Source organism: Podarcis raffonei, chromosome 14 (assembly GCF_027172205.1).
Source record: "Podarcis raffonei isolate rPodRaf1 chromosome 14, rPodRaf1.pri, whole genome shotgun sequence".
NCBI classification, from domain to species: domain Eukaryota; kingdom Metazoa; phylum Chordata; class Lepidosauria; order Squamata; family Lacertidae; genus Podarcis; species Podarcis raffonei.
In genome coordinates, this window is record NC_070615.1 from 44,404,868 (window position 1) to 44,475,862 (window position 70,995).

The 70,995-nt window shown below is 47.9% G+C and overlaps 2 protein-coding genes and 1 long non-coding RNA gene across 3 annotated transcripts; 1 reads left to right on the top strand and 2 right to left on the bottom strand.

Moving 5' to 3' along the window:
* The first annotated feature begins 929 nt into the window (after window positions 1-929).
* TXNDC11 (thioredoxin domain containing 11) lies at window positions 930-40,205 on the top strand. The gene is given in 13 exon segments (XM_053364436.1): window positions 930-1,489; window positions 1,492-1,763; window positions 5,234-5,450; window positions 7,214-7,311; window positions 9,836-9,965; window positions 13,965-14,058; window positions 21,973-22,085; window positions 25,405-25,605; window positions 29,585-30,344; window positions 32,289-32,437; window positions 32,903-33,012; window positions 36,446-36,526; window positions 39,263-40,205. Coding segments are annotated over 13 exon segments (3,084 nt in total). The 5' UTR covers window positions 930-1,279; the 3' UTR covers window positions 39,912-40,205.
* On the bottom strand, window positions 39,959-43,487 carry LOC128401419 (uncharacterized). The gene is made up of 2 exons (XR_008327469.1): window positions 42,772-43,487; window positions 39,959-42,564 (listed from the first exon to the last, which is right to left on the bottom strand). It is a non-coding gene; the product is annotated as an uncharacterized LOC128401419 (long non-coding RNA).
* Window positions 43,488-45,255: 1,768 nt separating this feature from the next.
* On the bottom strand, window positions 45,256-55,075 carry SNN (stannin). Its single transcript, XM_053364810.1, has 2 exons — window positions 54,939-55,075; window positions 45,256-47,220 (listed from the first exon to the last, which is right to left on the bottom strand). The coding sequence occupies exon 2, from the start codon at window positions 47,128-47,130 to the stop codon at window positions 46,867-46,869; it is 264 nt and encodes an 87-aa protein (XP_053220785.1). The 5' UTR covers window positions 47,131-47,220; window positions 54,939-55,075; the 3' UTR covers window positions 45,256-46,866.
* Window positions 55,076-70,995: the final 15,920 nt, after the last annotated feature.

Below are 70,995 nucleotides of genomic sequence, written 5' to 3' on the forward strand. Positions count from 1 at the left end.
AAAACATTTGGGAGTTTTTGATAGGGGTGGGTTGTAATCTTTATTATAACTTGCCTTGAGAGTGCTATAGGATACAAGCCCCCATCAAATAGGCTAGGAAAACCCTTTAGTGCAGTAGCTAGAATGGTGTGGAGGGTCATAGCTTAGTGGTAGAGCATCTACTTGACCTACAGGTTCCAGATTTCAGCATGGGAGAAAGCTGCTGTCGGTGTAGACATACTGAGCTAAATGGACCCAACGGTCTGATTTGGTAAAAGGAAAGATAGGTTAGCTCCTTTTGCTGCCATCCTAGAATTTGTACAAGGCACTCTGGATGTGGGGCAGAAAACAGAAGCAATGAGAATAGCCTTGCAAAATAACAAAGCTCAATGTGTGTCTGTGCTTAATGTAGCCACTTCCAGATCAAGCGTAGTGAGCAAGGGGGAAAGCTTGGGATTTTTTGGTGTGTGTTGAACCCCCATGTAGGGGAACTTCCAATGCAGATTTGCCAGAGACCATGAACTGACAAAATTCATTCATGGTTAAACCAAGCATAGCCAGCCAGCATAACATACTCTTGCTGTGGGAATAAATGTATTTCCGGCAGAGCAGAATTAAAACTCGCTCCCCACATGACAGCCGGCCACCAACTTGGGATGGCTTTAAAGGAGGATAATGCAGATTAATGGAGGAGAGGGCTACTAATGGCTACCACTAGCTGTGATGGCTAGCTATGCTGTGCCTTCAACAGCTGGAGGCCATAAATGTTTCCAAAACCACAGGAGAGGGAAGGAGCTCTTGTGCTGGAATCCTGGCTTCCCACAGACATCTTGGTGGGTTGGATGGACCTGATCCAGCAAGGCTGCTCTTACACCCTTAGATACCAGGGTTGGGCGTGCCCAAATGTACCTAGCCTGCGCCCCCTAACATAGCCCGGGGTCAGCACTGAAGGGAGGTTTAAGGGCCAGCCATGTTCGTCTGCCCTCTGCGTCGAGCAAGAGCGGCGCCATCTTGTCCCTCCACCCTCAGGCAGCGAGGCCTTTGTGGGCCAGAGCCGGCGTGCCAAAAACGGAACATAACGATCAATATATTTATTTTTATTTGAAGTGGAAGCGAATTCCCACACGGGGGTAGCCCTGCGCCGTGTGAGGGAACAGCCGCCGGCAGTCCTTCCTGGAAGAGCCCGAGGCCTAGGAAAGGAGCCAGGCCTCCTCGCCATGGCCCGCCTCGGGAGACCCCCGCCGCGCCGCCGCCCTCGCTTCGAACCCGGCCGACGGAGCCCGCGCTCTCCCCGCGGCTCATGGCGGGCCTGCGCGAGGAGCTCCGCCGCCTGAGGGGGAGGCCGGAGCGTAGGCCTCGCGCGCCTCCTCCCCGTCCCCACCTCCGCGGCCGGCTGGCTGGTTGGCGGGGCGGGGAGACGTGGCGGCGGCGGAGGCGCCTCTCGCTCCGGCCGCCGAGCGACGTGTGCGAGCGTGAGGGGCTCCGCTGGGCCCCGCCTAGGCCGGGCGGGCGGGCAGGCCAGGCCCCGGCCGGGAGGGACGGCGCGGAAGGGAGGAGGGCATGTCGGCATGCGGAGGACCCGGACCTGACTCCGGCCTTCCCTCAGCGCCTCCCGAGGCTCCGCAACATCAGCAGGAGGAGGAGAAGGAGGAGGAAGAGAAGGAGAAGAAGCCGCAGCCCCGGTGGCTCGGCGCTTCCCGCATGGCCCGGCGGCCCGAGGTCCTGTGCGGCGCCGTGGTGGTGCTGAGCTGCGCTTTGCTGGTCGCCCTCAAAGTCACCTGCAGGTAAGCTAAGGCGCACCTGAGGAGGGGGGGCTCAGGTTGGGCCTTTCTGCCCATGCCCAGGTGTGCGGGGGGGCACCTGGAAATGCGTGGGGGTGCAAAATGCAAAGCCTCCCCTTGCACAAAGGAGCCCCATCAACCCGTGCAGGAGTCCAAGCAGGTTTAATCTGAATCTCTTGCCCCAGCAAGAAGCTAATGAATTGTTGGGGTGGAAGGGAGTGGCAGCTTCTCCCGAGCGGCTTCACCTGGGAAAGAGAGAGGTGGTATTATTATTATTATTATTATTATTATTATTATTATTATTATTATTGAAGTACAGTAGGGTCGTGTGGGGAAGAGGAAGAAGAGGCTGTCCGTGGACATGGTCTCTCTTCTCTCTCCCGCCCATCCAGGCAGCAACTGCCAGAGCATCCCTGGGCATAAGCAGAGCGCTGGGTGTTGGGGCCATTCAGAGGACCATCCATGCTGCAGCTTGGTGGGTAGGGCATCTGTTTCGCAGGCAGAAGGTCCTGGGTCCTGGCCCAAGCAGGTCAAGGCCCCTTGTCTGAAATGCTGGAGAGCTGCTGCCAGTCCGTGTGGACATTACTGAGCTAAATGGGGCCAATAGTCTCACTCTGTATAAGGAACTTCCTACATAATCTTCTAGGTAGAGCTTAAGGCAATAGCCCTTTCCTGTTGTTTGTCATCGTGGTCGTCGCCCCCCCCCCAAAACAACCCCTTGAGTCGTCCACCCCCAGGATAGATTGCCTTCTTTAGGGGTCATGGTTAACAGCTGCTGATTGACCTGGCCACCAGGATTGTATCTAATCCTTTTTTTTTAAAGAGCCCTAATGAAATCTAATTGCATCTAATTCAGTACCCCGTTTGCAGCAACAAGTCAGTCAGATGCCTTTGGCAGGCCCCTGACCCCAGAAAGCATGGCAGTAAAGTGATGGTCTTCCCTCACTGATTGGTCCCAGGATCTGACATTGAGAGGTATACTGCCTGAGTACATAGGGGCTCCATTTAGCTGTCATGGCTAGCAGCTGTTGATAAGTTTGTCCTGCATTCATTTGTCACCTGTTTGGAAAAAACCGCTGTCCTGTTGGTTTCATCAAGCCAGTTCCTTTGACATGGATTAGCTACCATGTAATTTGTCTACAAAAAAGGGATGCGGGTAGCGCTGTGGGTTAAACCACAGAGCCTAGGACTTGCCAATCGGAAGGTCGGTGGTTCGAATCCCCGCAATGGGGTGATCTCCAGTTGCTCGGTCCCAGCTCCTGCCAACCTAGCAGTTCGAAAGCACGTCAAAGTGCAAGTAGATAAATAGGCACTGCTCCAGTGGGAAGGTATACGGTGTTTCCGTGCGTTGCTCTGGTTTGCCAGAAGCGGCGTAGTCATGCTGGCCACATGACCTGGAAGCTGTACACCGGCTCCCTCGGCCAATAAAGCGAGATGAGGGCTGCAACCCCAGAGTCGACCACGACTGGACCTAATGGTCAGGGGTCCCTTTACCTTTAATTTGTCTACAGTGAATTAGTTACTACTGTTATCTGCCTTTTTTTACTCTTCGTTGGGTCTTTCCTTCCCTCCTCCAACCATTCTGCGACTCATAGATGCATTTACATTGCACATTGTGCCATCACTTGACATTCGGCCACATGCTACATGAAATTTCTCCTATTGCATTTGAAGTGCTATGGAACTTGCAGTGTGTGATCTGTGGTATCTGGTTCACATATTAAAAGCTATTGCTTGGGGTTTGGAAGTTTGGTAATGTTATTCAAGGCTGTTTCAGTCCTTACGTTTTTAAGATGTGCTTGAGAATTGATCTTCATGTGCATGTAAAAATCTAACATCTGAATGTGGCAAAAGAATATTTACAAGCAAGCGCGTGGTGCAGAAACCTTGAACAGGAAGCCACAAGGAGTGTACATATAAGCGGCAAGTCCGGTTTTGTGTCCACGAAACACTTGACGTGTCCCTAGTTTTGATTTTGACTAGTGTACAAGGCATCAGGCGAGAGGGTTTCAGGTAGCCAGGACTGCACGAAAATGTTGGCAGCTCTTGTTTCAGGCACTGCATCTTTTTCCGTAATCATGTTTGCAGCCATGAGAACTGTTCACATGTACTTTGCTCAGAAAAGGGTTTCAGTAGGATTAAAAAACAAAACACAATGCATTTTGAAAGGTCTTATTTGATGCCAGTGAACAGCAAGAAATGGGACTGGATAAAAACGTGATCCATAGAAACATAATACAGTTCTCTAAAACAGAGGACTTAAAAGAGCAACAACAACAATTAGGTGCTATGATTGTGCGTTTCTAATTGTTGTGATGCAGCAGGAGCCTCAGGGTTGAGAAACACAGCTGGACTTTTCTCTTAAAGCTAATGGGAGCTGCTGTGAGGCCATGCTGTGGGGTTGTGTATGCATCTCCCACTCAGCTCTTCACCCTCAGAAGAGCCTGTGAGTAATTTGGAAGGGCAGCCTTTTCCCATCAAACTGCAGTGTGCAGAAGAACTGGAAGGAAACCCTTTTCCCGCAGCTTATAACATCAAAACTCAGTTAAATTCAAATTCCCACTGAGTCAAGTAGAACTACAGTAAACATAAAGAGAATGCTGGCGAATCAGACTAAAGGCCTATTTGGCCCAGTATTCTGCTTTCCAAAGTGGCCAACTTTATCCTTTTGGGATTCCCATATGCTGGGCCTGAGGGCAATCCAGTATGAAGAAGTACTCTTCTTTTGTGTGTGTGTGTGTGTGTGTGTGTGTGTGTGTGTGACCCTCCTAAATTTGTTTGTTTGCTTACAAACATTTTATGCTGCTTAATATAGTAAAAATCTCTACGCAGTTTACGTTAAAGCAAAAAAAAATCGGTAACAGTAGCCAATAAGATTTCCTAGAAACAAGATAAAAGCCAAACTCAGCTATATCTCACAAATAAAACTGAGCAGTGTACAAAATGAATAATAATTTACAAAGAGTCCAGGATGTAAGTTTTTAAAAGGCATTTAAAGGTCCTTACAATCTCCACCTCACGAATCACCTGAGAGAGGGCATTCCAAAGTCTGGGTGCTATCACTGAGAGGCCTGCTTGAATGGGAGGGACAGGGGAAAGAAAGTACTTTTTCATATAGCCCATAATGGAATTCACTGGCACAAGATGAGGTGATGGTGGTTTTAAGAGTGCTGTAAAGTCACAGAGGATAGGGCTACCAATGGCTTCTGTTCACAGAGGCTCTATACTTCCTTCAGAATCAGAGGTGTCATGGCTCAGAATACTAGTTCTGCTGGGTGCAACAGCAGAAGAAGGCAACCGCTGATCCATAGTAACTGGTTTATGCTCTGCAGTTCTGGAAGCATGTCCCTAAGCTGCTTTTTAGCTTTTGCCAACTGACCAAGTGAGAGAATGTGAAGTTCTGTTGATCTTAACATCTGCACGCCCATGATACCTGACATATGCTCACGCATCTCTCTTCCTCCCCCAAATAGCCGCGCAAAAGATGTGACGATGCCAGCAAAGCTTCCAGTCAGCTTCTTCTCTTCAACGTCTCCAGTCTGCGATCTTTTCCTTGGGCAGCTGGATCGTGCAGAGGACATCCGCCAAGATTCGGAAATCACCCTCTTTTTCTTCTACGCTCCGTGGTGCGGGCAGTCTGTTGCAGTGAGGGAAGAGATCGAGAAAGTGGCAAGCAGTTTGGCAGACCAGGTAAGGCGGATTGGGCAGGGAGGGATGCAGCTGTTGCTTTAAGTTACTTCTCTTGTTCATCAGAGTTGTTTGGAGAGAGGCACCCTGATGTCCTGCTAATTTCAAACTGAGCATGCGGTCCCTGAAAACAGCAGGATTGTGCATGCTAGCAATGGCTCCTCTACTCTGCAAAAACCTTGTCAATTTGGAATTGCGCTTGACAGAAATTTATAGCAAAGTGGTTGGGGGAGAAAAGAGACTGACACAACTAGGGATCTATTTGTGGTTTTATTTATTAAGAAGAAATGGGCTGTATTCCCATAGGACTGTTTGCCAGCATGATTTAGATGTGCTTATTTAATATCATTTATATACTGCTTAAGGGACACGGGTGACAACTGTGGGTTAAACCACAGAGCCTAGGACTTGCTGATCAGAAGGTCGGCGGTTCGAATCCCTGCGACGGGGTGAGCTCCCATTGCTTGGTCCCTGCTTCTGCCAACCTAGTAGTTCAAAAGCACGTCAAAGTGCAAGTAGATAAATAGGTACCGCTCCGGCGGGAAGGTAAACGGCATTTCCGTGTGCTGCTCTGGTTTGCCAGAAGCGGCTTAGTCATGCTGGCCACATGACCCGGAAGCTGTCTGCGGACAAACGCCGGCTCCCTCTGCCTATAGAGCAAGATGAGCGCGCAACCCCAGAGTCAGTCACGACTGGACCTAACGGTCAGGGGTCCCTTTACCTTTACCTTTATATACTGCTTAATTACTCCATCTCTTAAGTGGTGCACATGGAGCACAATATAACGACAATAAAAAATCAGTTAAAGCTGTAAAATCAGGATTCAGTTAAAATCTGTTGGGCTAGCAGGTAAATGAAGAATGTGAGTATGTGGATCAGACCAAAAACAGGAGACTGTTGACCTCGTTAAAGTGCTGAGTTGAATTGTGAACGAGTATGATCCTTTTTTTGTAGTGAGTGTCCTAGTTAATAGTGTTATGGTTTTTCATTTTATCATAAAAGACATTAGATACACCAGTGGATTCGATACCACAGCAGATTATGCTATCAGTTTCTTTTAATTAAATTTTGAGAGGAGTACCATTTTTATTGTATGATTTGGAGAAAGCGCTTGGCTAAGCAATCGATATTTGATTTGACCTACATAATGATCTGCAGGATGTGCACTTTTTGTGCCAAGCACCTGCACTTTTCCCTGTACTAATTTAAGAACCTATGAAGAGCTCTGCTTGATCAGACCAAAATTCATTCTAGTGTAGCATTCTGTTCTCACCGTGGCCAACTAGATGCCCACAAGCAGAACCTAAGTGCAGCGGCACTCTCGTCACTTGTGAGTAACTGGGATTCACAGACAAGTTGCCCCTGTCAGGGATTTGGTTGAATATGCCAAAGGGAGTGGAGAAATGACGGTCTCTTTTATGACAATAAAAATGGAAGTAAATATCCCAAATCCATCCTTGGGTAGATTTTGGGAATTGTAGTTTGCTTTAAATTCACATGGCTATCCACCCTTAAATTGCATCTGCAGCTCCCCAGTACAGCTATAACCCCTCCTAGCAAAGGTATAGCCAGCAGCTAGGGAAAAACTTCGGCCACCTGTGATCAGGCTGCATTCTCCATGGTTGCACTTGTCCTCCTTGCAGTGTATCAGCCAAGCCTCTGGCCTTGAAGTTTGCTGACTTCTGTGCTTGCCTCAAGAAGTGATTTACGGGTTGTGACAAACATTTGTATTTACTCTCTCCATCCCCACCCCGGCCCTTTTGCAGGTGCTGTTTGTGGCAATCAACTGCTGGTGGAACCAAGGGAAATGCAGGAAACAGAAACATTTCTTTTACTTTCCGGTTATATATTTGTACCATCGGAGGTAAGGCTTTTAAGTGCTCTTTGAAAGTCAGAACTTGTTAACTGTGGCAAGCCTTTATCGGCTGAGCAAGGCTATCCACCCACCCAAACAGTGTGCCTTGTCGGTTAAGTTCCCCTGAGAACCAATTTTCAAACTTACATTGCTCATAGAAATCACTGGGGTGGGGCGGCAGGTTCTGCTCAGAGCAGATGTCTGTCTCCTGCTAAGCGTAGTTAGCACCCCTGACCAAATCCTGTCTGCTCCTTCCTCTTGCCTCATGAAAATCAGCTACTGAGATTCAAGGAATCTTGTTTTGCTCCATGAGTTAAAGGACGTAACCTCCTGCACCTTGGTGTGAATGTTCTTGTTTGTCAGGTTTGCTGGAGGTATGGAACTGGGGTGTGTCATTTTGCCATCAAGTCAGGAAAGTTCCCGTCTGTATGTGTGTTCTAAGTTAAGGTTGTACAGTCCTTTCCTTTGGTAATTCAGTTTCTTGCTAAATAGAATGTGATGTTCTGCTCTGAGGCATATACCATATTTTTCGCCCTATAGGCCGCACCGGCCCATAGGGCGCACCTAGTTTGGTGGGGGGAACAGGCTGCTATCCGCAAGCCTTGGGAGCCTGGCGGGAACTCCCGTTGGGTTCCCCAGGCTTGCGGGTATCTGCCCGCAGCCTGGAGCGCGCTGCTCAACGTGTCCCAGGCTTCGGGATTTACGCTGCTATCTGCAAGCCTAGGGAGTCCTGCGGGAACTCCCGCCGGGCTCCCAAGGCTTGCAGATAGCTTCCTGAAGCCTGGATTCGCCCCATAGGACGCACCCACATTTCCCCTTCATTTTTGGAGGGGAAAAAGTACGTCCTATAGGGCGAAAAATACGGTAATCAGGCATCCATGGTGATGGAATTGTGGTTTCTAATTCATAATCTGAAGCCTTTCCAATATCTAAGCACTAATTTAAAAAGACAGTGTGCCATTAGGCCTTATGAGTACAGTGGGAAACTTGGGAAATGATATGGAGATTGTTTCTGTTGATCAGAACACAGACTATTGGAAGGGGAGAGCAGCAGGAAATAGGATCTCTGCACAGATCCGAGTTCCTTATCACCATCAGCTCCCTATCCCTCTGCTCTTTGGCATTTATTGCCTCCAAGCATCCAGTTTGGTTAGCTAAGCTTAGAGGAGCAGTCAGCTAGAACTGCAGCTGAACGGTTCTGTTTGCAAAATGGAAGCTTTGAGAGGTTATCGAGAGAGCAATTGCATGCTCAGAGATCCACGGTCTTTCAAAACATTTTGCAATTGCCATTGCCTGCGTTGTCATGGAGGCTAAGGCTATCGATGTCTACCAGGCAGAATGGCTGTGTTCTACCTCCACGGCTGGAGGAAGGCTGCCTCTGAATACCAGTTGCTATGGAACACATGTGCGGAGTTCCTGCTTTGAGGCTTCCCAAGGGCAACTGGCTGGCCACTGTGAGAACAGGGTGTGGGACTAGATGGGCCATTGGCCAGGTTTCCAGACCTGGTGAACTTGCTGCTCGGTGAGGCAACTTGTAGGTTCAAATGGTTGCCTGATTAGCTATAGTGGAAGCTGGCACAAGGACAGTGGAGGCTTCTGGATCTGATGAGACAATCAGAAGGCTGGTGATGGCTGTTTTGTCCATGCTGCTTACAATTTGCTGTTTCTCCCCTGCTCTGTCTCTAAAGTTCCACAATAGACAGTAGAGCTGGGGGTGCCTCACTCTAACTATTTGCTCCATATGCATTGTCAGTCAAAAACTGTAGCAGAATGCCCCAGAGCAGCGGGTTAGAATTCCTTGCATTTATCTTTATGTCTGCATGTGCTGAGTCACTTTGCACAAACGTTGAATAAAACCGCCATTTGAGATTAGGATGACAAAGCCACAGGGTGAGCGGAATGTGTTTTGTTCCAGTTTAAAGAGTCTTTTGAGTTGCCTTATCTGGTTTTGCCCAGCGTGTACATATTCTTGGCTGGTAACGGCCGTCTCTTTTGCCATAATCAAAGACCTAATATGATACTATTGTGCATTATGGTTCATATTCAGCTCCTTCCGCCTTCCCTCTCCACCTTCTAGAATCAGGGTGTGGGGAGTAGCGGTGCCACTTTTGAGAGGTGGGCAGGAATGTAGGCCTAACTCTGGATTCAGCCAGATCTAGAGGGCCCCGTACTCCTGTTCAGGCAAGGCAGAGAGAACTTCTGTCCATGCCACAGTGTTGACCACCCACATTTCAGGCAGTAATTGCCGCATTTCACATTTATTGTTAAAACTTCTACCTCAGACCTTTCAGCTCTTAAATCAACCTTTGCCAGCCAGGTGCCCTTGGACTACAACTCCCATCAGCTCCAGCTGTGCTGGCTGGGGCAAACAGTAGGCCAAAACCTCTGGAAGGCACCTGGTTGGCAAAGGCTTGTCTTAAATGCTCACTCTTAGGCTTGACCAGCCCTAGGTCTTTCTCTATTAGCTTAGGAATTGCAATTTTAACTTTTCAAACTTTTAACAGTATTTGGTTTCTTTTCTTTTTGATGCCAGCTTTGGGCCCATCGAATACAAAGGCCCGATGAATGCTGTTTACATTGAAAAATTTGTCCGCCGAGTGATGACTCCCCTGCTCTACATCTCATCCCGATCAAAACTTCAGCAGTTTCTCTCCAATTATGAGGTAACTTGCCTCTGCTCTTTGATCTAGCCATTGATGACTCCTGGAAGGCTTGTGTTTCTTTCAAGGATGATCTTGCTTCTGGTTACAAAGAATGGACTCTGTTTTCTTTCTGAGGTTACTGGAAACCAGAATTCTCTGCCACCGTATTTTTGACGTGCTGGTTCACGTGCTTCTTGTTTGGCTTGATCCCTGGGTAAAATTCTGAAGATGATTGGCAGTGACTGCAGCAGTGTTGAGAAGTCTCATCTGCAGTATGTGTGTGTCTGCGTGTGCTAGCATGTTGTCAGAGAGGACCCATAACTTTAGAACCATTAATTTCAAAGATATCAAATGAATTTCATCAGCTGATTAAATTTGGAGGGGGGGACAACAATCATTTTGAAGGGGGGAAGCATTATTTTCCTGGGTGTTAGGTGGCTATATGTATGCCTGTTTTGAAGCATATCCTCATCTTAAAATAAGCCTTCCCTTCTCCAAAGTGAGAGCAAAGGAGAATGATATGGTGCCTCATACCTGCAGCTTTCATAGACAATTTCAAAATAGGTTTAAAAAATAGTTACCCAGTTAACCAGGATGCATTTTTGGGGAGGTCAAATCTGCCTTCAAGTCAATTAATCTAAGCATAGTGGGGGACCTTTGGTCCTCCAGATGTTGTTGGACTACAGCTGCTGTCATTGCTGACCGGGGCTATGTTGCAGTTTGACAACACCTGGAAGCCCAAGGCCACCCCTGATCTTACTCCCTGGTCAATTCATAGCTACAGCTCTGATGTTGATGCTTCTCCATCTTGTCAGGTGTGGGGAGGGGTGTCGAACCTGCAGTGAGTGTGTCAAAAGGTTCAAAGTGTTGGTGCTGACCTTTAAAGCCCTAAATGGCCTCGGTCCTGTATACCTGAAGGAGCGTCTCCACCCCCATCATTCAGACCGGACACTGAGATCCAGCGCCGAGGGCCTTCTGGCGGTTCCCTCATTGCGAGAAGTGAGGCTACAGGGAACCAGACAGAGGGCCTTCTCGGTAGTGGCACCCACCCTGTGGAACACCCTCCCTTCAGACGTGAAGGAAATAAGCAGCTATCGTCTCTTTAAAAGACATCTGAAGGCAGCCCTGTTTAGGGCAGTTTTTAATATTGAATGCTGTATTGTTTTTAACACTTGATTGGAAGCCACCCAATATTATTATTATTATTATTATTATTATTATTATTATTATTATTATTCTGCATTCCTTTCTGATAGCCCCAGGGAAGCCTTTCTCTATGGGAGCACAGCCTTGTCTAAAAGCATTTTTGGCCCATTAGAACTGTTGGCTCTTGGCTTCCTGCACGCTGCCTTTTCAGGGATCAGGGTGTGAACAGCCGTGCAGGCTCAGGCCTTTCTATAAGCATAGGGAGGGATAGCTCCACAGTGTCCCAGAGGACAGAATGGGAAGCAGGACTAGAGATGGGGCTGCTGCATCAGAGGAAGAACAGGGAGCTACAGGAAGCTCAAGGAGTCCCTTGTTAGAGCAAACCTTTGCTCTGCTTCACAGGGCCTCAGTAGGTGCAGTAAGTCTTTTCTTATCTCTGTCCCTTTCTGTGATTCCAGCTTTGCCTCTTCCCCCCAAAGCCTTTCCAGCGTCTGAAAAGCACAGAACTCTGTGCTGCTTCATTTGGGTATACCAGCTGAAGTTGCACACAAGCTACTAGTCCATAGACCTTTTTTAACAGTTTTCAAAAATGAGCTGATTTAAGATTGATGCACCACCTACACAGATGGCCCAATATATCTGCACAGAGTTCCACGTCCCTTTGAAATCCAAGTCACTGTTTTCAAGTTTGCCCGTGATGATGTCGATGGACATAAAGTTTAGAGCCACAAGGGGGAACCAGCAGGAAATATTTGAAGGCCTCTGTGTTGATCTTGGATCACAGCGAGTATTAAAGCCTTTCCCAGCAGCAAATAATTGTGAACTAGTAAAGCTCATTCCTGTTGTCTTTTCATTCCCATTTTATCCCTCTGATCCTAGTCTCTAACTCGGGTTAAAAATATGTAAACATCCTATACATGTTTAAACTTGTCTGTTTAAACTCTCATGCACAAAATCTGGTGCCACCTTTTTGGAAAGTGGCTTCAGCATGGAATTTCCTGTCGGTTGTGGTTGTGTCACCTGGTGGTTTCTTATCACCTGAGCAGGATTTGTGTTGCTTTGAGTACCTGTACTTTGTCCTGGAGCATGTGATATTATTATTTGTTTGCCTTTGGAGCAAATTCTTCTCAACACTGTGCATATGCAACCAGCCTGCTTGGCTTGCAGTAGGAAGGGGGACTACAGGCTTTCAGTGCTGAGCGTGTGTTTTCATGAGCTGCAGAACTGCTCTGTTCTTAGAAACTTTTGTGGCTTCACTTTCTGGTTTGAAGTTTCTTTCCTTGCCTGTTCTGAGTCCTTTGAATCTCAACATACATGGCGGCACTGTTCTTTATCCTTTTGCAGATAGAAAGTCTGCATTCTTTTTGAAATACCATTCTTAGGCTGCGTTCAAATACAATGCTAAGCCATAAGCCACATGTAGTGAGCAAGTCTTCTTCCAATAACCTCCTGCTTTCCTCCTCCTCTCTTCCAGTAGGGAGTCAAGCCACAGAGTGGCTGGCTGAGCATTGTGTCCAAACCAGCAAACACACCACAGCTGGGAAGCCAAGAAAAAAAACCTTGGCTTCAGATTGTGGCTGTCTGGAGAGAAACAGGCAACAAGTGCCAGTTCAGTCACTCTAAGCCAGCTGATCCATAGTTGTTTCTCTGCTGGAGGAAGAGAGGAACAAAACAGGAGCAGTCAAGTTGTGTGTTGTGGCATGCATCTCACCCACAGATTAAACTCTGGTTTAAGGCAGCTGGACACAGCTTCAGTTTGTAAGCCACCCTGCAAAGTGTTTTGCTTGGAAGGTGGAGTTACAAATCTATTCAGGAAATGTGATTTATGAACATGGGAAAGTATCATATACCAAGTCACACTACTGATCAGTCTAGCTCAGTGTAGTCTACAGTGACTGGCAGTCACTGTCCATCATCTCAGTTAGGTCCATTGACCAGTTCTACCTGGAAATTCCAGGACTTGAAACTGGAAGCTGTGGTATCCAGTGTTCATGCTTTCCTTCTGACCTATGGCCTTTCTCCTTGGAAGTGGTGCAATAATAATAATAATTTATTATTCGTACCCCGCCCATCTGGTTGAGTTTCCCCAGCCACTCTGGGCAGCTCCAAACAGAATATTAAAAACACAATAAAACATCAAACATTAAAAATTTCCATAAACAGGGCTGCCTTCAGATGTCTTCTAAAAGTCAGCTAGTTGCTTATTTCCTTGGCATCTGATAGGAGGGCGTTCCACAGGGTGGGTGCCACTACCAAGAAGGCCCTCTTCTTGGTTCCCTGTAACCTCACTTCTCGCAGTGATTGAATCTCCAGAAGGCCCTTGGAGCTGGACCTCAGTGTCTGGGGTGAACGATGGGGGTGGAGACGCTCCTTCAGGTATCCTGGGCCGAGGCCGTTTAGGGCTTTAAAGGTTAGCACCAACACTTTGAATTGTGCTCGGAAACGTACTGGGAGTCAAACCCAGTGAAGGCTCAAAGGTGTGATACCATTGAGTGAAATCAGGTGGAATTTAGGTATTATCTTAGAGGTGGGGGTGGGATCCAGCTGAGATGAAGTTCTGTCTGTGTGTGCCATTGTTTGTGTTGGTCAGAAACGGGTCAGGATCTCCCCACCACAACGTTTTGAATGGACTTGGAGTTTGCAGCTACTCTGGTCAGAACAACCCTCCGTGTCTCCATCTAGGAATATGTACTCAATGGGAAATATTAACAATCCTTCCAAACTACAGGACTGCATTGACAATGGAGGAGCAATGCCCAAGGATTAAATATTTACATAATTAAACCAAAGCCCATTGTGTTGTTTTTCCCTGTAATGGTAAATAAGTGCAGCACCTCTCATGTGTTCTCTTGTGTTTTTGTTTCGTTTTTGCAGCCAGGAGTTTTGGGATATTTTGAGTTCAACGCTTCGCCCCAACCACCTGGTTATCTGACATTCTTCACTTCAGCTCTGCATTCATTAAATAAAGGTAAATTCATTACCCTTATAAACCACTGTTTAATGTTACATTTGATTGAATTTCACCATGCCTAATTTGTGGGTGGGAATGATGGGATGCCGTTGGTTTTCTTCCCATTGTCTGCAGAATGCATTTGACTTTATATTTAGCGCTGTTTTCAAAACAATCACCGTCATCACATTTATTAATCCCATACCCAATGTTATCAGGCCGACTTTGACAGGCTGCACAGTCCTGGCCATGATAAAACTTCCTGAGCAGGAGCATGTTGAAAATATATTTTGGCTTCTTGCACACAATGGACTAAATATATCACAAGACATCTCAGTGGGGGCTCTCAGCCAGAAACGCTGACAAAATTTCCTGTCACATTTTGTTCTCTGTCGAAAGCCAGCAAGCTTCAGTTGCAAAACATGGAAGTTAAAAAGAACGGTTGCCCATGTCATTTAGGCACCTGAGGTGGGAAATCTAAATGGCGCCCCCTCCCGCTAATTAACATGGGGCAGGGTCCCCTGAGGGAAGTTCTCTTGCCAAAGCCCCTTTGAAATGGTGCAGTTGTTGCATGGCTCCTGTTCATTTCAGTCTGGCTAGTGGGGAGGTTTTAAGGCCAGGGGATACTGCCGCTTGGATGATGCATGACCTGTAATGACACCAGCAACTTTACTGCATGAAGCAGTAACCTTCCTGGTGGAGCTGCCTCTTCTAAATTGCGCTGTAAAAGCAAAACATGGCACTGGAGTGAGAGGAGAGAGGGAAGATTTGGCCTGGGTTTGTTCATTGTTGTCTGTGCTACATGTTGGATTACTACACTCTCCGTGCGCATCAGCAGTTTCTCAAAAACGAGCCACGCAACGCATCCCGCTGTGAATATAAGAACATCAGTAGATTCCTGCGGGATCAGATCACGGACTTATCTAGTCAAGCATCCTGTTTCCCACGGTTGTTAATCCGATGCCTCTGGGAAGCCCACAAGCTGGCCTGAGTGCTACAGTCCTCTCCTGTTCTTGATTTATTTATTTTTATTTTATTTATTGAATTTATATACCGCCCTTCCTCAAAAGATCTCGGGGCGGTTCGCAAGGCAAAAATACAGGATAGAGTGCTTGAGGTTTATAGCACTGGACACACGGGCACAAGATGCAAATCTTCATCTCAAGGCTTCTCTTTCTGCAACGGGGAGAGTTTAGCAACTGATGTGGAGGAGTTGAACTGCTGTTCCAAAGGAGACGTCTTTTTGTTGTTTCCATGACAACAGAAACAGCCACCTTGCATCCTCCTGAGAAGAGGGCAGGACTGCAAAAAAATAACAACAAATCGGCTGGTGGCTTATTTTGGGGGCATAGCATTCTTTATATACTCCCAATTAGCTCAGTTAGACCTTGGCAGGAATTGTTTGGTGCCGGGTAAAAGTGTACATTGTGGTGAAACTACAAGGGTGGGGGAGAACTAAAATCGGTATTGACTGTCGTTTGCCAAGCCTTCTGCATTAGATGAAACACTCTAGTAATGGAAGAACTATCTCACTAATAAAGTACGTATTGATCGCCCTGCCTGGAGTAGATTTGCCAGCTGACCATATTACTACTAATTCCACCCAGCTCTTGGCCTTTTATTCTCATCTCTCCACTTACAAACACTGTATTTTTCAGTGTATAAGACAATGTTTTTTGCTAAAAAAATTAGGCAAAAATTGGGGGTTCTCTTATACATGGATAGTGAATGCAGAGTGGGGACAGGCGATTGGTGGCAGCAGCGAACAGGAGTTTGGCTGCAGCGATTGGGCGGGTGATTGGTGGCTGAGGCAAGGCCTTCTGGTGATTGGCTGCGGCAATTGGGTGGGTGGTTGGCGGCTGTGGCGAGGCATGCAGGCAATCAGCTGTGGTGTGCATGGGTGGGCTGTTGGCAGCGAGTGGGCAGACAATTGGCAACTGCAGCCAGGTGTGATCGGCAGTGGCTGCGGCGAGTGATGGGCGGGTGAGCGATTGGTGTGGTGACCCCCCCCCAAGCTAAACAACTTAATTTCTTAATTTCGGGTTAAAAAAAGGGGGGGTGTCTTATACATGGAAAAATGCTGTAACTGCCTTATAAGTCAAAGAATTGTGGGGCAGGAAAATTTCTGAAAACCATGGGGTCTGGTGGCTTTCAGCTATTTTACTCATGCATGTTACCTGTTTGCTGCTGTGTGCATCAAAATGATCCATCGAGGAACTGGGATTGGGCTAAAGTTATCTGCTGAGTTGTGCGTTGTGGAAAACCCAGGTCCACTGCCCTGTAATGTGTGAAATGGCCTTTCAGTTTACACCATTTCTGAAAATTCTGCTCCTTGCAGCCATGTCTTTTGGCTTTGAACGATGTAGCTGCAGGATTTCTAAGCATACGTACTAGAAAGCCGGTCCTGTGGAATTCAGTGCCTGCCCAGATGGAGACCCAGCCCGCCCCAGTCTTTACCACTTTGGGGACGTTTTCAGGAGACAGCCACACATCAATATGACTGCATTACTGGTAGTCTGGTCCTAAACGCTCTTCACTTGGAAGCAAGCCCTTCTGAATTCAATGCTTGCTCTGTGCATTCGCATCGACTGCGAAAGTCCACTCATCTTGCATATGCAAAGAAAGCAGTTTGCATGATGCTTTTATGCCTCGCCCTCTCTCCTGATGAAGACCAGTTGTGGTGCTCTCCATGTCCAGGCACCACAAAGCATTAAAGATCCCACCGTCTTGGTGCTCTTAAAACCTAAAGTTCTGCAGTGATAGTGCAGGAGTCTTACGAAAGGAAGCACTTTCCCAACCTCATCCAGATTCTGAAAGGGCCATTTGCTTTTTAAATGACAATCTGGGGCATCCAAACCTTTTGTCCTGGCACTCTGCCCTCCTACTCAGTGCTGAAATGTATGTTCTAAGTGCAGAGCAGAGGTCGCGCTTGCAACATGCCGTTTCCGTCGTTTTGTATCCTGTCAACAAGTTGCTTTATCTGCATTTGCTGTTTATCTTGGACCAAGTTCGGCTTGGTTTCTTTTGCCATTTCTTTGGCCAACAAAGACCCAATGAACTCCTTTATGCAGTCTTATTACTCCTATTATTTCTGTCCCAAGGAGGGTGAAATCAGCCTGGATACTATACATTCCCCCCCTCCCCCCTTACGTATTCTCCTTATTTATTTTTGTGGCAGAGAGTTGGGAGAGGAGGGCCCACTGTCTTAAGTCAGTGCTGCACAGAGACTATGTGCCAATTTTTAAAAAATGTACCCTTGATTAATTAAACCCTTGATGACTTGCTGGCTTCAATGTATTTGAGAGGATGCCAAGGCACTGCCCATCTTGGAGTTTTAAGTGGGGGTCCATCCATATTTTCAAAAAACATTTTATTAAAGTTTTCTTGGTTTACAAAGGTATGCGCAATGTCTCTTTTTTCAAGTTACATTTTCCATGGGTCAGTTTCATTTGTTGAGACATTAGGGTTACATTAGGAAGAAAAATGGGGAGAAGAGGTGGAAGGGGCCATGGTGGCTGGGGGTGGGGTCGGGAGGCGATATTTCTATTTTGCTTAATGTATGTGTGGGTTTTTGTGTCAGCGCCGTTTTTGTGCAGGTTCTCTTTGCTATTTGCTTGTGTTCCTTTGGTGGTGAGAGAAATTGTGGTTGGCCTAGGGTGCGGTTGCTTGTTTGTGATTGGCTGTGTTGAACTTTGTTTTCGTGTGTGAGTGGGGTGCGTGTTTTTGAATCAGGTTGGGTCCATCCATTTTTACTTTTATCTCTGCAAACACAGGGTCAAGAAATTTGCTCTTGAAAAGGAGAGTATGAAAGAAGGATGCATCAGATACTGTGCCAAAAGCTATACCCCACCAACTTGTCCCTGGCGGCTGTAGCCTTGGGTTTGACTCCTGCCTTGACCTGTGTGCTAAGAGATGGAGCCCATGCCTGCAGCTCTTTAAAGCAGCTGTGCCAAATTGCCTTGAAAGAGAGAAGAGTCATTAATATAGGGTTGCAGTGCACTTAAAATAAACTCTAAATTACATATTTTGGACAAGTGAGGAACCGAATTCCTTTAATCTAAGGAACTGGCCTCGAATAACTCTGCATTTCCTAGGGCTGCATCCTGACTCAACATGCAACAGAGTTAGTGGAACACTTGCTTCCTGGGTAATCAGATTCTCCAGATAATAGCCATGACGACTGTGTTCCACTATCTGAGGCAGTAATGCCTCTGAATATCAGTTGCTGGGAATCACAGGTGGGGAGAGGGCTCCTGTGCTCAGGTCCTGCTTTCAGGCTTACCACAGACATCCGGTTGACCACTGTAAGAACAGGATACTAGACTAGATGGGCTCTTCTTAGATTCTTACATTGTTTAGGGGGGTTTTCAACTCTGCAGGGTGGAGTAGTGAATATTCAGAACCCAATAAATGGATAACGTTCTCCATGCCTTTCCTGAGGCTGGAAATAGCACGTCTCCAAGGGTGGTAGTGGCTAGTATCTGTAGCATCAAGACAGACCCTTGCTCTGATCCAGCAAGGCTCTTCTGACTTTGAAAGCATCAAAAGGAGCCTTTGCTCAGGCGCAAAGACCCAGGCTGGATTTTGAAACATTTACAGCCAGCCAAGCCAGAGGCAGCCTAGAAGACTGCCAGGCTGGCTTGGTGGCAGGCTGGAACCTGGGCAGATAAGACAACCTGTGGGGCCTTCTCTCAGTGGCTGGCCACAAGGAGGAGCAGAATGCCATTTGAGAGACACCTGGTTGCCCTTGAGAGATGGATTGCTGCCTCGCTGCCAATATCCTCTTCTTTGGGGGAAGTGCCCCAGGTCAGTTGGCCACGCTTGTTCCTTGGTAGCAAAGCAGATCCATGGGCAGCTGCCTCTGCTCAGATTCCTCAGGTGTAGACTTTCCCCCAAAGTGATGTCACCAGCACGCTTGAGTGTGTGTGAGAGTGTGCATCCTTCCTTCCGCACCCCTCCCCCCCCCCGTAATCTTCTGGAAAGCAAATAACTGCTTCTTCGATTCCTCCTTTGTTGCCAAAACTCTCTCTGATTGCTTCATTAATTATAGAGTCCCACACTGGTTAGGGAGAGTGAAATGTGAGCCTGCCAGCTTTGTAATGTGTGCTTGTAGCAGGTTAAAGCCTCTTGCTCTTGGCAGGTTAAGCAACCGTCGTAAGCCTATACAGAAGCAGGGCTGGCTGCAGCAAGGCTTCTGAATTTCAAACAAGACAGGATTCCTGGGGGTTTCCCAGTTGTCTGCATGCACATAGTTTGCTTCCTATAGTCCTCATCTCACTCTCCCCCCACTGTAGGAATGGTTTTCAAAGGAGAGTAAGGAGGACATGAGACAGTTCCAAACCATTTCCCATAATTATGATTTCAAAACCACCCTGCTGCTTTCTTTTCTTTTCTTTTTTTAAACGCAAGTTGAGATTCTCAGAATGTAGGGTCCATTTCCATGCTGGGAAGTGAGTCCCTCTGTGCATAGGCTAGTGTGGACCAAATACAGCTCTGAATTTGTTTCCCATACTCTGTGCATTAGTATAGAGACAACTGAAACCACAAGTCATTCCCTCCAGCTGCTTCCTTCTTGTAGTTTCCTGCCCTGCAGCAGGCTTCTGGAACACCACCTCAATTTCAGGTGCATCAGTGAAGCTATTATCCCCAGTACCAGGTGTTCCCCTGTCATCTGTACTATTGTCTCCCTCCCCCTCGGGATTTAGTTTAAAGCTCTCCTTATCAGCTTCACAAGACTCTTAGCAAATCCACGCTTGCCAACTTCTTATTAAGTGCAACCCATCTCTTGCCAGAAGTCCTTCCTCTAGGAAGTGGAGACCAAGGTTGGTTTTGCCTACTGACCCACCGTGCAGTTTGTGGTTCCTTACTCACCGTAGCCCAGCCCTGACAACCCAACCAAGAGGGAGGATCCATGACACTTGTGGGGCACAGCCCCATTTCTGCTTAAATGTTTGGTCGCAGGCCTGTAAAGAAAGTGAATGGATAGAGTCTTGCCCTCTCTGGGACTGAGTGCAACAGATAATTAAACACATTTCATGCTGAGTTTGCAGCTCTATGTGCATTTTTATGAACGTAGAAAAATCCTCAAGATCACCTGGAGCAGCACTCCTTGAAAGATGCTCACTGGTGGCAGAAAATGTGATTGTAATGCATGATCTGACTTGTAGCCATTTGGAATTTCTAAAGGCTGCTGGCATTTTTTGGTTTTTTTTTTTAAAGCAGAGGTGTATTTGTGCTCTCCTCCGTACCCTGAGCTCTAAAGTGACCTGAATTCTTTTGCACGTTGAGGAATATGATAGGATTTCTTTTGGGGGTGGGTGGGACTGCTTCAAAGGAGAGGCGGTTGCTGTGGGGCAGGCCTCCCGTTTATTGTCTGGCTCAATGTGGAATTGCTGCGATGTTTCATCAGCCACATGGTGAAAAACATTAAAAGGCTTGCGTTCCCCCCCCCCTCCCCTGAGCCAAGACGCATCTAATTGCTTAGAAAGCTTCTATCATTTAAAGTCCAGCAGCCTCCTTTTAAAAGGAACTGCCCACCAAGAAAACCCTGGAGATTACAGACCAGGGATCCTTTTTCAACCTGGGCAATCTTCCGAGGGCCACATGCCAGGGAAAGGCGGGGCCAGAGGCAAAATTGGGTGGAGCAATTGATGTAAATCTTCCCTTTGTACAGCAGGCTTGTTTCTATACACCCTTATCTTCCATTCGGACCAGAAGGGGTTCAAGGGCGCTTTCCAGGCAGGCAAAGATATTTGGTGAGAGAGGAGAGGAAGAGCATTGAGGAATGAACGCGATGCTCTTAAGCAGGGGTCAGCAAACTTTTTCAGCAGGGGGCTGGTCCACTGTCCCTCAGACCTTGTGGGGGTCAGGACTATATCTTGGGGGGGGGAATGAACGAAGTCCTGTGCCCCACAAATAACCCAGAGATGCATTTTAAATAAAAGGACACATTCTACTCATGTAAAAACACGCTGATTCCCGGACCGTCCGCGGGTCGGATTTAGAAGGGGATTGGGCTGGATCCGGCCCCCGGGCCTTAGTTTGCCTACCCATGCTCTTAAGCATCATTTTGTTTGAGGGCAATTGCTCACGCATCAATTTCTAAATGATGGGCCAGGGCAGAGCTGTGGGTGGCAGGGACCAATTTGGTGGCACGTGGAAAGGGACTGGGTTCCGCTTGCTTTTCTTTACTGCCTCTGGAACAGCAGAGCTGGTGGGCTGCTTGCCATATTGGCACCTTTTAATTTCGCCCACAATATTTCCACCCGTTGAAACTCATTGAGCGCATGACTCATTTGAAACAAGATCACCACCACAAAGGACACAGCCGTGCACATGGTGGAGAGAGCCTTTGTCTTATACCGCCTGCGTCAGTCCCTCCTGTTAACACCTTATTTTTATTAATTCTGAGGAGAGCTTTACTCTTCAATGTTGTCACAGACCCCTTTCCCCTCCTTCAGGTCCTGGATGTGAAGAATGAAGGAGGAAAACTCCAGCTCTGGGAGGAGTTTTTCCCCCTCCTTAAGGCCTAAAGAATCCAAAAGTGCTGCTCCAACTCCTCTCTTGTTTTCTCACATGGAGGATCTTTTATTTCATTATCTGTATTGCAGTGTGTTTTTCAGCCGAAATCCTGTTGTATAATCGCTCTTTTTCTTAAAACGCAAGTTGAGGTAGGATTTTAACCCTGAAGCATTCTGCCCACAGGTGGAAAGTGCGGATTAATAAGAGGATATTGCTTGTATTTCCTGTGTAAAACACCAGGAAAGCTGAGCTGAGCTCTGTGTGTGTGTGTGTGTGTGTGTGTGTGTGTGTGTATGCTTGCTTGTTTTTCAGAGTCTTCTCTTCCAGCTGTGGAAGAGAAGGAGGCTGTGTAGTTATGGCGGCCGGGCCTCTTTCCTTTCTTTCCTCAAGGCTTGTAACATGTGCTTTCAGATTACCTTGGAACGATCCACTTCGGAGTGATCACAGACAAGCTGATCGCAAAGGAAGTCCCACTGACCAGCTCAGGCAGCGTCTACTTGCACAGACACGTGAACGCCTCTCTTGTGAGTAGTGCATTTTCACGTTTGCACACCTGCGTCGCCTGCACCAGGGCTGGGGAGCCCATTTTGGTCCACATTTACTAGTGTGCAACCTTCTGGGGGCCACATTCCGATGGTGGGTGGGGCCAGTTGCAAAAGTGGGTGGAGCAGTGGATGTAACTCTTCCCTTTGTACACCAGGCTCCATTCCAGCCAAGCAAAAGTTAGAAGAATCTGTATCTAAAATGCAGCAGCTGGATTAGTGGCCGGGGCTCCCTTCAGCTCTCATATAACCCCTGCTTTAAAACAGCTGCGCCGGTTGCCAGTTCGTTTCTGGGCCCAATTTAAGGTGCTCACATTAGTGTTTAAAGCCCTAAATAACTCAGCCTCCAAATTCCTGAATGACATTCAATTCCCTCCCTACATATCCTCCCAGGTGCAAAGATGGCAGAGGGGTCCCTCTTGGTTGTTCCACAGCCTTCAGTCGCTTGGGGGGGTTGGAGGCTTGGGAGAGGGCCTTCTCTGTGTTGGCCCCTAAGTTGTGGAACTCCCTTCCCACAGAAGTGCGCCTGGCTCCTTCCTTAGACAGCTCTTGGCCAACGCTGAGGACCCAGTCCTTGACTCTGGCTTTTGACATCTGAAATGTATATTTTTTCAGACCTACCTTATTTCTGTAAAAAAAATTTGTCCAATCCTTTTTATTAAGTTTTACAGTGCAAATTTAAATTCAAACATTAAACATCACCATCATCATTTAGATAGAATTCCCTGAATCCTTTGACTCCCCTCTGCCTTTCCATGGTTACCATTATCAATCTTTTTTCAACTGCTTCACCTTTTTCTCTCTATTTTTAATAATAATCCATTTTTACCATAGTTTTTAGTACGTTACAAGCATTATTCAAATTCTGCTTGTAGTTTTTAGTTGTTTACAGTGTTTACAGTGTTCTCTTAAATACATTGTAAATTTCCCCCCCATTACTTCTTAAAGTTCTTCTCTTCCTGGTTTCTGATTTCCCCGGTCAATTTTGCCAGGTTTCAGCATAGTTTATTTCTGTAATTTTAACATGTTTATTTTGCTTGTAACCTGCTTAAGACCTTAGGGTGAAAGGCAGGTTGTTGTTGTTGTTGTTACTGTTAACGATGGTGATGATGCGCATGCACACACATCTCTCCATCCTACATCCAGGCAAGTAAGAGACATTATCACCATTCAAGAATCCATTCCAGCCAAGCCAAGCCACTCAAGGAGGTTGCAGAGCAGGGCCATCTTATAAAGCAGAGGTGCGACAGTCAGGCACATAGGCAGTTATCTGAGGTTGCATTGGCAGGCAGATACTCCAGGGCTCAGAACAATGGGTAATCCAAAAACCTAGTGCATGGAGGGGGAGGAGAGTCTAATAAAGGAAATTAGCTTACTTATGTAACAGTGGCCAAGGTCAGCATTTGTTTCGTGTTTGGAGCTACTGAGACAGTTTTCTCCTTTTATGCCAAATAATTTAGTGAACCATCTGGAAGATGGTACAGCACTGTATGTGTGTGTGTAGTTTTCTCCCGCCCCCTCCCCCGCCTTTAATTTCAGGTAAGCAAAATCCCATGTTGCTGAAATGTTTATGTGTCATGAGCAAACTCCTTGAGTGCATTTCGCTCCCCAGCCTTTCGTCCTCTCTCCTTTATCTCCAGGCTTGCTCAAGCTGGGCTGGGTGGGAAGGAAGATCCACGCTAACATAAACTTTATAAAACAGAGGGATGCCTGCTGATTCCAAGGATGTGGGCTCTTAAATCCAACCTCTCAGAAGGCAGCCCATCCAAGTGCATTCAAGGCACCTTTTTTAGTGAAGCAACACTGAAGCATCACGTGCAGTTTTAGGAAACGAAATTTACCGTGTCTTCGGGATCACATTAATAACATGCAGAGACATTTCAGTGGCTTCATAGCCTGTGTGGTTGAAAGAGTATCCTAAATCATGTCATGAGAAAATGGTCCCTCCATATAGATATATAGATTCATACACAGATGGCGGAATATCCAAATGCACAGCCCTGTCATTTCCCCCCCCCAAAAAAAAACATTAAAACATTTCTATACATTTATTGAATCAATAGAATAAAACACAAGCAATGGTAAAAGGAGCAGATAAAAGAATCGTGTAGCAGATTGACATTTGCTGAAACTAAAATCTGCTAAAATCCCTGGATGGGTAAACATGCTTTTGCCGAGCAGCTAAAAGATTGCAGTGTTGGCACAAGATTTACCCTCCCTTCCAATCCTAGGGGACGCGGGTGGCGCTGTGGGTTAAACCACAGAGCCTAGGACTTGCCGATCAGAAGGTCAGCGGTTCGAATCCCCATGACGGGGTGAGTTCCCGTTTCTCAGTCCCTGCTCCTGCCAACCTAGCAGTTCAAAAGCACATCAAAGTGCAAGTAGATAAATAGGTACCGCTCCGGCGGGAAGGTAAACGGCATTTCCGTATGCTGCTCTGGTTCGCCAGAAGCGGCTTAGTCATGCTGGCCACATGACCCGGAAGCTGTACGCCAGCTCCCTCGGCCACTAAAGCAAGATGAGCGCCGCAACCCCAGAGTCGGCCATGACTAGCCTAATGGTCAGGGGTCCCTTTACCTTTACCTTACCAATCTTAGGAATGAATTGTTGCTCAGACTTGAGCAAAACCAAAAATGTATCTCTGAGTGGGGGGAACAGTTCTGTCTGCTCTTTCCACTCTGCAGCTGTGCATCAGACATCAGCCGCTTTACTTCAACAGCTTTACTTCCTACCAATTCCTTGAGTTATAAGAGGGATGAGGAACCTCAGGCCCAGGGGCTGAATGCAGCCCTCTCTGTATGGCCCTTGGTCACACCTCTCACCGAACCTACTTTGCACTCTCCCTGAGGATTTCTGCCCAGCTAGAGTGTGCTTTTGAACCCTGATAATGCTCCTTGCTTGCCAAGATAGAGAGCTGTGTGTGAGTGAGCCAATATTTATTGTCCTAACTGCTTTTGTTTCTGGCCCCACACACCACTGACATGTGGCCCTCAGAGGATTGCCTAGCAGGGTGTGTGGCCAGTAGGGGAAGAACTTCCTCCCAAGGGCTGCTTCCTATGTAGTGACTTGGCTCAGCTTGTTCTGCGTCTGTTCTTGGAGTTTTCCCAGTGTCTCTTCAGCCAAAGACCAAACAGTTAAAGCAGCAAAGAATGTGGGAACGGGTGCCGTCCATAACTGCCTCGTTTTCCCACCATATTGTGCGATGGGTCCCTGTCAGTCTGCCATTCCTTAAGGGATGACCAAGTTTTAACTTGCCCTAATTGATAACAAATGCTGAGAGTTCTCTTCTCCCTCTTTCCAGCTCTATCCACACGAAGCGATGAACTACACAGCGGAAAATGTTTGGAAGTGGGCCCTGGAGAATCGCGAGACCTTCATCCGCTGGCTGAGACCCCATGGGGGGAAAAGTCTTTTGCTGAACAACGAGCTGAAGAAGGGACCGGCACTCTTCCTGTTTCTTCCTTTTGACCCCTTAGCGGAAAGTCATCCCCTTGTAGATGAGGTGAGCGTAAGGAGGACCCTGCTGGATCAGTGTCCAGCCAGATAGCTATGGAAGACTTAAAAGCAGGACCTGGGAGCCACAGCACCCAGCATTCGGAGAACGTAGCCATTGTGGCTAGTAGCCATTCGGAGCCTTTTCTGTGAATTTGCTAATTCTCTTTTAAATTGATGACCCTCACTACCTATTTTGGGAGCAAATTCCATAATTTACCGTATTTTTCTCTCTATAAGATGCACCAGACCATAAGAAGCACCTAGTTTTTGGAGGAGGAAAAAAATATTCTGAATCTCAGAAGCCAGAACAGCAAGAGGGATTGCTGCGCAGCGAAAGCAGCAATCCCTCTTCCTGTTCTGGCTTCTGGGATAGCTGCACAGCCTGCGTTCGCTCCATAAGACTCACATACATTTCCCCTTACTTTTTAGGAGGGGGAAAGTGAGTCTTATAGAGCAAAAAATACGGTAATTGTGTGAAGCAGTGCTTTCTTTTTTGTCAGTCCACAAAGCTTTGAAGATCTGGCATGCCAGCTTGGAACTGCCCCCCCCTCCCAATAAGGTTATGACAGATAGAATGGAGTGAGGAGGAGCCTGCGTTTAAGATGCACCTCCTGTTTAAAAGGGTCAAGTGATGGGAGTGATGCTTACCTGTTTATAGTGCCAAAGTGCTACTGTGCATCAGAAGAGGCAAGACTGGGCTCGAGAGATGCCTCACCTGACTCGGCACAAGGCAGCTCTGAATGCTCATGTGCAATGAAAGAGTCACTGGGGTATCGTTTGCTCATATGTAGGCAGGCTTGCTCAGGTAGAAAATGGGACTCTGCGCGAGCTTCAGGCCCCTAGTTCAAAGAGTTCAGATAGTGCCCTGAACCAGTCCTTGCTCTGATAGCTTATCTCTCTTTCTAAATGTAGCTGGAAGAAAAGTTGTGTCTTTCTCAGTGGGGCCAACCTGCAAAAGAAGGCATTGGTGTGTGTTTGGGGGTAGGGTATCCCTATGAAACTGGTGTAGGAGATTCTGGGCAAAGCTTTATCTGGAGGCAAGAGACTGTTCTCATTCAGCAGGAGGAAACCAAAGCAAATACACTTAGGGTATTGGTGAACTTCAACACACACAAGTTTTTCTTTGCTTTGCTGTGGTCAAAGGTAAGCCACTGCTTATCACCTTCAGAGGAGTCAAGCGATTTTGGCCACAGACATTTAATAACGGCTGACCCCAAAGCAAATTCCTTCGCGTTGCCCTCTTGCAGGGCAAAGGAAGAGCAATAAGCATGTTGTTTTGGGAGGCAGGGATGGAAAGGTTAACGGATTTGCAAATAACTCACAGCAGGTCAGCCTCGGAATCGGAACAAGGTCTCCTGCATTCCTTGCTTCCATTTCCACCCTCTGCTCGCTCCTGCGCTGCCTTAAGCATTGCTGACGCTGAAGCTGGTTTAATTGGCTTTCTGAACTGAGGGAGAGAGGAATGAAGCTGTCAGGGCAGGTTAGAGATAACGGCCTGCCTATCTTCTGGAGGTCCTTACTCAGCCTCTGCATAAGCAGGGCAAAGTGAGGGCAGTTGTGTGTTCTTCTCTCTGTGTGTGCTTTTTAACTGAGGCACCTTGAGCTCCTTGGAGGAAAGGTGAGGTGTAAGCAGAATAGTTATTAGCCAGCCTGCCCTCAGACACCTCCAGAAATCAATTCTGGCACATCAATAGCCTGGAACGAACAAGCAGAGGAACAGCCTGCCTTCCTGGGTTGCTTGGAGGCAGACGTAGCTCCCTCCAGGTGAGAAGCTATTGACAAGCCAAGCAGAAAATGTGCATCTTTGCCTGTCTGCCTCAGATGCACAGCAAGTTTACATAATTTCACAGGATGTTTCGCCCTGTTTCCCCAGGATGGTGACCCTCCAGACAGTTGTTTGCCTACATTTCCCATCATCCCTCAGCTTCTGGAGGGCCACAAGTTCCTCTTCCCTGCCACGTGCAAATGTGGGGAGTAACGTAAGCATCTGCAAACAAACAAAAAAACCACTTTAAAAAACAAAACCTGCCCCAGCCTCATCCTGTTCTTGAAAATCCCAAGTGCTTCTCCTGGCCAGAGATGACTCCAGCTGCCTTGCAAAGCTTCCTTTCGCTTTCAGGGGGCCTCTTATGTAATTTGTTTACAGTAAGGGTTGCTTTGTGATTTTCCTTCCCGCTTGGGGAGAGCTTTGCTTCCCGGGCGGCCGCATGGCAAGAAACTCTCCGTTCCAGCATCTCTGCCAGCACAGCTCAGAAGGTCCTGCACATCCCTCTGCACAGGCCGTCTTGGAATTGTTGCTCTGCCATCCCTCCTTGTTTCACAGCACCAGCTTCATCTGGGCCAAACTAAATGCCATAAGAGACGCCACCCAATATCTTCCTTTTGCTTTCTCGTTCTCAAACCCAGCAGCATGTGGCAACATGCTGCTTGCGCATCACCCAGCCCTTGCCTCGTGGCACAGCAGCAGCACCTCTTGCTTGGGATTGAGAGTGAGCAAAGAGACGGGCATCACATCGTCATTCGTTGGGGCTTGCATTTTGCCAGCAGCCCTCCTCCCAGGTAGCGCCCGCTCAGGATGGAAAGGGTGGTCTGATGTTCAGGTATACAGGGCAGACACCCCACTGGGTGTGCCTAAAGGAGCTCTTCGGGTCTTTGCCTGTATTTTTTATTTTTAACAACAAACCTTTAAATACGAGCAGGATCAAACAGCTTTGGAACTGACAAGCTCAGAGAAGTAGACAGAAATCACTTTGCATTGTGACCTAAAGGGTATAGAGATTTTTCTGGTCTCTGTGTGACCGTTCTTCAGCTCAGCCCTGGAATTCAGTATTCTTTCTTTAAAAAAACACATACAAACACTTAAATGGGGCAGGTGGCTAATTATTTAAGTAGCCCTAAAACTACTTTTGGAGCGGGCAAGACTGGAGCTTTGCCTGTAATATACACGTTAGCTCACTTGCCTGGGTCAGCTGATGCTATTTACTCTTACCAAAGTGTGTCCTGCCTTCTGGGCTGCATCAATAGGAGTATAGCATCTAGATCAAGGGAAGTAATAGTGCCGCTGTATTCTGCTCTGGTCAGACCTCAGCTGGAGTACTGTGTCCAGTTCTGGGCGCCACAGTTCAAGAAGGACACTGACAAACTGGAACGTGTCCAGAGGAGGGCAACCAAAATGGTCAAAGGCCTGGAAACGATGCATTATGAGGAACGGCTAAGGGAGCTGGGCATGTTTAGCCTGGAGAAGAGGAGGTTAAGGGGTGATATGATAGCCATGTTCAAATATATAAAAGGATGTCACATAGAGGAGGGAGAAAGGTTGTTTTCTGCTGCTCCAGAGAAGCGGACATGGAGCAATGGATCCAAACTACAAGAAAGAAGATTCCACCTAAACATTAGGAAGAACTTCCTGACAGTAAGAGCTGTTCGGCAGTGGAATTTGCTGCCAAGGAGTGTGGTGGAGTCTCCTCCTTTGGAGGTCTTTAAGCAGAGGCTTGACAACCATATGTCAGGAGTGCTCTGATGGTGTTTCCTGCTTGGCAGGGGGTTGGACTCGATGGCCCTTGTGGTCTCTTCCAACTCTATGATTCTATGATTCTGCTTCTGGGCTGAGGTGTTGCTTGAAATTTGAAGCAGAACAGCCTTTGAGCGAATAACTGTGCATTGTTGCAGAGATTGCTCAAAGTCGGTGGTTTTCAAATACTGAGATTCCTTGGAAGCTTCCCAAGGACTTGTAAATATTGATATTGAAGGCACAGCCATGGGGAGAATAATGGGGTGTTTTCTAGGTTGCTTGTAGCATAGAACCGTGGGGACGTTTGAGTGTATCCTAGAATATAGCAACACAGGGTTTTTCCCAGGGACAAACTGAGAGGGAAAGAGCGATAACTTTGCCAATTGTCTTTGGTTTCCTCCCTCCTCCTGATATTATAACGGTGGCCTGTTAAGACGAGGAGAAATGTCCATACGGCTTTCTTTACTCCTCCTAGATCTCGGAATTGGCTTTGGAATACAAGCGCTGCAACAGAAGCCATGCAGGGGAAGTGGGTGCCGGGCATTTGCAAGGAGGAGCATCCTCAGCGTCTGGCATCCGGCTCCCTCTGGCCGAAGCCATCTCCATCGCCAAGTCCCCTTGCTGCAACACAGTGGTGCTGCCTCCCCAGTGGCACTCGATCACCCGGACCCACAACGTCTGCGAGCTGTGCATCAACCAGACCGTGGGGGTCCGGCCCAGCCGCCTGGGAGGCCTGCACTGCAACTTCTTGGAGATAGAAGCAGCCTTGGACTCATTCTACCTCAAGGAGAGGACCTTTTTCCAAGTGATGTCCAAGACGGATTCCTTGTGCAGCAACTTTCTCAGCTTTTACAGCCCTTTCAGTTACTACACCGCGTGCTGCAGGACAGTGAGCGGGACCCCGCTGGGCTTCTCCGGCTCCGAGGAATTGGCTCTTGCTTCCCATGGGAAGAGATGGAAAGACGATTCCCAAAGCTCTATTCCTCACATTGAGGACAGGAGCGGTCTTATCCCAGAAAACGCCCTCTGCGACACTTACGTGACCGGCCTGAGTTGCAGGACTAACAAGACCTTGAACCTATACCTGCTGGATTCCAATCTCTTCTGGTTGTACGCGGAGAGGCTGGGAGCATCAAGGTCTACTCCGGTGAAGGAGTTTGCTGCCATTGTGGACCTCAAGGAAGAGACACACTATATCCTGGATCAGGACCAGGCCCTGCTGAAATCTAACCTAGGTACAGTACAACCGCCTCATTATTTCAAAGTTTGGGTGCAGATGTCACTGTTACCAAAAGCACGACCCAAGTTTGCAGGGAGATTGGACTACTGATTTAAAATGGTTTCTTTTTGGCCTCTCCTGCTTCGTTTCTAACACCACTGCTCATCAAGATTTGATTCCAGGACACTTTTAACGGTTTTTAAAAGGCATCAGATATATAAAACCATGAGTAAAAGATGAAATCAGTGATTCTTAGATGTTAAAAGTACTATAAGAGACCTCTTTTTTTGTTTTTTGGTCTAGCACAGAAAAGCAAGTACCGTATATTTCCGTGTATAAGTCAAGGTTTTTTCTTTAAAAATTATGTTAAAAATTGGGGGTCGTCTTATACACGGATAGTGCAGAGGGTGGACGGGCGATTGGTTGCAGCCGCGAGCAGGAGATTGTCAGCAGCTCTTGGGTGTTTGATTGGTGGCCGGGGCAATGGCTGTTGTTGATTGGCTGCCCTTGCGGTAATTGGGCAGGCGGTTGGCGGCTTTTCCCCAACTGTCGGCAACCCCCCCCAAAAAAAGCTCAGCAAGTCTGGGCAATCCTTCCCAAAAAATATTAACAACTCTACAACTCTTGACAATCTCCCCCCATTTTCTTAATTTGGAGTCCCCCAAAACAGGGGGCATCTTATACACGGAAAAAATACGGTAACATTGGCACCTGACATCTAGTCCAACCCCCTGCAATGCAGGAATCTCGACATGTGGAGGTCTTCCCTTCCTGCTGGAGGATATTTTTTTCTTGCTCTTCAAACTTTTATTTGGTCAACATCACTGCCGGGGCTGTTCTGCTTTCTTAGAACAGCCAGGCATGTGAAGCAGACCCTGTGAAGGCTGCCTGAATAGCCAAAGAGGCATATAGCCTGCTAAACCTGGGTTGGAAAGGGCAGGGGCAGGGATGGGAAATCTGCCCGTCCACCCCCCACTCCTGGTGTTATAGAATCATAGAGTTGAAAAGGATCATGAGGGTCCAGCATCATCTGGAGGCCAACAGGTTGTCCACCCTACTCTGAATCTCACTTCGTGATGGGTGGACATACAAGGAAGGGCCTTCCTGGTGGTGGTGCTGAGGCTCTGGAACTGATTCCTTCAGGAGGGTCCACTTAGTTCTTTCCTCATTGGTGCAGTGCACAACAGCTACTGTCCATCTCTCTTGTGCTTTTATTTTGGCTCAGTGATGGCCGAACTTGGCCCTCTGTTTTGGGACTACAGTTCCCATCATTCCTGACCACTGCTCCTGTTAGCTAGGGATGATGGGAGTTGTAGTCCCAAAACAGCTGGAGGGCCAAGTTTGGCCATCACTGTTTTGGCTGCTCTTAACATTGCATGAAATGTTGCCTTTCAGAAAATCTGTTTCGTTGCACCACTTCCTTTTATTGTACTAGATGCCTCGTAGGGGTGGGGTGCAGGGTTCCCAACCCCGGACAGGAAGGCGGGATAGAAATCTGTCCCTAAATTACAGCTTACATTGCCAACGGCATGCTTGACTTTTAGGAGCCCCTGCTGTTACCGTGTGCCGTGCAATACATCCGTGGGCATGCTCAGACACGACGAGAGATTTCCCTATCAAATGCAGTTCTCTGCTCACCTTAGAGACTCGGACACAGTTTTCTGCGCATTGGACATGTTCTGCTTGACAACCTAAGGACTAGATACTTAGGTTTGTTGTTGTTAAACTGAGATTCTGACGTTACTCATTTTGGGTTTCCACATTCCATGCATGTGGAAACCCAAAATATAACACCACCCTAACAACAGTTGAGGGGGATATTTCTGTTTTTTGCTGCAACAGCCCACAGACATAATCCTGCCAAGATGCTTCTCAGACCTAAAACTTGCTTCCATGTTACGTTGTCAAGCCTAGAAGCTCAAAATAACCTCCTGAACGTGGACTCTTTTATTTTTTTTAGAAACCTTCATTCAAAACTACAGCGTTTTGTACAGTCCTTTAAAAAGGCACCTTGTTGGCGACAGGAGGCCCAGCCGCATTCGATCTCAACATGTCATTAGAGAAATTTTCACCGATACTTTCCATGAGGTCACGTTGAGGAGCGAAAAGGTAAGGCTCTCTAGGCTCCAGCGGTCGGTTGCCTCCGCCTGCCTCCATGGCTGATTCTTGGTTTTGCATCTGAATGGCATGGCCACGTCCTGGGGAATAACAGCCACACCTTGATGATGTCCTAAAACGCAATTGGAAAACAATTCCCATCTCATCTGACCTGGCATGGTGCAAAGAAAGGCTTACTTAGCACAGCTTAGCTGCCCCAGACCCCCGCTCTAGGTCCACAACAGAGGTAGCCTGAGAGCCCTAAAAGGTTAATTTTTAATTTCCCCCCCCATCCAACTTGACAACTTTTGTTGTGAGTTGGAGTGGGGAGTTCCCTTCTGCGTTTGTGTCCGCAAGTGGAAAACCAGAAAGGGGCCCTTGTAAACATAGCTCAATGCCGTAAACAAAAATGTGGGGAGATGGGGTGCCACGGTGAAAGAAAACGACAACATCTAATCTTCCCTTCATCAAACTCAGGACATTTTGCTGGTCTACTATGCTCCTTGGTGCGGCTTCTGCATGTCTCTCAATCACATCTTCATCCAGCTCGCTCGGATCCTGCCTGCTGATAACTTCCTTGTGGCGAGGTGAGTTTTTCTCCTTTCTTTCCATTACATTAAGTTACTCTTGGGACTTCGTATGCCAGCCTTCCCCAACCTGGTACCCTCCAGATGTTTAAGGCTGCAACTCCCATCAGCTCCAGCCTGGGGACGATGGGAGCTTTAGTCCAAAACATCTGGAGGGCACCAGCTTGGGAAAGGCTGGCGTGTGCTCTTAATCAAAGTGTAAACCAGACATTCCGTGTCTTGATCAGCTGCCCAAGTTAGGGGATTGTGTTTTATTCTGTGAGTCTTTATTGGGTATGTGGAGCCAGGCAGAGCCACAAAGCCCCATTTCCAGGCTTGGGGAAGTCCTCCATCAGCCCCATCTGCTTTTGGGGGTCTACCAAGCCACTGCCTGTACAAAAAAGCGAAACTGCAGAATGAAACACATCCATGAGAAGAAAGAGAATTCTACAGCTGTCCTCTAGCTTTTTATCTGGAAGCCAAACATAAACAAGACCCCAGTTAAGCTGAGTAACATCCCTAGTTTTTGAAAAAGGGAAGAACTGAACAATTTTTACTGGGCACACGCAAGTGGGAGCAAGAGGCTTAAGCTCAAATGCTGATGCTGAACTAGAGGAAACTGCCCCACAAATAACAATAGTTCAATGAGAAAAGCTGGTGCTTGGATTGATTCACACATAATACTAAGTCATGATGTCCTTAGACAGACGTGGTCTGTTTGAACATGCAAATGCAGCCCACCAGACTTACCATGGCTGCCTTGTTTTTTGTCAGCAAACCTTGATTCATTGGCTTAGAAACCACAGTTTGTTGTAACTACGGATTGGCATTATTCCTGAACCCAGCAGCCTTAGCCTGGTTTCTTTGGTCACCCTGACCCAGATGCTTCCTAAGTTACAGAGCCAAGAGCAGTGGAAAACAAACCAAGCTTTGGAGAAATGTGCCCAAGGCCTTGAACAAATCACTAAGTGGAAGTTGGTGGTGTTGGTCTGTTTTCCAAGTGAGGGTTGGAAGAAGAGTAGTTTCTGGTGCAAAAAGGTGCCTGGGTACCTTGAACTGTGTTTGGTCAGTCTCTGTCAGCCACTGTGAAGCTTGGCCTATTCCATGTGCGGCCTGCACACATTTCCTTCCCTTCTATACACCCTGCCCTATGAAATCACTCTGATATTTAAAAGGTTATTGGTAATTCACTCTTAGTTGGTTCAATTGTCTCCATGTACAAGAGCTTGCATTTAGGATGGCCCTGGGATTCTTCTGTGTCAAGCCCTGAGTAGCTCTCCAGGCTTGACACACTCTTCAGTGTGGTGTAGTGGGTAAGAGCGGTAGTCTCGTAATCTGGTGAACCAGGTTCGCTTCCCTGCTCCTCCACATGCAGCGGCTGGGTGACCTTGGGCCAGTCACACTTCTTTGAAGTCTCTCAGCCTCATTTACCTCACAGAGTGTTTGTTGTGGGGGAGGAAGGGAAAGGAGATTGTGAGCCGCTTTGAGACTCCTTAGGGTAGTGATAAAGCGGGATATCAAATCCAAACTCCTCCTCCTCCTCCTCCTCCTCCTCTCTCTCTCTCTCTCTCTCTCTGTGTGTGTGTGTGTGTGTGTGATGCATCAGCATGACTCAAGGACAATTGCTGGGCAGATTATACAGATGTATATTTTAAGCTCTGCCCTTTGAAGAAACTGCTCAACAGTTAATTAAATGCATGATCTGCAAACCCCCACCCCACCTGGCAAGTTTTGCTTGTTCACCCACCTTATTTCCAAGATAAATAACAAGGCCATCTATCTCTTCTCTTATTTTATTCATTTATTTTTGCTTTCTCAAACTTTCCATCTGCGTCCGGGCCTCCTCTCTTGCTTGCCCTTGAAGGAAGCATATTCTATCTTTTCGTAGCTTGAGGTTTAATCTCTTCCCGTAGTTTCCACAGTATCTTTAAGAATATCTTTCTGACTCTTCTGGTGATGATTGTTGGCCGTGTGTACCATATTCGTTATTTTAGACTAGTAATGTGTGCCAGGAGAACTGAATCCATATTTTGTTTGTTGATTTATTAACTTGTTAACTGCTTACAGAAAACCCATAATTAAACAAGAAAAGAAACAACAAAAAGGAGAAACTTCTATGTCACCATAGTGCAGTGTAGTATTACACCCTATTCTGGCAATGAAGTTGCAGGAATGCCCCTCCAGAAAGTTTTGGCCGGGGTGGGGTGTTCCCCACCCCTTGAGTTGTGTAACAGATGAGCAGGTACCAAGTCTGAACAAAAATATCCATCAGAGCCACTCCCTTGGCTTCCCTGCATTCTTGAGTAAGCTAATCATCAAGTGCTAATTGCCAGACTGTCTCGTACCAAGTTTTAAAAGAAAGATTGCCCACTTCCTTCCAATTTCCAGTCTGACCACTGCTAAGCATATCATTACTAATGGTTTGCAGTATCTGGGGAATAATGTCTCCTGAGAAAAGGTGGAGAGGAACGTCAGGCAGAATCGTTTGTCTAATTAGCCAAGTATAGAAAAAAATGTGGAGCCAAATGTGGAGTTCCAAACACACCCACCATTGATAAAACCCATGTGTTTCATATACCCTCCAGTGAAGTGTGGACAGGTTAGAGTTAATGTAAATGAGCTTGCCTGGTGTCCAATGCCAGGCTCAGTTTGAGCATAGCCCCTTTATTGAGTGCTGAGGTAGTTGACAGATAAACCCTAGACCACATGCCAGACTATTGAGTTTCTGGAATTGGGCAGCCAGGATCGGATTCCCATGCCAGCAGCCATCCCCATACTTAATATTCAGCAAAAGTGTATACACCTTAGAGACTATCACCTTAAGGCACTTAGCAGCTGGCCTAAGATCTTCAAAGGCTTCTCAGGGTGCATGGAGCACCGTTTATCCTTAATAACCAGTTGGCAAGTGAGTAAATTTGGAACCAATTAACACTGAGATGCCTTAGGGCAGGCATCCCCAACCTTCGGCCCTCCAGATGTTTTGGACTACAGTTCCCATCATCCCTGACCACTGGTCCTGCTAGCTAGGGATCATGGGAGTTGTAGGCCAAAACATCTGGAGGGCCGCAGGTTGGGGATGCCTGCCTTAGGGCATTTTGAAGTTTGCCAATAGAGAGGGGCTTCCCCTGTCATGCACCATGGTTGACTTCTCTGTTTCCAAGATCAGAATCAACAACGAGGTTCTGGTGAGCCCCGAAACCCCCACTCATAGGAGGCAGCACTTGCTGTATCTCTGTGTGAGTCACTGCTCTGAGAGACCTCCTCCTAGCCTTCCCCTTCTCAGCACTGCAGAAATACTTGCTAGAAGGATGACCTTGCAGGAGCAGAACGTTAAAACGGTAATGCAGGAAGTCAATGTGATAAACATGATGCTCACGCTTAAGTATGTGCTTGGCCACTGAGTTTATGGTCCTCTATAATCAGCGTGTTTGTATTTGTTTTGCTCTCATAACAGGATTGATGTTTCTCAGAACGACCTTCCCTGGGAATTCATGACCGACCGCCTACCCAGCATTCTGTTTTTCCCTCATGATCGGTAAATTTCCCCTTTTCTGGTTCTTTCTTCTGTGTTTTGAGGTTAAAATGTATCATCAATATTGACAGTTGCCTTAAAGCAGGGACACTCTCTTCTCTCCTCTCTCCACCCTGACCAGTGGCTTGCCAGTGGAGGCTCCCTAGGGGTTGCCATTGCCTGCCAGCTTCCTCTTCCTCTTTTGAGTTCCCTTTGTAGAACTCAGCAGGGAGGTAGCTGAGCGGACAACAAGAATTAGTTGACTCTGCCTTTCATTGGCTCCACCTGTTGTCAATCTCTCTGCCTTCTGCCCAGCGGGCACCAGCCACCACTGGTCTAAACCAATCACTTGCAAAGGGCTTTCAAAAATTAGGCCTGCATGCAGCCCATGGGGCACAGATTGCATCCCCTGCCCCAAACCACCCTGGCTGTAAAAAGAATAGAGCGGTCAAGGCTTCTCTTGGCTTTCCACAGGCACGCTGTGTTAACTTTCCATTCAGGGAGGCGGGCCTCGTGCCAGTTCTCAGCAGATCCTGCTTAGAAGTCCTTGCTGAATGGAAAAACAAAGCACCGAGCTCAGTCCATGTAGGCCTCTACCAGAAAGCAATCATTTGCGAAGCCTGGGTTTAAATTCCTGCAATACATAACCTGAAACAGGCAACAAACCAGTCTAATCGAGGCGGCTCCATTTCCACCACCGCCGCTTTCCTCCTGGCGCTCAGCCACGAAGATTTCAGAAAGCTCTGTTGACCTTATTCCAGACAGCCTTATCACCACCACCACCCTTGCAAAGTAGGTCAGTATTATCTTCTTGTCGCTCTGCCCAGGAGGAGGAGCAGAGTCAGAGACTCAGCAGCTGCCTGAGGGTACCTTGTCATAGCAGAGGGAAGGTCTGAAGCAGGGACCTCTCAGCCTTTTAGCCGCTATTTTTATTTTCCCCGGAGGAATTCTGAGCAAAGGCTGCAGAGTTTCATCGGCAGGATCAAAACCCCGCTGCTACCCCCTTGTTCCGCGTGCAGAAATAGACATGCTGCTCATGTGCCCTTCCTTGCTCTGTAATCTGGAGTGCTCGAGGGGGGCTGGGAATGCTGGCTCTAGTTCAATGACAAGTTAATTAATCTAATTCTTTTGCTTTTATTGCCTTGGAAGAGAAAGAATGCAGTTAGCCACAGGTCCCCTGGCCTGTGCCTGCAGTTGTTTTGGATTCCCCCCCCTCCACCTTCTTAGTGATAGTTCGTGTCTTGCATCTAAGATGCAGCTGACAATGTCATTTGCTCTTGCTCATATACAGCCCCAGAGGTCCGTTCTGTGTTGTCTGCAGTAATGGAGTCAGTGCGCGCTTCTGCAAACCTAGCATTGTGCCGATTAGGAACATTTCATTTCATTTCCATGGGGAAGTTTGATGTAGCCAGAGGGATATATAACGTATATGTGGGATTCAACAGATGTGCAGCTTGGACCGTGCTTGTCCAAAGTTCACGCAACTGCTTTCGCAAACGTGTTTTATGTTCTTGCCCCTGCGTTGTTTTTCTCTCTCTTCCTGCTCTGGTTGCAGAGTCAGGGGAAGTTCAATCCTGTAGGAAAAACAAAGCTCACAGTAGGTGACCCATGAAGTTGCAACTGGGACGTCTTCAAGCAAGGGCAAAAGCCGCTGGCTGGGCTTGTCAGGGCCAAGATCCTCAGCTTGCCAGCCTCTCACTTCATGGGAACAGAGCATGGCAAGGCAAGAGGGGAGCAGCAGCCCGCAGCAGCTTTTTGCAAGCGAGATTTCGCAAGCCAGCCTGCTGCTGCTGCTGCTGAGCACAGCCAGTATTTCTTGCCCTTCTTGCTTCTGGGATGGAAACTGCCTGGGCAGATACTGCAGGCAATTTGATTAAGCTGTCCTAAGTTTAGTATCCATCACAGAGTTCTAAAGGAAATACTGTACCAGTTTATTGCACTGCCAAGCTGATTCCCCTTTGGACTACAGTTCCCCCCCCAGCACAGCTGATGGGAACTGTAGTCCAGAACACCCAGAGGAACCAGCTTGGCACAAGAGACGGCGCGCCAGGTTGCCTGCCATGTGAAACACCACAAAGCAATCAAGCAGGGGCTTCTCAGCACATCTGAAACAGGTGTCTGTGGATACGTGAGCCATCTAGAAAAATGTTTTTGTGTATGTGGACTTCTTGGTAAGGCGATTCCAGCTCTATTTTCCAGAGGCTCCAGTTGTGGCATGTTTGAGCCACACAACTTTTACCTCCCTCCTGGATCCCAGTGCTTAGAAGCATGCACAAGACAAATCGTATCCTAGGATGCGGCTTCCGTAGCAGGGCAGGCAGTTTCTGTCCAACACATTCCTGCCCGACTGGAAGCACTAAGAGCTTCTTATGTATTTTATCTGGTTGCAGTCCCTCCAGCAACTCTGCTGTTAGTGTTATACCCTCCTTCCCGGTATGTGGATATCTCAGAGACTTGTAACTCACTGTTACATCTGAACTAAAATGGCCCTTCCACACTGGAAGAACCATTTTGAGGGCAAAGGGGAGGATGAGCTTGTGGTTGTTTTTTTAAAGCAACCCTTGTTTTGCAACCTCTCCCTTTGGGAGGTGGACTGTTGCCATCAACAATTCCACCACCCCAAAGCCAACCACAGCAGCACCAGAGTTCCCAGAGCCTAATTTTTAAACTGGAAGTGCCACAGATGGAACCTGGCGTTCAAACCATGTGCCCCTTTCCTCGTAGCAGATCTCACCCATTTTCTCTTTAAACTTTTCCCAGGAAGGAGCAAAGTGTGAAGTTCCCTGCGGAATTCCCGGTCACCCTTCCCAACCTCCTCAAATTCATCCTCTGCCACTCCAGCCAGCCTTCCCCTGCGTCCGGCCCGGAGCCCTGCCTCAAAGGTTGCCTTCGGCGGGAGGCGATGCTCCAGCAAGGCCACATCTCCCACTTGCAGAGGGAGGTGGAGAAGCTGCGAGCAGAGATCCAGGCCCTCCACCAGGCGCAAGCTCAGCTCCAAGGCCAGCTCTCCGAAGCCAGGAGGGAGGGGCAGAGGCTCCAGCAGGAGACACGCATCCTGAGGAAGCAGCACGGGGCCCTGCAGAGCCAGCGCGAACATTTGCAGGGGCTGTATGAGCAGAAGACCCGGGAGCTGGAAGACATGGCCGAGAAGCTGCAAGAGCTGGCTGACGCCTCTGAAAACCTCCTCACCGAGAACACGCTACTCAAAGTGCTGGTGGCTTCGGTGGAGAGAGAACTGGGGACCAAAACCGAGCCGGAGTTCAGCCTTCCCAAGGAGGAGGAGGTGGTAGAAGAAGCTGGCTTGGCTGCTGAACCAGCTCCGGACACTTTCCACGAAGCAGAGCAGAACGCCAACACGATCGAGGGCAGAATAGCTCCCGAGCACAGCAAAGAAAACTGGACAGAATAGCTTTTGTAAAGCAAGACACACACAGAAGGAACCCCACACAAATCAAGTTTAGTCTCAACTGAGAACATCTTTATGGAAACTTTATTGAAATTTCATTGTAAAGACTTTTGTGGGGGGTGGGGGGCTGGACTAAATAAAAATCAAAGGATATTTTTATAATGAGTCACTGAACCAGATAGACGAAGCCTGCGATGTTGACAACAGTCTGGGGACTGACTCTTTGCACTTTACAATTGCACTAATTTGATAGCTTTTGTATCAATTTAACCTAAATTAAAGCGATTTGGTTGGAGGGTGGCAGTGTAAAAGCTCCTCTTCTTCTCCCTGCTGTCCTTAGTTACAAGCCAGAGCCCCTTTTGGCTGCATCAGGTTTATCTCCACAGTTCAAATTAATTATGATTTCTGCTTCCTGGGTAATTTCCAAATTGGTCGCCTTTGCTAATTCGTTTGTAGAATTGACAGGATTAAAAAAGTGCATGCAATTCCCCCCTTCACTGCAAATTCAACTTTACAAAAAAAGGGGGGCATCCCCCAGTCCCTTTTCTAAGCTTTTGGATTTGATAATTTTACTGACGTTTAAAACAAAAACACAATTGCCCTTAATACACAGTCCATTGAGATCTTGAAAAATAAAAGGCAGAAAAGAAAACTAGCTCAACCTCCTCCTCAAAACCTGTTTTCTGGTTTGGAGATGTTAGCAACTTACATATCATTTGGGGAGGAGGGTTCTTACAACTTGTGCTGTTCTAAATTTCCTGTTGCTTGACTCACAGATCTGGTATAAAAGCAGTGGTTTTCTGGGCAACCCTGGGTTTTGGGAACAGAGTCTGCAAAGCTCCAAGCATGCATATGATCCCAAAGTTGATGGAGCCTTCTTTCTCCCCGCTTACCAGGACCTGTGCATATATGTTAATGCTCCCTCGCAGAAGACCCTAAGTCGCATTTGCAGCCTGAAGGAGTGGTGATGGCCACAGCCTTATACAGTCGTACCCTGGAAGTCAAACGGAATCCGTTCCGGAAGTCCATTCAACTTAGAAAACATTTGAAAACCAAAGCACGGCTTCCGATTGGCTGCCGGAAGCTCCTGCAGCCAATCGGAAACCCCATCGGATGTTTGGCTTCCAAAAATAGTTCACAAACCAGAAGTGTCACTTCCGGGTTTGCAACATTTGGGAGCCAAAACATTTGGGAACTAACCTGTTCGACTTCCAAGGTAAGAGTGTGGCTTTAAAGGGGGAACAAGACAAATGCATGGAGAGAAGGCAGTGGCTATTAGTCATGGCTGCTAAATGGCACCAGCAGTGACCAGTTGTTGGGGGGCAACGAGGGGAAAGGGGTGTCCGTGCTCTGCTTGTGAGATTTCTTGCAGACACCCGGTGGGGCCATTCTTGGGGACAGGAATCTGGATTAAATGGACCTTTAGCATCTTGAAGCGGGGCTGTCTTTGCACTTTCTTTGGCATTTTTCTATATTGGGGGATATTAACTTCCTCCAGCTGTTCACAAAAATGTTAAAGTATAAATTAAAAGAGGCAACAAAGCAGATGGGATGCCAGCAGCAGGGACCAAAAGCCAGCTTAAAATAATCAGCCCCAGGACAAACACATACCTAAAACATCTGGACAAATAATTCTGAGAAGTTCTCAGGTACAGGACTGAAGAGGGTGAAAGCCAGTGGTGGTACAGTGGTTAGAGTGTTGGACTGTGACCTGGGAGACCAGGGTTCGAATCCCCACTCGGCCAGGAAGCTCGCTGGGTGAACCCTTGGGCCACTCTCTCAGCCTAACCTACCTCACAGGGTTGTTGTGGGGAATTAAATGAGGAGCAGAAGAGCTATGGAGGACCACCCCAAGCTCCGTGGAGAAAAAGGGATATAAATGCAACAAATAAGAACTGAAACAGAAATGTCCAGCCATGCCCCCAGTTGACAGAGGGGCCTGCATTTTAGGGCCTCTGCTGTCAATCTCAATGGGCGTGACTGCCCCATGGCTCCAAGATGACTTAGGAAAAAGAGACACTGTCGAAAGCATCTTCCAGCCGCCCTTCCCATGTTCTACTGGTCTGTCTAGCTTGACTTCCCAAGGCTTCGGGTACAGAAAGTCCCAACTCCCTTACGCAAGGTCCTCCTTCATTAAAAGCAGGGGTGTGTGAATCAGGAACTCTCCCTCCAAGGCTTCCCACAGACCCACCAGCGACCTGCACCAGGTCTGCATTAAATAGTCAAAACTGAATTTCTGTTGCATTTTTTATATATTTCTCGCATTGTATTTTATTGGACCGCAGTTTTAATTCAATGGAACGTCAATTGTAATACAATAAAATACGGTGCAAGAAATAAGAGCACTAATACAATTAGGAAAACATCTAGTGCAGCGCACTGCAATTGCTGCAACAGGCAAGAAAATCATTAAGCGGTCCACCAAAACCAGCAGTTTTCAAGTGGCGTGGTGTGTGGAGTTTTGGAAACCCTGTACTAGTGAGCACAAAATGCCACCAGAGCTGGGTCCTGCCTTCTTACTCTTCTACATAGAATTGTGGCATTTGAAGGGACCCCAAGGGTCATCCAGTCTAACCCCTCTGCAATGCAGGAATCTTTTGCCCAACGTGGGGCTTGAACCCACGACCCAGATATTAAGAGTCTCATGCTGTACCACCTTTGCAGTCTAAACAAAAAAATTTTTTCCTTCCAGTAGCACCTTAAAGACCAACTAAGTTAGGTCTTGGTATGAGCTTTCGTGTGCATGCACACGAAAGCTCATACCAAGAACTAACTTAGTTGGTCTTTAAGGTGCTACTGGAAGGAAAAAATTTTTTTGTTTTGACTATGGCAGACCAACACGGCTACCTTTCTGTAACTGCACCTTTGCAGTGTCAGCTGAGCAGCACTCGCTTCCACTAATCCTACAATGTGGCATCAGCTGTGCATTGGACTCGCAGAATATGCACCTGTTGAGCAATCACTGATCTGGACAGGGAGGACAAAGAAGAGCCATGTTCAAGAACAGCGCCCCAATTCTACACATTTGCTCAAATGTTCAGAAGGGCAGCTGGCACACTTAGAAACTGGGAGGGGATCTGGCAATGGAAGCACTCTAGAGGTTAAGAAGAAGAGTTTGCATCTGATATCCCGCTTTATCACTACCCGAAGGAGTCTCAAAGCGGCTAACATTCTCCTTTCCCTTCCTCCCCCACAACAAACACTCTGTGAGGCGAGTGGGGCTGAAAGACTTCAGAGAAGTGTGACTAGCCCAAGGTCACCCAGCAGCTGCATGTGGAGGAGCGGGGAAGCGAACCCGGTTCACCAGATTACGAGTCCACCGTTCTTAACCACTACACCACACTGGCTCAAGAACACAAGAAGAGCCTGCTGGATCAGGCCAATGGCCCAAATAAGTCCAGCATCCTGTTCTCATAGTGGCCAAGCAGATGCCCGCAAGGAGGATCCGAGCGCAAGAGCACTCTTTTCTCCAGTGGCTCCCAGCAGCTGGCATTCAGAAGCATTACAGTCATGCCTCGGGTTACAGACGCTTCAGGTTGCGTTTTTTCTGGTTATGGACCCGCCGGAACCCAGAAGTACTGGAACTGGTTACTTCCGGGTTTCGGCAGTTGCGCATGCGCAGAAGCGCTAAATCATGCATTGTGCATGTGCAGAAGCACCGAATTGCAACCCATGCGTGCACAGACACGCTGCTGCGGGTTGCTAACGTGCATCCCACACGGATCACGTTCACAACCCGAGCATCCACTGTACTACTCTATCGGTTAGCTTGTCCCAGGCAAGAAGCAGCTAGGAGTCCTAGGAGTGAGGGAATAGTGCAGGCCTGCTGAAAATGAGACTGTTGGCCTCTGCTCGAGTGACTTTGGATCACACCCTGGGCTGCCCAAGCACCTGTTGCCTAAAATCAGAGGAGCTGGTCCAGGATGGGCCGTCCCCCACCCTTGCTTGCCTATTCTCCTTCTCCACGACATGCCTTTCCTACTGCTAAGCAACACAGCTGGCAACAAATTCTAGAAGGGGAACAAAAGCAGGTGGAGTCAACTGGACCAAAAGGATAGAGGACTACATAACTCAAGATGGCAGCCTAGGAGCTCCAGGAAGGGCTGATAAGAGTGGAGAGCTGCTGCCAGTCTCTCTGTAGACCAGAACCAGGAGCCCCGTGGGGAAAAGGGTGGCACTATTCGCTGGAAGCTGATAGCACGATTATTTGGGTGCAGCAGCAGCCAAAAGACTCTGTAGTGAGCACTGCAACAGGCCTTTGCAGCTGGCTCCCCTACTGCAGCCTGCTCCAGCCTTGCGTTTTCCTCCCTGGTGAGCGACAAGTCACCTTCGTTTCCAAGGAAGTTTAAGCGGGGAGGTTAACAAGAGGCCTGCAAATCTCCCTCTGCTATCAAGTGTGGGATGCCAGCTGCCACTACTCTCTGGGACCTGCCTTCTGCTGTCTACGACACGTTTCCCAGCAAGTAAACAGAGCTGAAAATCTGTCCCGGGTCCATAGGACGGTGGGGAAGAGCTCTGTGCTGGTTCTCAGAAACGGCTCCTCCTAACCCCATGCGGCAGCAGGCCTTGGTCTGCCACTTTGGGCGCTGTGCCCTATTGCTGGCCCTCCTCAGCTTCCAAGAGATCTACAGGCAAGGGAACAGCAGCGCCCTGGCAAGAGCGAGGTTAACGGGCCATGACCCTCTCTGTTCCTCTTTCGGCCTGGCTAGGCGATTCGAGTTACAGCAAAATGGCTTGAGAGGGGAAGTTTCCGAAAAGTAGGGGGGTGAGCCGATTTTGCAGAGAGCCTCACTGGTGATTAGGGGGCTTTCCCAGAAAAATAAATCAGTTCAATTTTTCTGTGCAAATTACTCTAAATTTACAGTCATTTGCATTTTGAGAATTCAGAGAAGTTTCTGGTGCCCTCGAACAACAGTAGCCAACATGGTGCCCTTAATGTGTGGCTAGACTCCAGCTCCCTTCGTCCCAGCCGACTGACCATGGGGGCTGGGATGGTTGGAGCCAAAGTCCAAAACTCGAGGGGAGCTATCTAATATAGCAACTTTTATTTTACTGCTGTTTAGCAAACAAAGCTAACTAAGCACTTCGAAAGTGCCACCCTCACCTGATGATGTATTTGCAGTTGGCACCCATATTTTAATTATTACTTAATGAGCTTTTGGAGAAAAATGCCGGATAGTTTACAGGGAAATGTTCCGCCCTGCTCCCGTCTTGCTTGAAAAAATAAAATAAGGGAGGGGGAGAAAGAGACTGTCTTCTACCACAAAACCTTACCAAAGAAACACAACTGGGGTATTATGGAAACTGGCAAAGATGAAAAAAAGATGAACAAAGGAAAGACTGTCTGCTCTGTCAAGTTATTTACAGGAGCCCTGTCATTTTAAGAAAGCAAACGGCATTTTATTTACAAAATACACAGATCCCGAGCTCTATACAGCTGAGCGAAAAGTCATGTGGATCTTGATAAAACAAGAGGTTGTCTACAAGTGTCCTGGCAGCCAGGAGTGCATGTAAACCATCAGTGCACCAGGAGATAAATTAGGGACTAGTTACATGAGAACAGCTTTTAAAAGTGGGAGCCTCAGCAGGGGGGCCAGAAAGCATTTCTTTACTCGCATGCTTACTACCAAAGCAGGCCTGCTCAGCCACCAACCACCAAGTCCACCAGCAGCCTTCCGACTATGTACCCATATTTTTTAGAGTGGGGGGGTGGGGAGGAGAAAACACAGCTGTCATTAGCTGCTTGCTTCGGACTTGGTTAGACGTGGCAGCTTCCTCACAGCCACTATGCTTGCAGAGCACTCGACATCACTACGATCGGTCACAGCGTCACCAAAAAGCACATTTCTTTCCTTGCGCCTTTTGGCTTCGGCCCCCTACTTAAAAACACATTTTAAAAAACACACAATCAACCTGCATTCCAGGAGTTTTTGAGCAGCCCCCAAGTCCAGAGAAAATCCACTTCCCTGCTTCAACAACAGCTGCAACAAGCTACTATGACTCGGAAGGGTTGCTCGCCAATGGACAAGCGGGCGATTCAAAGGACAGCCTCTTCGACCCTCAAGGTCCCCATCTAGTAACTAAAGGAGACACCTTCTTCCTATCACACCTACCCGAAAAGGCCTTGAAGGAAATAACTGAGCAAGAGATCCTTGCCTGCCATGGAGAACAACACTTCCTTATTTGCGCTGGGGAAAAACATGGCATCTAGGAAGATCCCACCAAGAGCTACGAAGGAGACGATGAAGCAGATTTGCATCACCGGAAGCAGCTTCCGATCAAGGAAGACTGTTGAGAGCCGAAGGTGGGGTGGGCTGGGGGGCGGGAAGCAGGCTTGGAAAGGAAAAATTGGGCCTTAATGGTTTGTTGATTTTCTAGCATATAGGGTTGTTGTCTTTTGAAGGAAATTGAAGCATTAAAAAAAACCTAAAAACACAGCTGCAACAGCCCCCTCCCCAAAAAACGAAGCACATGTAAAAGAACCCCCTCCCCGCTTCCCACCCCACCCCCCAGTTTGGCTTTGGAGAAATCCCATCGGCGGCCATGCGTCTTCCCGGAATCCAGGAGTGCTGCTCTTCTCCCTGCCACCCCGGCAAAAGCGCATCTGTCCCGTTCCGCGCTGAGGCTGCCTATGTACACGGCCAGTTCACAGTTGAAGTTCACATTATGTCAGTAGCTCCGTTCCGAAGAGGCTCAGTGGAATAATTCAAGTAACAGGCCGAGTGTTGCCATTCCCCTTTCCCAATGCCGCACCCCCCCATGTCCCCCAACTGTCCATTGCCGGCAATGGACCTTGTGCCAAAAAAGGAGGCGATGCTCAAGGGGCGGAGAGGAAGCCGTCCTCAGTGCATACATAGCCACAGGACAAACCTCTCGTTCCGGGAGGGCGAGGTTTGCTTCACAGTACCGGTTCCCCAAAACCCGGCCACGCAGACCCCCCCTTTCCCCAGACAGCCAGTTAGCTGTGAGCCTCGGTGCCATTGGGGGTCAGCTTGGTTTTCCTCTCCATGCCCGGCCCGCGGGCAGAATACTGCACCAGGAGGAAGGGCTCTTTGGTCTCTCCCTCACCCACGATGCTCTCCTCGTCCTCCGACTGGCTGATCCTCTGCAGGCGCAGGTAACACCAGCAACCCAGGATCAGGGCGCCCAGAGCAGCAATAGCGATCAGGATGACGATGACCGTCACCACCCCGGTGGTCGGGCTGTGGTCCATGATTGACATGGCTGCCTCTGACGACGACCGGCCACAGGCTGCCGGTTTATCCGTTTGGAGCCGGTCAGTCGGAAGAGGCGTTCAGCTGCTCCTTAGCTCCTGGAATATAAGGAGAACAGATTTCAATTCTTGTTTTCCGATTAATCCCTTACTTGCTACACACAAGAGGGTCCCAAGCAGTGCTAGAAACTCAAGATGTATAAGCTAGGCGCTAATTAAGTTGGAGGTGTTAAAACACACTATAATTGGGGTCCTGGCCCGGGAGGCCTTGGGCTAAGGGCTGCAGCTTGATGATAAGCGCTGCTGCTTTTGTGGCAGAAGGTGACAGCTGTAATTCCAGATATCTCCTGGCAGGGCTACGAAGGAGCTATTTGGAGCCTAGCATTCGGCGGACTAGTTTCTACCACTGCGTCCAACCCCCAGCAATGCAGGACTCTTTCACCCAAAGTGAGGCTTGAACCCATGACCCTAAGAGTCTCGTGCTATATCAGCTGACGTTTTGGAACCCCCATCAGCCCCCAACAGAACAGCCTATCATGAGGGATGATGGGAGCTGTTGTCCAACCTAAGAGGTAAAGGACCCCTGGACATTTAAGTGCAGTCAAAGGCAACTATGCAGTTGCAGTGCTCATCTCGCTTTCAGGCCAAGGGAGTCGGCGTTTGTCTACAGACAGCTTTCCAGGTCATGTGTCCAGCAGGAGTAAACCGCTACTGGTGCACGGAGGACGCCATTTACCTTCCCGCCGCAGTGGTACCTATTTATCTACTTGCACTGGTGTGCTTTTGAACTGCAAAGTTGGCAGGAGCTGGGACAGAGCAACAGGAGCTCACCCCGTTGCGCGGATTCGAACCGTGATCAGCAAGCCCAAGAGGCTCAGTGGTTTAGACCACAGCGCCACCCACGTCCCTGTCGTCCAACGTACCCTCTGTCCAGGCAAGCCAGAGGCATAATCACAGCTGAAGGACAAATTCCAGTCAGGCAGAAACGCTCAAGGATGCAAAGCAGGGAGGATGAGGGGGTGTGGCCAAGAAAGGGTGTGGCCTGGGAAGAGTGCTGTCAGCTCAGCAGAGGGCCTTGGGGCAGGGCCTGAATTTGATCAATGTGCTTTATACCTAAAAGTCTCTACAAGGAGATGTAGACCTTAGTGGAGCGAAGATGCTGCCCATTCATTTGCTAAGGCACAGGTGGGTTCCAAGGGGCTTATCCTGACTCAACCGCAGTATTGCTGTCAGCTCACCACCCAGCCCCGTTCCTGCTGGTCTTTTGTCAGTCGCTCCAAGATCTCGGGTTTGCTTTTTATAGCTATTCCAGGCAATTACCAGAGGATGCTTGAAACCTTGCCAGCATCCTCCACGCTCTCCGAGCATCGGGTGTCAAAACTGTGGAGTGCAGATGCTCAAGGCGCTCCTATGGAGACCCGCAAGTTTCCGGAAGCATAAACCAAACTCCATCCATGCATTTGCCTGTGTCTGAAGCGCCCTTCCTCTCTTACACCCTTTTCAACCCGAGGGCCACATCCCATCCGGGCAGCCTCCCGAGGGCCACATACCAAGTTCTTATGAAAAGTCACCAGCGTTTTGAGTGTGAATTTCTTACGCATTCACGCCTGCATTTTATTTTCACTACCACATACATATTTTTTTTTTAGCAACATGTTACTGGGGTATACGCACTTTGCACGTTATTTGGCTAGAGAACTGCATTGCAAAACCTTTGAGAAGCTCAAATCTGGAAGGGCGGTGGGTGTTTTGGCTCCCATACTGTTTCAGAAAATTCAAGTTATAAAATTAAACATGAAATTGAGAAAGTGAGTAAGAGGAAACTGGATGGATTCAGGACAGATTAAGTCCTTCTTCGCACAGCACATAGTGAAACGATGCAATTCACTCCCTTGGGGAAGGCCACCCACTTAAAATCAGAGTATTGTAGAGCTGGAAGGGACCACAAGGGTCATCTAGTCTAACCCCCTGAAATTGACTTTAAAAGAGGATGGGAGAAAGTCATGGAGAGAAGGCTGGAATCCATCTTGGCTTTGCTCCACAGGCAGCAAAGCATTTGAGTATCAGCTGGACTCCCCACTGTTGGCCACTGTGAGAACAGAATGCTGGACAGGATGTGGGACACTGATCCAGCAAGTCTGTGACCTCATGAATTAGGGAGATGCACATTAAATGCAAACCAAGCCCAATTCCTCCCTCATCCTGACTCACAGGACTCTCGAGGTTCTCTTCCTCACACCACAGCCAGGGAGAAAGAGAGTAGTTATCCTCTGCTTCAAAGAACACAAAACCCTCAAAGCTGGCGCAACGGGTTCGGCATCTCCACAAGCGCACAGGGGTGAGAAGGCGCCGCCAACATGCCAACAAAGGGAAGGGAGCCCCGGATTGCACCACCTGCTCTTGCCATATGAGGGGAGATGGTACCAGTCCGCCCTGCAGGGTGCAACTGCCTGAGGGTGCAGAGGCTGCTGGATGAGGCCCAAAGCGCCCAGCTCCATCACCGTCTCCTCATAGCGGCCAGCCAGATGCCCGCAGGAAGCCAGAAATCAGGACCGGCGGGCAACGACACTCTCCCCATTTGCAATTCCCAGCCACTGCTGTGCAGACACAAAAACTTTAAAATGTGCTTCCACTGTTTGCAAGCTGTAATTCTGCCCTGAAAGGTATTTTAAGCCACCGACACCTCAGCTTTGCTTGAAGGAGCTTCTTATTTCAGACTTTGTCAACCTGGTGCCAGGTTGGGGGGGGAAGGGCTGTAGGTCCCCTTTGGCCAGTGATCAAAATTAGCCAGGCACATTTTGCACCTAGTTATTGGTCACTTGTGACCAAGCGAAGATGCCTGGGTGCCAGGATGGTGCCCCAAATCTCCACCAACCGGGGATAATTGGATCTGGACTGTTTTCATTCACTAATCCCCCAACCGGTAGAATTCTGTCAGCTATATTTTATCTGGGCAATCAGAATGAATTTCAGAAACCAAAATGCTTTTTTTCTGCGCAGCCCGGGCAGGAGCAGTGAACGTTAAGTTCATTGCCGTCGCTTGTCTTCACTTACCTGCCCTGCTCACAGTTGTGAAGAACACACTTATGTTATGAATGGTCCTTGTCACCATTAAGAAAAAAGAGGTATAGGCCAATATATACAGTGGTACCTTGGTTTACGAACTTAATTCGTTCCAGATGTCCGTTCTTAAACCAAGGCCTACTTTCCCACAGCAGCAGGGGGACTCAATTTACAAATGGAACAGACTCAACAGGAAGCGAAACACGTCCTCTTGAACAAACTAGATATTTAACTGAGAATCAATCACAGTCCATCATTTGAAAAATAAGACTTTAGAGCCGTCCTGCCCCCAAATGGCAACTGGATGACAGAAACCTTGGTTTAAGGAGCCATTTGGCTTCTAACACTGCCTTTGGCCTGAGTCAGTTGGACGCTTATTGTGTGCTTACTAGCTAAATAAGGTTGTTTAGATTGAGTTTTCAGCTGCTTAGATGGAGTAACAGGTGGGATCTGGGTGGGGTGGGGTGCGGGGCTTGGAACGAGATCCCAACAAGTGCTGGAGGCAGGGCAGTGATAGATAACAGGTGGTAGAGAAAGGATAGCAAACATTCTGCATTAACCACTCCAGGCTTCATTCCACAGCAGTGAAACCCAAGTTAGGAGACAACTATGGCATGGCCACACTGAAGATGGCATTAATAGTAGCCCTATCTAAAAAAAGGGGGGGGAATCTGGCAAGTCCCCTATGAGACTTACAACATTTGGGCTTTTTGATCTAGAAAAAAATATGACTAAAGTTATGGAAATGCCAGAGGTTTATACATTTTTTAAGACCATTGTGGTTTTGACAGGCTTTTAATGTGGGATCCCTTAATCAGATCTGTCATTATCGACGTTAGCTGCTTGCCAGCTCGATTTTCCGGTGCTCCGTTTTAACGTTTCCAGAACGGCTGTTGCGCTTCACAGCTGCTGGGTGACAACCATGGGGGGGCGGCTCTCTGACCCAAACTGCAGTTTCTGAACTTGAATGTAAGCATAATTAAAAGGTGACGTTGTCGCCCTGTACAGGATTAGAACTCAGAACCATCCAGGGAAACTGGGGTAGCCGAGTCAGGACAGAGAAAAGAGCCCTTTACACAGCAGTACAGTGGTACCTCAGGTTACATACGCTTCAGGTTACAGACTCTGCTAACCCAGAAATAGTGCTTCAGGTTAAGAACTTTGCTTCAGGATGAGAACAGAAATCGTGCTCTGGCGGCGCGGCGGCAGCGGGAGGCCCCATTAGCTAAAGTGGTGTTTCAGGTTAAGAACGGACCTCCGGAACGAATGAAGTACTTAACCCGAGGTACCACTGTATTAGAAACTAAGAAGCTCACTAGCAGGGCTTGTGTGCAAGAGCATCTCTCCTGCTGCTGTTCCCCAGAGACTAAGAACCACGACACAATTGTGGCTGGACTCACACAACCATTAGCACTATTTTCCTGATGTTTCCCTACCTGCTAATTGCAGCATTATATCTGAGCTTGGGCAACACAGACAAAAAACCCCCCAAACACTTCCAGATATACAGTGAAATATAGCACAAGTACAGAGCTCATTTCGGTGTTACTTGCTTCCAGGGGAAAAAAATAAGCGAACGACACGGAAATGAGTGCCATATTCCGCTATATTTCCAAAGCCGTGTGAAGGAAACTCAGATATAATGACGAAATTAACAGTTGGGGAAACGAAACGGCATGTGAATGCAGCTAGTGTCAAAGTCATCTCTCTGCAATGTCGAAGTAGATTTCGCCGTCCTCTGAAGAAATCACTGCAAAAAAGAGGGAAAGAACCCTGTATCGGGTCTAGACGAAGCGCTTTTTATCCCGAGCATGTTTTGAACATCAGCCTCTCCCAGGGGAAAAGCGGTCCCGTCCCCCCCCATAAAAGCCAGGTAGCTGGATCTGCTCAGTCTCTCCTGGCACGGACCATAAATCTCTCAGAACCTCACCAAGTCAGGGCAGGAGAACAACTCACACAAATCACAGCACTAGTCATCAACCCAGACAGTGGTGACACAAAGTCACAAGGCTTCTGCAAGCATGTTTTTTTGAAAAAGAGATGGGAAAGAAGATAAGAGGCTACAGGTCGCTCTTACTCCCAGTTGGAGGCCAGTTCATTAGGTCCACAGTGAGAGGGGGGGAAGTGGGGGTTATCCCAACAAAGCCTTCTATCAGGTGAAGGGACAACCACACTTTAAACCACTGCGCAACCTTTCCTCTAGATTAAGAACACAGGGATGCTGCAACTCTCCTCCAGAAAACTGGTATTTGGAGGCGCACTGTCCCTAAACAATCGTAGTAAAAAAAGCCACCAATAGGGGATTGGGGACTTGGCATCTGGAAGAACTGTAGAGTTAGAAGGGACCCCTGAGGTTCATCTAGTCCAACCTCCTAATGCAGGAATCTTTCAGCCCATGAGCTGTCTGAGAGCAGAACAGGCCATCTCAGAAACCGGCAGTCTCTTGTTCATCGAGACAATTATGCAGTGACGCTGGATGCCAACCCATCAGGGATGCTGTAGCAGTGGGAATCTTCAGTATCTCAAATGGGTTGGACTACAGGACCTTTGAGGTTGCTTTATCACTTATGAGCATGGTTCTAGTCCCACGATAATTCCCTGGCTCGGAAGAGAGGGGTGGGCCGCTATTACGGGCAGAAAAAAACCACACTCACTTAAAAAGCCCTGATTTTACATCACAGCACTTCACCTCCAAGGCAGCAGAAGCTCAAGGGACTGCTCTAGAAGTCTCCTGGTCTACAGCTCAGCTCTGCTTGGCTGTCACCATGTGCACAGAAAGCTGCTCTATGCATTGGGCGGCACTGCCAATATTCAGTGCCAAGGATTCTCAGGCAGGGACTCTTCCCCAGCTGTGCCTGGAGACGCCCGAAACTCAAGGTGGGACCTTCTACATGCAGAAGAGATGCCCCACCGCTCAGCCACAACTCCTCCCAGAAGGGTCCCAGCTGCATTTCTAATCCAGTGTCCATTCCAGTCTGCGGGCAAAGAGGATTACATAATCCCATTCGTGCCAAAAGCCCTTGATGGTGGAGGAGAAACCTGGCTATCTCGAGCCATACGGCAGCTCTGCGGCAAAGCAGTCCCCGGCGTCCGAAAAGCCGCCACCATAAACGATGCATGCAAACCCCATTGGCCAGAAGGAAATCAAGGGGACAGGTCATTTGTACATCGACGCCGAGGGGAGCGTCCCACACACTAACGACGGGTAGCACCAAGCAACACACAGACCGCCTCGGCTGAAAGGGCAAGCGCTCAATGGCTCATTATGCTCGCCAACTGACAGTTAACCAAGGCTGCAAAAATTGAGCATCTCTCCCCAGCCAATGGTGTTCCGCTGGCTGGAAGCATCAAAAGCTTTCTCCCCTCCCCCTGGGAAGCCCCTTTCCCCTCGCAAGCAAACCCTGGGGTATTCAGTTCAGTTTCCCCTCTGCCTCCTTCAGATTCTGCAAATTCTCTAGATCCCCGGAGAAATGCAACGCACAGCCCCCTTGGCCAGAAATAAACACAACCAGCTGCCCCCAACTCCCAGCGTCTGCAGTTGTCTGCTGAAGGCATCCTGACACCCCCTTCCTGTGCACTCCACTCCCTGCACAAATGCAACCACAGCTGTGGGGCAATGCGAACCTTTGGTGCGTGACATTTGGGGGGGCAAAACGTAAACAGACAGAGCAGGCTGTCCTTTGACAGGTTCCTCACCTCTGTCCAAACAGAGGGTCTGTTTGGTTTGGGGTTGATAGGAGCAGGGCTGTTGCAGGAGGAGGAAAAGGAAATATTCTGGGCGCAATTGTATATTTTTTCCCTGGGGAAGCAGGACGCAACTGAGTAAGAGCCGCGAGGAGAGTGCGCTGCCCTGGCCCCGCATGTCTTTGCATGCGCTGGGATGGCGACGTGAGCAGGGGGTGGGCTCTGCGCTCGGAGGCACATGGCGCAGAATGTGGTGGGTGTGTGTGTGCGTGCATGTATGCACAGCCATGGGTAGGGACCCCCCCCCCCAAATCTTCGTCTAAAAGACAGATTTTACGAGGAGGGAGAAGAGAGAAGGATGCCTGAACCACGCAAGTCTGGAGGGGGCTGGGATCGGGGTGGGAGTGGGGGTTGCAATTCAACCTCAGCCAACTATACCAGGCCTCTCAATTGGGGGTGGGACACAGAAGACGAGGACCCTTCCCCCTCCACACCAGGCTGCCCGAACCGCGCCCCATGCACTGGGGCTTTGCGTGCATATTTTTTCGGGGGGGGGGTCGGCTTTGCTACGCATGCATGCAACGCAGGCGCGGCTTTTGCAACCTCAGCAGCCACCCCTCCAGCCCCTCTTTCCTTCCCCCCACCAACCAGGCTGCAGCCGCAGCAGCTCGGCTGTGCGCAGAGCCGGCCTCTTCCTTTGTTCGCGGTGGCGGAGGAGGGGCGCGGGTGGGGGAAGGGGGGGAAAAACGGGCCCCCGCCGGATCGAGGAGTCTTGGCGCCGCACTTTCCGCCTCTGCACCCTCCGCAACTTTTCTGCAACCGCCAAGGCTCGTCTAGAGAGAGGTGTTGGCGAGGGGGCTTCCCACGCGCCCCCCCTTTAAACTGCGCCTCTCATTTTTTTTGCAAAAGGATCTGGGGTGCGGGCCTAGCTTTCCGCCGAGGCCCCTATCTCCCACCCCCCGTATGCAAACATGCACGCACCCATACATGCAAGCAACCACCCATGCATTGCCTTCCTCCCCGCCCCCGATTCTCTGCAAGCGCCCGCCTCCCCCCACGGGAAAGCTCACCGGGAAGGCGCCCCGCGACGCCCGCCTGGCGCTGCTGCCCCTCGCTCGCTGGTGTTGTTGCTGCTGCAGCCCCCCCGCCGGCGCAGCCACCATCCCGGAGCCGCCGCTGCCGAGCGCCCCGAACTGCTGCCACCCGCGCCGGCGCCCGCTTTATATACCGCGGCGCAGCGGCCAATCCGCGGGCAGAGCTCCTGCCCGCTTAGCAACAGCTGACGGCCGAGGGGCGGGGGCGAAGCAGGCCACGCCCACTTACAGCCCCCACCTGCCTGTCCCGCCCCCAGCGGCGTTAAGGATGCAGAAATATACTCTTTGGGTTCCTCCAGTTCTCCACATTTCCAAATCGGTTTGGCGGATAACACTCTTTTTAAAGCCCCCAGGAAAAATAAATGAATCAGCGTCTCAGTGGGAATTTCACTTAATACAACGCGTTTTGTTTCTATTCTTTTGGCAGGCAGTACTGCTAGCCACGTAAAGCGATTTCCCCTGATATTATTAATTGTCATTATTTATATCCCGGCTTTTCTCACGCAAATTAAAGCGACCGAGACACAGGAAGCTAAATAAAACATATAAACGGTAATAGTTAAAAAGCAATTAAGCCTTAATAGTATTAAAACAATATACAGTGGTATCTTGGTTCTCAAACTTATCCGTTCCGGAAGTCCATTCCAAAACCAAGACGTGCTTTCCCATAGAAAGTAATGCAAAACAGATCAATCCGTTCCAGACTTTTAAAAACAACCTCTAAAACAGCAATTTAACATGGATTTTACTGGCTAACGAGACCACTGATCCATAAAATGAAAGCAATAATCAATATACTGTACTATAAAAAAAACCAACAGTATTGTAGATGATAAAAATGATTTTTTTCCCCTTACCTGCACTGATGAAAGTCATTGTTTGGATGGGGGGCTTTTATCCATTTCCGCAGTCACACAATCAGAAGCTGAACTGGGTTCCACACAGGCACAAAAACAAATTAACCAAAAAAGCTTCAAAAACAAAAATACAAAATAAATAGAAAAAACAAAAGAGCCAAACCTAATCCATTCCAGAAGTCTGTTTTACTTCTGAAATGTTCAAAAACCAAGGTGCAGCTTCTGATTGGTGCAGGCCCCCCGTGAAACAATAGCCGACTGCCGCATTGGACGTTCAACTTCCGAAAAGCATACAAAAACCAGAACACTTACTTCCGGGTTTTCGGCGTTTGAGAACCAAGATGTTTGAGAACCAAGGTGCCACTGTATTTTGCTAAGGATGCTGACCTCACAGAGCCACAGTTCCTGGCACGCTTAACAAACCAAAGTTCCCAGGATTCTCCAGGATTGTTGTTGTTTAGTCGTTTAGTCGTGTCCGACTCTTCGTGACCCCCTGGACCAGAGCACGCCAGGCACTCCTGTCCTCCACTGCCTCCCGCAGTTTGGTCAAACTCATGCTGGTAGCTTCGAGAACACTGTCCAACCATCTCGTCCTCTGTCGTCCCCTTCTCCTTGTGCCCTCCATATTTCCCAACATCAGGGTCTTTTCCAGGGAGTCTTCTCTTCTCATGAGGTGGCCAAAGTATTGGAGCCTCAGCTTCAGGATCTGTCCTTCCAGTGAGCACTGAGGGCTGATTTCCTTCAGAATGGATCGGTTTGATCTTCTTGCTGTCCATGGGACTCTCAAGAGTCTCCTCCAGCACCATAGGGCACTGTTAAAATTGTATAATTGTGTGTTGTGTTTGTGATCTGCCACCGGGTACCTGAGGGTGTTGCTCAAACCCTATCCTGACCAGAACCTTCAGATGGATTGATTCAAACTAGTGGAATAACCATCCCAGCTCACAGTTTAAAAGGGCATTCAAATTCTGTCCTCTTTTGCAGATCTGCCACACTATTATGGGATGTCCGGCTCTCTGGCAGGGCCGTATCCCAGATCTTAGGCAGCCGGTGGGTGTCCTCACTCTGCTATAAGGCTTTGAGACATGTGTCCTTTGATGAAAGCAGCTCGCCTGACAAATTGCTGCAGATGAACGAGATTTTGTAGCTTTTCATTTCCCATTATCGTGGGCTTCATTGCTGTGCAACAACGCAGCTCCCTCTTTCAATTAAGTGATAATTTGGTAAGCGCTCTTCTTTCGGATTTCCAGGCCTTTTCGCCTTCTCTGCAACAGAAGAGAGAGTTGTTGTGTTGCGTTTTTAAAGGGAAAATGCAGAACCAAGCAGAGCACACCTCCTTTGGGTCGGTCGGCAAGTCCTCTCCCTTTCCCGGCGGCTGAACAAGTTTAACATCATCGCCGTCGTCACACTGCCAGCCTCCAGTTAGCCTTCTCTGAACAGGCTCCACTGACTAAGTCGATCAACATGGTTCACTGCCCAAGGAGCCAGAGTCACATCGGCCTTGAACGAGCTTCGGGCAAACTGTGCATAGGACGTGTGTCATTATTGCTCAGCCAGCTTCTGTGTTGCAGAACACCCTCCTCCATATCTCTGTTGTAGCTCCAATAAAAGTAGAGAGAATGAGGCATCATAGAATTTTAAAACCGTAGAGCTGGGACCCGAGGGTCATCTAGTCCAACCCCCTGGCAATGCTAGAATCTCATCTAAAGCATCGATGACAGATGGCTAACCTCTGCTTAAAAACCTCCGAGGAAGGAGAGCCTTCCAGGGCAGGCCGTTCCCCTCTCCAACAGCTCTTACTGCCAGAAAGTTCTTCCTGCCATTTTGTTGGAATCTTCTTTCTTGTCACTTGAAGCCATGGGTTCGAGTCCTACCCTCCAGGGCAGGAGGAAACAAGCTTGCTCCATCTTCCATGTGACAGCCCTTCAGATATCTGACTATGTCTCTCATATCTCCTGCTTTCCAAGCCAAACTTACCCAGCTCCTTCAACCTTTCCTCATAAGGCTTCATTTCCAGATCAAGGAGATCAAAGAACATGCCTCAGTCCACATCACGTCATCCTTGAGATGTTTCTCCAGCAGCTGGTTATGCCCTCTGACTTGTTTATTTTATTTTATTTAATTTATGGAATTTATGTACAAATATTTTATTAATTTCTTTATAGGATTTTATTCACAGAATAAAATCAGAATATAAAACTGTCACTTCACTTCTTGCAGTGAGGGAACCGCCAGAAGGCCCTTGGAGCTGGACCTCAGTGTCTGGGCTGAACGATGGGGGTGGAGACGCTCCTTCAGGTATACAGGACCGAGGCTGTTTAGGACTTTATATATTATGTACAAATAAATACCGATAAGGAATGTTAATTTTGCACCTTTAACAAACTACAGTTCCCAGGCTTCTTTGGGGAAAGCAATGGCTGTAATATAACATAATAATAATATAATATAATATAATATAATATAATATAATATAATATAATATAATAATATAATATAATATAATATAATATAATATAATATAATAATATAATATAATATAATATAATATAATATAATAATAAGCTTGTAATGATAGCATAACATAACATAACATAAAACATAACATAACATCTGTCTAAATACAGCCTTAAATATAAAGTGCCTTAAAGAGAGGGAAATAAATACCCCCCCTTTCTCCTTTCACATCAAAAGGCAACAAGTTAATATATTTTCAGGAAACCAATTATGGGAGACATAGCTCCAAAGATGATCATCATGCAGATCCTTGATTGCTTCTGCATAAAGGAGAGGCCAGCACAATAACAAATCAGGGACAAAATTGTACTTAACAAGGGTAATTAGCAGGCTGGTGCTTGCATTCCCCCCAGGAACAGATGCCAGAGGGAAATAGAGAGGAGTCCGTGCCCACAATCCATAAACAAAGGCAGATTTATTTGCTCTCCCCCAAAACAGCCCATGACCAATAACCACACAGCTGAATGTTTACGGAGGGTTTGTTTGTTTCTATGCAAATTTGCATTATGAAAAAGCAACCTACTCAGGTGGTTAGGGGACGTGGGTGGCGCTGTGGTCTAAACCACTGAGCCTCTTGGGCTTGCCAATCAGAAGGTCGGCAGTTCGAATCCCCACGACAGCGTGAGCTCCCGTTGCTCGGTCCCTGCTCCTGCCAACCTAGCAGTTCAAAAGCATACCAGTGCAAGTAGATAAAAAGGTACCGCTCCAGCAGGAAGGTAAACGGCGTTTCCATGCGCTGCTCTGGTTTTGGTGTTCCGTTGCGGCAGAAGTGGCTTAGTCATGCTGGCCACATGACCCGGAAAAACTGTCTGCGGAGCAGACAAATGCCGGCTCTGCAACCCCAGAGTCGTTCACGACTGGACTTAACTGCCAGGGGTCCTTTACCTTACTCACATGGTTAACAACAGACCCCGATGCAACAGGCAATGCAAAAAGAGCTAAATCACAACAGATGTTGACAACCCCCTTCCAACTGGCCTCCTTTTAAGGTACGAAAACCAGGTCCAAATTAAAAAGGGTTGCAATGCATTTTGAAAGAGTGAGGCTGGATTTGAAAGGTGGTGAATAGGAGAAGGGCAGGGGTGGCTGGTCCCGGTAGGGCAGAAGCCAGGGAGCCCGACAGTAGGTGGCGCCAGAGCCCATGGCAGGCAGAATGAACTCATTCTGGCTTTGTCTCCCTGCTGAGTTCTACAAGGGCAACACTGAGATTGAGGAGGAAGCTGGCAGGCGTGTTAAGTACAATTGTTTAATTCACACTGAAATGGAGAATGCCTGTGTGTATTGCTGAAAGGGTTTAAAGGGAGGATTCCACTGCAGCTAAAGAGAATCAAGTAGAGCTCTCTGAGCTGCTTGTTGAGTGGAACCATCAATAATTAGCTGTTATTGTTGTCTGTCAGCTCTGATGTGGTGCTTTAACCTTAGATCACATGAAAGGTATTGGATTGCAAATGCGCCATCATGGAAGGGTGGTGGCTGCAGTCTTTGTTCCTGGGCACTGTAGAAGTACAGATGTGTAAATGAGTCTCCTGAAGAGAGAGAAAACAGTTTCAGGGAAGAAAAAGGATGCTATAAGGAGAAGGGCCTTTCCTTATAGGTCTGTTTGGAATTATCTTTTATTTCGAAGAAGGCAAACCTGTGCTGGACTTGCATGAGATATTCTATGGAATGTATTTTTTATGTTTTTCTTCTGTGTTGAGGAAAGCTCTGCAAATAATCTTTTGAATGATATCCAATGGATCTGGACAATGTTTCATTCCAAAAGGAGTCAGTTTTTCAGCATCCAGTCAATTCAAGCTGTGCAATATTAATATATTCAATAAGGCATGGCAACCCCCTCAACTGGTTGGAAGTAAGGCTGCAGGAAGGTGAGGGCTGACCGAGGTTGGTGGGGCAGTGCCTCATTTGGCCTAATTGACCGGCCTCCACTGGGGAGGGGCCTCTTTATTACAGCTAATGGGGAGAGGGAGGAAGCTCAACAGGTGCAGACATGCCAGGAAAGCCCAAAGACAGTGGTACTATTACCTTCTTTGATCTGGACACTATGGTGGGATCTAGACACATATTTTAAAAAATTGTGAAAATGCTTTTTTTGGGGGGAAAACTTTTTGAAAAATATATTGAATTTGTCATAGCTCACCATCGCCACCCAGTGTCACATTTGTATAATGCACTTTTTGTTGTTGTTTGTTGTTTAGTCGTTTAGTTGTGTCCGACTCTTCATGACCCCAGGGACCAGAGCATGCCAGGCACTCCAGTCTTCCACTGCCTCCTGCAGTTTGGTCAAACTCATGCTGGTAGCCTCAAGAACACTGTCCAACCATCTCGTCCTCTGTCGTCCCCTTCTCCTTGTGCCCTCCATCTTTCCCAACATCAGGGTCTTTTCCAGGGAGTCTTCCCTTCTCATGAGGTGGCCAAAGTATTGGAGTCTCAGCTTCAGGATCTGTCCTTCCAGTGAGCACTCAGGGCTGATTTCCTTCAGAATGGAGAGGTTTGATCTTCTTGCAGTCCATGGGACTCTCAAGAGTCTCCTCCAGCACCATAATTCAAAAGCATCAATTCTTCGGTGATCAGCCTTCTTTATGGTCCAGCTCTCACTTCCATACATCACTACTGGGAAAACCATAGCTTTTACTATATGGACCTTTGTAAGCACACTTCACAGTACACTTAAAACGTTTTATTTGCAGCTGAGTCCTAAATTTCTTCTACAACCTAATGTAGCATTCTTTTGTTGCTGCTGTGTCACATTATTGACTCGTTTCAAGCTTTTGGTCCACTAAGAACCCCTAGATCCTTCTGAGACCCTTAGAGTCTCCTGTTCAGATTGTGTAGGAGAAAATTCAAGGCAGAGGCCGCTGCAAAATTTGTCCAGGTTTTTTTAAATTTTATGTTGTTGAGGGCAATTCCGAGATTCAAAGCAGCCCCCCACCCCGGGCAATAATGCAGGTGCTCTCCCCTATCACTCCAGAGAGCTGTGAAGTAGCGAGAGATTTTCTCCCCTTGAGCCTCCGGGCGATAAGCAGGCAAAGTGAACTTTGTGTCACAAAGCAGCATCTCCCCGGTAACAAACTGTGACAGGTTCATAAAGACCTTTTAATATCTCCGGCTTGATGGGAGAAGTGCGCTTGCTCTTCCTGCAATGACAGCGGGGAAGGAAAATAAGCCTCTTTCCACTGCTGACAGAGGCTCCGTCTCTGAAAATCCAGATTTTGCTACGTCTCATCATCTCCTCTGTGCTAGAAAAAGTGATGCCACCCACAGGGTTTTCAAACTGCCAAGTCTCTCAGGTTTTCCCCACTCCCGCAACACACCTTAACCTTGTGAGGTAAAGCTAGGCAAAGAGAGAGGGATTGGCCGAGAATGAGGCGGCTGAACAACTACAACTCCCATCATCACCCCTGGCCATTGGCCATGCTGGCTGGGACAGACGAGAGTCGGAGCCAATCGGCAATCTCCGTATACTCACCACATCCCTCCCTCCCATAGGAGTCAACTCCTAGGGACCATGGGGCGCTTCAGCCCCCACTATAACATATTTGAAGGGGCCGGGCTCCCACAAAGTTGATGGGCCACTATCTGTGAGCCAGTGTGGTGTAGTGGTTAAGAGTAGTGGACTTGTAATCAGGTGAACTGGGTTCGATTCCCCACCCCTCCACATGCAGCTGCTGGGTGACCTTGGGCTCGTCACACTTCTCTGAAGTCTCTCAGCCCCACTCACCTCACAGAGTGTTTGTTGTGGGGCAGGAAAGGAAAGGAGATTGTGAGCCGCTTTGAGACTCCTTAGGGTAGTGATAAAGCAGGATATCAAATCCAAACTCTTCTTCTTCTTGGACGATCCCAGATTTTTTACATGATTTTTGAGTCAAAAAACCTCGTCTAATACACGGAAGAATAAGGTGTTTTATTCAAGTTGGGACCCCTCCTTCCTCCGCTCAATTCTCATTAAAACACCTCAGTGTCAAGCGTTACCTCCCAGTTAGGTTGGTTTCTGTATGTGGAATGGGGAAACGGGTGGGCACCATTTTGTTCTTTGCCTCAGGCGGCAACGTGTCGAGGGACCAGCCTTCCATCCAGCCCTCAACCTTATGCCTTCCCGATGGGGTTGTATTCCCATCATCTCTGACCTTTGACCACGCTGGCTGGGGCTCACGGGAGTTGGGGTCCAACACCAGGAGCGGATCGGGGGATCTAGTCTGGCCTCCCATCACAGCATGGCCTGTCAGACGCCACCAGGAAGACCACAGGCAGAGTCTCCTTCGGACCACAGGCCTCCCTTCCTCTTAGTCCCTTAGCAACATGTATTTGGAGAGAGGCTGCCTTTGAACCTGGAGTTTGACGTCTGTTGCTCATCCATGGAGTTTTCTAATAATTTTCCTCCCTTCTGAATTGCCATGAGTCATCCTGGGGATTAGTTAACTGAACAGTTGCATATACACAAATAATTTTCTTTTAAAAAGGCAGCCTCCAGGCACCTCCAGCCTGTCGGCATTTTGCAGACAGTTTCAAGCCCATCCTTGGAAATTTAGGTTTCCACAATTAGAGTGGATTGAGTGTTACACCCGTGCAGCGAATTCACTTCAAACCAAATCTTACTTGTTATGGTCCATGATACAACAGGAAGCTCATAAAACACATTACAATAGAGAAAAAGAGAATAAAGTAAGTTAGATACATTGCAGCGTGGAGTAAAATAAGGCAGGCACCAGCAAGTCAAAGGATGCAATCCTGCCACAAACTCTGAAGAGGAAAACAGGACCAAGTGTCTGGGATCAGGACCTGGTGGGTTTTGCTTGCTGCTGGACAGCATTTGGCCACATTGAGCAGACACTTTGCAATTAGGAATGTGATAGAAAAATGCGCTGCAGTTTGGAATTCACAAACAATTAACAATAAGATATGTATGCGCCCTGCAAGTGAGTCAGGATTATTGCTCCTTGTCATAGAACCACCCTGCTAACAAATCAGAATAAATGTCAGTTGTATATGTTGGCATTCATCTGTATCGGGAGACAATGGAGGAGTGAGCCTTTGTGGGTAAAGTCGAATCATTGGAGAGTTGCAGTACCTGCTGTGGCTGTAGGGACTGATACGGCAGAGACATGTTTTGTTGCAGCTGGGGCAGATGAAGGCGTCCAGTTTCACTGTTACAGATGCACCATGACATTTCTTCCCTCTGCTCTCTGCCACCAGATCCTGTTTGATAACATTGTGTTTTGCAGCATATTGTATAACCCCCCCCTTTTTTGGGAAAATTAATAAAAACTATTTTTTAAGAAAATGAAAACAACAACAAAAACCGGACAAATGCTTCAAAAAGGCAGGACATCGTTTAACCATTCTAGTTCAGCAACATCTAGAGGGTCAAAGGTTCTGCACTCCTGCCCCAGGGCAACAAATCCACTTTAAAAATTAAAGAAACGACTTGTTGCAGTTTGGAATGTGATGGGGAAATGCCTTGAAAAGCGCAGGATGAGCGAATGACTCCTAGGAAGATGTGGAAACACCCACAAGCCAATCAGGATGAGTGCTCATTGTCACAAAACTGTCCCACTAAGAAATCAGAACAAATGTTCAGTAAAATCTGGTTATAGTGTCATCGCTAACTGTATACGGTATGTTTTTTTGTGAGCAAACTGGTAGGAATGTTTTCTACACAGGTCATCTGGAGAGGCCCTGCCTTAGTATTATGAGGCAGCTTCCTGGGCTCTCAGGACACTGTAAATTCTCCGTCACCTGGAATCCTTTGAAATGGAAACCTTTTAAAGAAGATAATTATGCTTCCCCTGCAAGTTGCTGAGTATCTGCTTACAGAGTAGAGATGAGTAATTTCACCCAGAGCCAGAAACAGTGGTGTTAAGTGAGAAGCAGAGGAGGCCCGGCTGAATTTCAACAGCTCGCTCCTGAGCCTATGCAAGGAGTACAATTCTTATTAGTCTTCCTTCTGTATGGATACCTCAGTCTCTGGTTTTGGAGAAGCCCTCCAGTCCATAGCTGTCAACTTTTCCCTTTTCTTGTGAGGAATCCTATTCGGAATAAGGGAATTTCCCTTAAAAAAGGGAAACGTTAACAGCTATGCTCTAATCCAGAGCTACAGGCAACTGTAGGCATGCTTCAAAGCCTGTCTGTGCTGGATCCAGATTTAAGTTAAAATTGCACCGTGATCTCACTGAAATCGATGGCACTGAAGCCATTGGTTGAAAACCACTGCCATACGGGGATCGAACCTGCAACCTTGGCATTGTCAGCACAAGGCTCCAACCAATTGAGCTATCCAGCTGGTCCTCACTTGCAAGCAGGTGACGCTGATTTAAGGCTCACCCACGCCACACCTGAAAACCCATGTTCACTGTTTTCCATTTGTTCTCAGCCGACCTCTGCAGTTCCGTACCTGACTGCTTTGTACATGAACTGCAAAATATACGAAACCTGGAGTTAGGGCTTCACGCACCACAGGTGTTGTTCTCTTCACTCACTTTTCCCCTTCCCTCCAACCCCCCATTCTGCCCTTGGACCCCATGCTTCTTTCTTCAGCAGTGCATACGCCCTGAAGTGGGTTTTTCTTCCCCGCCAAATGTTGCACAAAATGGAAATAAAGAAGATTTCCACATGGATATAAAAAGACTGGTTTCAGGCCGTGGGTTCCCAAACTCCCACTTCTGCTGTAGGGAAAGTGATAAAGAATTTATTTCTGGTGCTTTGCACAGTGAAAATAGATGCTTAGGAACGCGGCTAGCTTCCTTTTCTGCCTCCCACAGGTGTGTATATGATGCTTTCTCCCTCTCTTCTTCATCCCTGATGAAGAATCTACTCCTGAGTTTTCTTCCTTTCTCCTGTCCTTACCCCTAGCAATCTTTGAGGAAGGTCAGGGAGAACCCAAGTACTCCCGGGAGAACATTTTTGTACAGTTTTCATCCCGCTGCCAGTGTTGTTGTTGTTTAGTTGTTTAGTTGTGTCTGACTCTTCGTGACCCCATGGACCAGAGCACACCAGGCACTCCTGTCTTCCACTGCCTCCCGCAGTTTGGTCAAACTCATGCTGGTAGCTTTGAGAACACTGTCCAACCATCTCATCCTCTGTCATCCCCTTCTCCTTGTGCCCTCCATCTTTCCCAATATCAGGGTCTTTTCCAGGGAGTCTTCTCTTCTCACGAGGTGGCCAAAGTATTGGAGCCTCAGCTTCAGGATCTGTCCTTCCAGTGAGCACTCAGGGCTGATTTCCTTCAGAATGGAGAGGTTTGATCTTCTTGCAGTCCATGGGACTCTCAAGAGTCTCCTCCAGCACCATAATTCAAAAGCATCGATTCTTCGGCGATCAGCCTTCTTTATGGTCCAGCTCTCACTTCCATACATCACTACTGGAAAACCATAGCTTTAACTATACGGACCTTTGTTCTAGAGCTGTATAAAACTGCCTCTTGAATAGATTTTGCATATGGCAAAATTCCTGTTTACCTTACTAGACAATGCTTTCAAGGATGCAAATGATTTCTCTCTTTGCATGTTCCCGGTAAGTGGGCTGCTCCCCCTTTCCCTGCACAACCGCAGAATGGAAGGAGGGCGAAATAAAGAAAAGTCTGGGATAGAGATGGAAATTGCAAAGACTCGCATTTCTCACCAGGTGCAGGCGACTTACATTTCAAAAACAAATATTTTTGCTTTGTGTGCTGAGATGGCACTTTCCATCTGGGTGGGGGGAATTAATTGGTTACAGAAATGCAAAGATGTGGCCCGAGAAAGTTAGTATTGCGTGCCTTGTAAGCTGGGATGATGTATGACATCGGTCAGCAAACTTTTTCATCAGGGGGCCGGTCCACTGTCCCTCAGACCTTGTGGGGGGCCGGACTATATTTTGAGGCGGGGAAATGAATGCATTCCTATACCCCACAAATAACCCAGGGATGCATTTTAAATAAAAGGACACATTCTACTTGTTAAGTTGTGGGTGAACATATCAGACGACACAGCGATTCTTCAAACAGCTCTTGTTTATTCACAGGCCAGATCAGAACTGAACTGAAGGGTTCAGCCAGCCTGCTTATATAGAGCTCCAGTACAACGTAACTGTAACAACTTTCTAAAACTATCCAATCACTGAACGTCACTTTCGATCCCTTATTTGCATAACTATCTACAGTATCCCCCTGCTAGCCCAGGGTGAGAACTTCAGTACATAACACCACATGTAAAAACACCAGGCAGGCCCCCCTCCAAATAACCCAGAGATGCATTTGAAATAAAAGGACACATTCTACACTGATTCCCAGACCGTCTGCAGGCCGGAATTAGAGGTGATTGGGCTGCATCCGGCCCCCGGGCCTTAGTTTGCCTACCCTTGACGTATGATGTCCCAGACCTGCCTCTTCGCAAGCTGATGGAATTCCATATGCTGGAATTGGAATCCAACAACATCTGGAGAGAACCAGGTTGCAAAAGGCAGCCTGAAGCTGAAATTGTCTTGAGTCCAGCATCTATGGGATCTGGCATTAGTTCCTTCAAAGAGATCAGATTCTATAAAAGGACACAGCGGAAGAATCCTACTCCTTGAAGGGTGCTGGGGAAGGGCGTATTTCATATGATTATCAGCAGTCAAATTCAAAGGAAAATTGAAATTTGCCAATAGCATCAGGGGTGGTAAATGTGTGGCCCAGAAAATGACTGGTCCAAGTTCACCCAGGGACTTTCATCACTGAGCAGAGATTTCATACGTTCATTCATTTAACATCGGCAAAAGAAATACATCACAAACTCTGCATTTGAAACCATACCGAAACACGACTACTTCTACTGCTACCAATCCCACATTTTGGGTAATTAAATAAATCTCTCTAAGCCATGAGTAGGCAAACTAAGGCCCAATCGCCTTCTAAATCCGGCCCGCAGACGATCCGGGAATCAGTGTGTTTTTACATGAGTAGAATGTGTGCTTTTATTTAAAATGCACCTCTAGGTTATTTGTGGGGCATAGGAATTCGTTCATTTTTCCCCTCTTCAAAATATAGTCTGGCCCCCCACAAGGTCTGAGGGACAGCGGACTGGCCCTCTGCTGAAAAAGTTTGCTGACTCCTGCTCTAAGCAGTTTACATTGGCAGAATGTAATGGCTTTAGGGGTTGCTTGTGCATAAGTTACCCCCGCTCTGGGTTAGGTTGCCTGGTTAAACCGTTTCTCTCTGGACAGCCATCCACTCCGTGGCTGTTCAGTCGCTAGCAGAATCCGTCAGTGGGCGTTTCTTGAACCTCTTCCAGCATAAAAGTTCTTTGACGCCAAGTCGCCGCCTACTCTCCCTGCGCGGAAGTCTTCTGCGCAGGGTGGGTGTGGGCAGCGGAGGACCTGTGCTCTCCTTGCTGGTGTCCAGTGAAGAGTCCCGGAGCCTGCTCTCTGCTTCCCCCATCGGCCCCCCTCTATCCCTGGTGTTGCGCTGATTTTCTTCCCCAGCCGGAGACCTGCCTCTCTCCCTGCTTGGCCCCTCTCCAGCATCGCTGTGGAGCCTCACCTCCTCCTCTCGTTCCGATGGCAGTTCCCTGACACAGAACAACTAAATCAGGAAAACAAATCAGGGGCAAAACATAAAAATATATCAACATACATCAAAATGCATCGTAATTACAGTAGATCAAAACACTTTCATTCATATTATTCTCCCCCCCTCCACCCAAAAAGACATAATACAGTCATAAAAATCAGGTGTGGGGAACATATTGTCCTCCAGATGTGATTGAACTAGAACTCCCATTAACCCCGGCCATTGAGGAAAATGACGTATAAAAAATGTGGCATTTTAGGGAAAGTTGTTTGCAAAAATGTGCATATGAGGCAAAACTTAATTCGTACATGCATATATTAGGAAAAGGTGAGGTTTTTTTTTTTAATGCACACTGATACAGAAAATGTAGGAAAGCGAACTTAAAGTGGAAACTATGAGAAAATAAAGAAATCAAAGTGCATATATTGGTGAGTCCCTGGTTGTGACACAACGAATTCTTGAATGGGCAAAGATTTGGATGGAAGAAACCATGGATGAATTTCACCATGGGAAATGGTGTAAATTTTGGGAACTGATGGAAATCCCGATTCCTCTTCCTGTGTGTAACTTCACAAACTTTGTTGTGCCACAACGTACCGTGCCACAAACACACCCACCCTCATCTTATTGCGTTCTGCATTTCCATTATCTCTGGACAGAAGCAAGTCCTTCAGTGAAGAGAAGCCGTATTAATAATCTACCAAGTGTAAAGGCATTGGGCTGGAAGTAATTATCGGATCTGCAGGGGTATTTATTAACTGTAGGCTTGCTAATAGCAGCAGTAGTTAAGCCACGCTGCTAGAATTACAACTTTTAATAATGTTGACATCCGTCTATTATAGATTGCTTTATTGTCCCTAATTCTGGACATGAACTATATTTCAAACTCTGACTCTCATGGCCGAAGGAAAACCAGCTCTGCCTAAAGCCACTCTGGATTTAGAAAAAGCCCTGTGGGGAATTAGCAGAATGACAAGAGAAGAGAACCACTGTCCTCTTTAGTAGATTTCAGTATCTATTGGTAAATCTCTGAGTGATTTGCAGCAAACCGGGATAGGCTTCTGACTCCCAATTGTCTACCAATGGCTGTGTATGCACAAGACATGGACCAGAGCACTCCAGATACTCCTGTCTTCCACTGCCTTCCGCAGTTTGGTCAAACTCATGCTGGTAGCTTCGAGAACACCATCCAACCATCTTGTCCTCTGTCGTCCCCTTCTCTTTGTGCCCTCCATCTTTCCCAACATCAGGGTCTTTTCCAGGGAGTCTTCTCTTCTCATGAGGTGGCCAAAGTATTGGAGCCTCAGCTTCAGGATCTGTCCTTCCAGTGAGCACTCAGGGCTGATTTCCTTCAGAATGGATCGGTTTGATCTTCTTGCAGTCCATGGGACTCTCAAGAGTCTCCTCCAGCACCAGAATTCAAAAGCATTAATTCTTCGGCAATCAGCCTTCTTTATGGTCCAGCTCTCACTGGACTCTCTTCCAGCTGCAGGAGGTAGGGGGTGGCAAAAGGGATTGCACGTACCTTGTGCCATCAGGACTGCCACCTGATAGCTGCAAAAAATGACCTGTTTTTCTTTTTCATTTGCTTGCAGCCTTCAAAAGTTGCCTGCGACGCTTGGCCACCTTTTCCATGAGCTCAGCTGTTAATTACAGCAGTGACCCTAATTCTCAAAGCGCTGGTTCTGTGCTCTGGGAAAGAAAAAGGCTGTGGTTCTGCTTACACAGCAGTTAATTGGGCTCGGAGTGGGAGGAAGGCAGCGGCTGGCAAGTTGCCCTCTTTGGGGAAGATGGAGCGACAGTAACTGAATTGTTTATGGCCTAAGCCTATAATCCCTTAAAAGCAAAGAAGAATTAAATCTCCAGGGCCTGATTCATCTCAATTGTTGCACTAGTGAAAGACTCTTCCTCCCCACGTAATAACCCCCCCCCAAAAAAAAACCTATGGTGGAGTTGTCAGAAGAATGCCCCAAGAACACAGTGGAGGGAGAGGAAGATTGTTCCATCTGGCAAGGAGAAATGCTTGCACTGATGGGACAATTGCCTTAACCTAGTGAGAGCTGGACCATAAAGAAGGCTGATCACCGAAGAATTGATGCTTTGGAATTATGGTGCTGGAGGAGACTCTTGAGAGTCCCATGGACTGCAAGAAGATCAAACGTATCCATTCTTAAGGAAATTAGCCCTGAGTGCTCACTGGAAGGACAGATCCTGAAGCTGAGGCTCCAATACTTTGGCCACCTCATGAGAAGAGAAGACTCCCTGGAAAAGACCCTGATGTTGGGAAAGATGGAGGGCACAAGGAGAAGAGGATGACAGAGGACGAGATGGTTGGACAGTGTTCTCAAAGCTACCAGCATGAGTTTGACCAAACTGCGGGAGGCAGTGGAAGACAGGAGTGCCTGGCGTGCTCTGGTCCATGGGGTCACGAAGAGTCGGACACAACTAAACAACAACAAAGAGCTGAATCCACCGCTATTCAACAAAACTAGGTGTGGGGACTTCCTTAAAACAGGGACAGGGAACCCACAGCCCTCTAGATTTGGCTGCTGCCACAGGAGTGATCACACTGTTCAGAGTTGGAGTTAACTCTTTATTAGCAAAAGCACGATCTCCACAGACTTGAAGCAGACTAAGGAGCAAAGCAGCTCATTCCTTGCGGTCTTGCTCCATGAAAAGCCAGTTGCCAAGTCCCCACCTCCTCACAGCCATCTAGGTCCCCTCCTCTCCAAGGCTTTCCCCCAAGCAATCTGAGACTGTTTCTGTGTGCAGCCAACTTCTTCTCTGCTCTTTTCATTCCTCTTCTGGTTCTGGGAGACCGGGCAGAGGGGTGCTTGTGTCAGCAGTAGTGGGAGACATCCATGCCTTTTCACCAGCCTGACTCATCTCTGCCTCTTGGCTTCCCTCTCCTGCTTCTGTTTCTGGACTTCTTCTCTCTGCCACAGACTCTCCCAGCTCACTAAGCCCTGTTACATCTTTAGTTTCCAACACCTCCTCTTCCCAATCTTAGAATAGAATAGAACAGAATTTATTATTTATACCCCACCCATCTGGCTGGGTTTCCCCAGCCACTCTGGGCAGCTTCCAACCAAGTATTAAAATACAGTGGTCTGTTAAACATTAAAAGCTTCCCTAAACA

Excerpts from the sequence above, each read along its gene's own strand:
- SNN (XM_053364810.1), bottom strand. The coding sequence starts at position 47,130 with ATGTCAATCATGGACCACAGCCCGACCACCGGGGTGGTGACGGTCATC.